We start from the raw sequence: 72089 nt of genomic DNA on the forward strand, positions 1-72089 counted from the left end.
CGCTGGGGGGTTATATTACTGTATACAGCGCTGGGGGGTTATTACTGTATACAGCGCTGGGGGTTATATTACTGTATACAGTGCTGGGGGTTACATTACTGTATACAGCGCTGGGGGGTTATTACTGTATACAGCGCTGGGGGTTATATTACTGTATACAGTGCTGGGGGTTATATTACTGTATACAGTGCTGGGGGTTATATTACTGTATACAGCGCTGGGGGGTTATATTACTGTATACAGCGCTGGGGGTTATATTACTGTATACAGCGCTGGGGGTTATATTACTGTATACAGTGCTGGGGGGTTATATTACTGTATACAGCGCTGGGGGGTTATATTACTGTATACAGCGCTGGGGGTTATATTACTGTATACAGCGCTGGGGGTTATATTACTGTATACAGTGCTGGGGGGTTATATTACTGTATACAGCGCTGGGGGTTATTACTGTATACAGCGCTGGGGGTTATATTACTGTATACAGCGCTGGGGGTTATATTACTGTATACAGCGCTGGGGGTTATATTACTGTATACAGCGCTGGGGGGTTATATTACTGTATACAGCGCTGGGGGGTTATTACTGTATACAGCGCTGGGGGTTATATTACTGTATACAGTGCTGGGGGTTACATTACTGTATACAGCGCTGGGGGGTTATTACTGTATACAGCGCTGGGGGTTATATTACTGTATACAGTGCTGGGGGTTATATTACTGTATACAGTGCTGGGGGTTATATTACTGTATACAGCGCTGGGGGGTTATATTACTGTATACAGCGCTGGGGGTTATATTACTGTATACAGCGCTGGGGGTTATATTACTGTATACAGTGCTGGGGGGTTATATTACTGTATACAGCGCTGGGGGGTTATATTACTGTATACAGCGCTGGGGGTTATATTACTGTATACAGCGCTGGGGGTTATATTACTGTATACAGTGCTGGGGGGTTATATTACTGTATACAGCGCTGGGGGTTATTACTGTATACAGCGCTGGGGGTTATATTACTGTATACAGCGCTGGGGGTTATATTACTGTATACAGCGCTGGGGGTTATATTACTGTATACAGCGCTGGGGGTTATTACTGTATACAGTCGGTCGTGGATGTTCTGATGGCTCGAAGAGACCTTTGAGTAATTATATAAAACAAACAAACTAAACAATTGAAAGGCAGATGTAAAGAGGTCGGTCAGTAGTTATCGCGCTACGGAATATGATGGCGCTATATAAAAGAATAAATAATAATGATAGGGACTGAAGCTTTGCTCGTTGAAGCCTCTAATCTTCTGGTCCTTCGCGGAAGAGGCGTCCATTTTGAACCGGCTCTTGTCCTGCGGGGAAGCAGCACTCGAAAATCTAAGCACATTCTACGCGATTAACCCGACCGTCCTACATCATCAGATTTATAAGGAATGATTGCGAACGATTCGAGCCACTCGGCATCTTTATCAGCCCAACGACCCGGAGAACAATTGCAGTGAAAAGGCTTCTTATAATCCACCGACCAGAAACATCGTAATATATGGAGAGTTTGAAAAGACTCCTAAAAATAATAAATTCCCATTATTTTTTTACCGTATTTGCTCGATTATAAGACGAGGTTTTTTTCAGAGCAAATGCTCTGAAAAATACCCCTCGTCTTCTAATCGGGGTCGTCTTCTAATCAGACCTCAAATAGAGTCTGATTAGGAGACTAAGATCCAGATCCCCCGCACCGCTGCAGGGGACCTGGATCCTCCTGTCCCCCCCCCCATCACACACACACACTTACCGGTGCTTCCTGCTGTATTGCCGGGGCAGCGGGTTGACGTCTAAGCGATCCGCGTAGACAACGTCCGCTGCAGCCGGAAGGAGGTGTGGCTAGCAGCGGGGGTTGTCTGCGTCCGTCGCGTAGACCTTCCCCGACTGTCAGAGATCAGAGTTCCCGGCACCGGTGCCGCAACGCAGACAGACCCCCGCTGCCAACTCCACCTCCTTCCGGCTGCAGCGGAAGGAGACGTCAACCCGCCGGGGCGGCAATACAGCAATGTTTGTGTGTGTGTGTGTGTGCGTGCGTGGGTGTGTTAAATGGGGGCATAGGGCATTTCTGGAATGCCTTATACCCCTATATGCTACTCTGGCACTTAGGGGGTTAAAAGGCATATTATGGGGCAGAGTGGCATATAGGGAGGTATAAGGCATTTCAGGAGGCAGAGTGGCGTTAAGGGGGCATTTAATAGAGCACTCTGCCTCCTGAAATGCCTTATACCTCCCTATATGCCACTCTGCCCCATAATATGCCTTTTAACCCCCTAAATCCCAGAGTGGCATATAGGGGTATAAGGCATTTCTGGAGGCAGAGTGCTCTATACAATGCCTTTTAACTCCCTTAATGCCACTCTGCCTCCTGGAATGCCTTATACCTCCCTATATGCCACTCTGCCCCATAATATGCATTTTAACCCCCTAAATGCCAGAATGGGATATAGGGGTATAAGGCATTTCTGGAGGCAGAGTGGCACATAGGGGGTCAAAAGGCATACCATGGGGCACAGTGGCATATAGAGGGTTAAAAGGCATATCATGGGCCACAGTGCCATATTGGTGTGGCAAGCCTGGGGGCAGATGTGCGTAACTGGGGGACAGGTTGGAAAATACAAGGAAAAAAACACAAAAAAAATATTTTTCTCAATCATAGCTTTTATTATAAAAAATAGTTTACATGAATTAACATTTACTGGTAAAACTTTTTTCCTTTAGGGTCGTCTTATATTCAGGCTTTTTCTTTTTTTCCTAAGTTAATATTCAGATTTTGGGGGGTCGTCTTATAATCGAGCAAATACGGTATATAGCGCCTGCATATTCTGTAGCGCAGTACAGCGGGATTCTAATTATTCTAAATCTCGTCACTTGAGACCGCGGAGAATATTTCTGATTTCTATAATTTCCGGATGACATCAGATTTCAGGTTTTTCTTTCACTTTTGTCGCATTTCGAAGGTATTAATAGAGCTCCAGGAGTTTCCGCAGCGCGCTTACAACAGAGAATCCAGTTTGAGTGAAAAAACGCCAGTATCCGTAAAATGAGGAATGAAATAAACACGTTGAGAAGAGGGCTCCGCTCTTGCGTGCCGGCGGCCTATTACAAGGTTTGGGACAAAAAAGGTGAAGTTAGATTTTAAAGTTTTAGGACATTTTTACAGCGATTTGTGTATTTTATTATTAACTCTATCAGCGGAAGCAGCAGAAATGCCTCCAATGCCACAGCTTTTCAGATGCAGAATCTCGGTCTGTCAGCTGCGGTCTCTTTTCTGGAGGGACGCTCCAGCCATCATGTGCGCTTTAATGCATTTAGCTGGGAGGGGGGTCCCTTTAAATGTTTGTCCCTCTTACAAATGCGTGGGGGCATTCTGCAGACTCCTCTGCTATAATTTGCCCCTTTTACCTGCCCCCCCCCCAGCTATTTGTCATACAGGAGACGCTCGTGAGATCCTTACCGCCAGTCGGCGACCGAAAAGGTCTAACGAGACCCCCAATGCACATGCGCCGAAAGTGCTTCCGCTGCTAGCGGTTTGCTACTTCGATACGATGCATATAGAGATAAAAACTGACCCCAGAAGCTTACAATCTAGAAATGCAAATGTAGCAGCACTTGGAGCGTCGCTGAGACGTTGCAGCAAAACCAAATGATGGAGAATAATAGGGATTCCCGTAGGGGTCGTTACGAACGTTAAGGAGCAGAAGGATACGTAACTTATAAAGTAAAAAACACGCACCCCCCCCCCGCCGAGAAAGTTTTTCTTACGCTTTTAGCCCGAAATTAGCGAAGCAGAAAAAAAAAAAGAAAAGACAATTTATCAGCATAAAAAAAGGGCCCTGTCAGAGGGAGACGGAATTCTGAAATAAAGGTATTTAAGGGAAATGTATTGTGCGGAAAGTATTTATTTCACGCGTGGCGCATTTTTTTTGGGGGGGGGTGAAACACGTATGAGGCTTGCCGAGCCCCCCCACGATGGCGTTGAGCTGGCGCGTTTCGCGGATTCCGCGGCTCTCATGCAGAACTTTTTTCTCTGCGTCCCCCCGAAGATCACTTTGTCAAGTGTCAGAAACTTCTGGGAGGGAATCCCAAATACGTTTCACGCCGATACCCGATGACAGCTCGTCTCCCCTCCCCCTGCTCCCCGGCAGCTTACAATGGGGGGGGGCTGCCGCCACGAAGCTAATCTCTGGGATCATAGAAGCAAATCCGTGAGATTTACAGCAATCACTCGGCGTTCTTTGTGGTTTTTATATTCGGAGGAGATCTTCCGTAGATTCTCTGCCGCGGGATTCCCGCTGGGCGGCGGACCGTTACGTTTCACAAAGAAAGCAAAAACTTTCCGACGGGGTTCTGAATGAACAGCCTGTATTCCGGGCGCGGCGTGCGCGACACGACCGCCCGCTTTCACTCAGGTTCAGTTTTCTTTTTAAACAGAGAACAAAGTGGTGTTTTCATTGTGATTCTCCCATTTTTATCAAAATAGCTCCATTTAGGGCGTTTTTCTTCTTGAGATTTTTTTTTTAGCCACGTAAAAAAAAAAAAATCGATCGTTATCTTCACGTCAGTTTCTCCTAATGTTAGACACAAATCTCTATTCTCATCGGCCCCCCAAAAAAAATCTGTTTTGGGCAGCCAATGAAAATATTCCAAAAGTAATCCTAAAATGTAACAAAAACTCCTAAAAACTGTTAATGGAGAAATCGCTGGTTTATACAGAATTTGGGGTTATTTGTATCAAAGCGGAGAGAATTCGTCCTGATAATCAATATATCTGATCTTTAATATTTTAATATTTTATGAAATAAATATATAATTAATATTTTATATATTAATATAACGCGGTGAGGGGGGTGTTTAGTTTTCTAAGACATAAAGGGTTAAAGATTTGACTCTTGAGGAATCCAAAAAAGGGAAATCTTCTGGGACGAGCCGGGAATTCTCGCTGCCAAAAACGTGCGCTAAAATCTGCCAAGAACGGTTAAGATTTGAATTTTTCCTTTAAACTTAATGGTTCCGGACTTAACTCGAGTTAAAGCAATGAGCAGAAATGAGATTAGAGCCGGCGGCCTGAAAGCGGGGAATCCCCAGCCGATTCTGGGCTGTTTCAGTTAAATTTTTAGGGTTTGGTGAAACGTCTCTTCCCGATCTCGCGGCTCCGATTGGTTGTTATAAAACGGGTGGGTATTAGACGGGGTCTTAATGACACTTTAGAATTAACAGAAAAAAACACGGGTTTGGGGTTTTTTTTGTCACCATCAAATAGTCTGCGGATCCCCCCCCCCCCCCCGTATGCTTTTAGCTTTCCTGGCTGTGAGCATGCGCAGAAAGTGCTCTGGAGCTGCAGCTTCTCCTGAAGGCACCTTTAACGCCGCCCTAGGCCTAACCCTCAAAGCAGCACACCCCCCCCCCCCCACAGTCTGTGCTGACCTATGATGCCATAGCGGGGGGATCATTCGAGAGACCCCCGGTGCACATGCGCAGAAAGTGCTCCGTGCCGCTGATTATTTACGACACATAAATATAAATTGATCCGAGAAGCTTACAATCTAGAAATGTAAATAAATGCAACTATAGGAATGTCTTGGGGGGTCGTCGAGGTGTTTAACAGGAGGTGTCCAGCTGCAGCTTCTCCTGAAGTTAAGTCATTTGCATATTTATTACAAAGCACTGGACAGCAGAGCCGGCCAGGGAAGGGCTGCGAGGGGTTAAACAGAAAGCGTCCCTCTCCCGCGTGCTTTTTTCTCTGTGTGCGTTGGAATCCGGCCCGTTCTAAAATACACTGTTTTGAGAAATGATTATTTTTGAAAACTTGTTTTTTGGCCGAAGTTCCCAGATCCCATCAGTCAGAAAACGCTTCATTTTTCCCACAAAAGAAACAGTTTTGTATTTATTGGGATTCCCCCCCAAAAGGTCACTTCGTAGATCTCGTTAAAAAAGGACAAGTTCTGTAGAGGTTGTCGGCTAAAAGCGGAGATTCGAGGCCAAAAAAAGCTTCCGCCGCATTAAAGGGAAACGTCGCGGCTTTCAGCTCATTCACCGGCGCTGAGACGGGTGGCAGCCTGTGGCAGAGCCAGCGTTATCATCAATTACCTGTCCTGGAGTTCTCTCTCTCTGCCCCCCCACCCTTACAAAGACTGCCTCGACCAATCAGCAACAACCAGCAACTTAACAATAGGGGAGAAATAACTTAATGGGGAGGAATAAGAACACAGACAGGGAGTTAAAGTAGCCCCCCCCCCCAACATTTCAGGTATGCGAGGCCTCGGGAGCGGCTGCCCACCCACCATGCGTTGCTTAGCAGCAGGACGTCACAAGGTGGCCATGTGGGTTCCCATCTTCCAGCTCATGATGCCGGCTACCTGCAAAGGTAGAGCGGTGGGGCGGCTACCCCGAACGGCGAGACACCTCGCGAAAATCCAGACTGCACCGCTAAATCCGGGACTGTCGGGAGGTATGACATGGGTGTATATAATGCACTGAACGGCAAATATTTAGCAAAAGTGAATTAGAAACCTTTAATAAAAGCCGCTTTGGGAGAAAGATCACATTTTTTAGGTTATACAAAGTGTTGTTCAAACCTGCGGCATTTAAAGTGTTAACCTCCCTGTGGGCTTTATTACATTACGTTAACCCTCTCAGTGCCACCCATAGAGAAAGGGGCTGGTGATTTTCCCTCAGGCCCCCAAAACTAAAAGAGTCAGATTTTAGGTGAAGTTCCCAATAAATTAGAACAAATTCATTTTGTATACATTATGCGCCTATAGATCTCCTGTATATTCCCGGAAATGTGAAATGAGGTCACATCGGTCTTCGTAACCCAGAGGAACCCCGTTCACCGGCCTACTGCGCCCCTGAATCTGGATGCAGGAGATCATGTAGGCGTCACACAGAGATTCCTCATTCTCTATGGAAGTTGAAGGGTTAAATGAGAATCACAAAAAAAAATCTTGAAGTCTATACAATTAGTCAATAAATGTATATATAGTAGAATAATATGCATTTTAGTATCATGCGCTTTGAATGATTAATATTTTAAGATTTATTACTGATAATACACTTTTTTTTACCAAAAATTGCTATTTTTTTTTTTATATTAATAGAATTAGATTACACTGAATGTATAAATATGATACGACGTGATATTATGGCAGAATTATATTATAAATATAAATATAATATTTCGTTCTATTTTAACGTTTGCAGAATAAACACAAAAATCCGATACATTTTATTACAGATAATATTCTATAATAAATAAATCTCTATATATATATATTTAAATCATTTCAATTTTCGGTATTAAAAAAGGAATTATTCTGTGCCAGTCGTCGGTATTTTTAATAATAGCCACTTCTTCTTTTTTTTCTGGATACAAATTATGCTTTTTTTTGCAGAATTATTGGGTCGGAGCCCAAAGCCCCGCCGCCTGGTAAAAAAACATTAAATTGAATTTGTAGCGGTCGCCTTTGGTGTTCCGAGCCGGTTACTACTAATATGTTAATGTTCCGAGCACAATGTTTGGAACAGCTGAGAAAATAGAGCTTGCGCGGCATTAGTTACACGGGGTCCGGAGGTCAGAGCAGACAGACCCCCGCTATACAGTCAGCCCCGGAGAGCGATCAGCCATTAATCCCCCATTTCACTGCTTCCCATCGGTTACCACTTGAACTTAATGGTTCAACCATCTAATTATCTGCGCGGACGTCTTCGGGAGGCCAGTAGGTGGTCTTCATTCAGATCGTCCGCAAGCAGGTGGGCACATAAAAGAAATTAGAATGGGTTTTACCCGCCACCTATTTGCCTGTCCAAAAAAAAAAAAAAAAGAAGGAGATTGAGTACTTTTTAAAATGAGCCCCCCCCCCTCGTGTAAAGCGCCCCCAGATGCATTTTAAGCAGCGGGAACGAAGCTCAGACACCTTACAAAAGGGAAGCCATTGTGCTTCGGTTTAATAGGATGCTGCTTAGCAGACATGGGCATCGCATGGTTAATGAAAGGTCGGTTTATGGCGTCTAGGGATTGTGCACTGCTACGGACTATGTGGGTGATCTACAAACAGATAGCACAAACACCTATATGATCATTTACATTAGTTGGGCAAATTAAACAGAAATTAGTGGATCCATAACCCTTTGATCACCGGAGAGTCGGGCAATGCGTTCTACTGTAAGCCTTGCATGGAATTCAGGGGGTTAAGTAAAATTAACAATGATGGTTAGAAGGAGGCTACACCTTTAAAAGTGGCAGCAGGCGGTAAGAATGCAGTAAATAAATACCCCTCTGGCATTCAGTGGGGTATTAGAGGAACATTTCACATTTAAACATTTTTTTTTATATCTTTATGTCTTTAGTTGTTCGGCCGCCATCCGGCCCCCGCCTAGTCGCCCGTTTCTCCTGCTGTAACGACTCAAACCTTAATCAGTCGTTGGTCTCGTCTTAGATTCAGGAGCCGTATGTCTATCCCATGCATGTTTAATCCCCTCGCTGTATTACCCTCTACCACCTCTGCTGGGAGGCTGTTCCACTTATCTTTCACTCCCTACAACCTGTCTAGTTAAAACGACATTCAAACACACAGACGTTTTGTTGGTGGTCCCTTTAACAACCATTATTCTACGATATATCGCGATATTGTTGCACACTAATAATGAACATGAAAGCACAGAGATGTTTGTGCGGGGGGTTTGACGCTGGTTTAAGTTTCCGTGCAGGGTTGGCCCCGGGGCCGGCGGTGACCCCGGTGCTTTACACTCATTTCAGATCTTCATTAGTCACGTCTGCCTTGAAGTTACACAGAAGAAATTCACTTAACGCGAAAAGAAGACGCATTCTCCTGACGTTACATCATTTCCATCACTGGGACGGAAAACATACCCGTTCCGCCCAGTCTCAGGGATTTTACCCCAGTCTCGGGGTGGGGGGGGATGGGGCAGATTCTCGGGATCACATAGTCCGGAGCCGATTCCTTCATATTTTTCTCTGATTTAATGATCTCTGAGCATCCTGATTGGTGCTTTTCTCCCTGCTGGAATCCCTGCTTGAGTACAGGTGGTCTGATTCAGAATATCTTTACCTCCTGACAAGTCACGGTTTCCATCTGGGCTTTTAATATTATACCCATTTGGCTGCCGCCATTAGCCAGTCGCTACGATAAGGACTCTGTGATGGGCTCTTAAAGGGTTAAACATTTAAAGAACCTCTTTATCTGTAAATGAAATTCTCAGCCTGGATATTCTTATCGGTTTAACCCTTTGAGAGGGTAGCGGAGGCCGTTCGATGCTCTCTGTCAGTATGAGACAGGTGTATATCCGACGTATTAACTTATAACGGTGAATTTTCACCCGTCGGTTTCACCCCGAATGGACGGGGGGGTGGTGTGTGTGTGGATGGGACCTTGTTTAGCGTTTGTAGATGATACCGTTGTGGTTTCGTCTCTGTCCCCGCAGAAAAGGAGATGCTATGGATTTCGGGACAGTTTCATGTTCCGTAATTTGCAAAACTGCTGCTCGAGGCAGCTGGGATGGTATGTTAAAAATTAGGCAGGATTAAGGAAAATGATGAGTGAATGGAAAAATAAATAGTTACAATAGGAGCGCAGCTCGGGGTAAAGAGACGCAGAAATCAACATTTCCCTGAATGGAAAGTCTGTATTTAGTTTCTAGGATCTGTGAGCCTCAAATAACTCACTCGGGGGAGTATCTGCCACATAACTAGGGAGCGACTGGATTGGATGGATTTAATGTACACATTAAAGGGACACTCCAGCCCTTATATACACCTTAACACATATAACAGCTGAGAGGTCCTTTTAAATTTACATGGTGTCCCCCTTTCCTCGCCCTCAGTTATTTGCCGTGTAGGACATGTGATATACCTCAAGCAGCCAATCGGTGGCAAACCTATTCGGACATCTGGGGAGCTGCAGCTTCTCCCTAAGGTAAGTTAATTTTTTTTTTAACTCTTTCTAAAGAATGGTTAATAAAATACTCATAAAGTATCTCAATATACATTATTTATGTTTGCTTTAACATTTACTGAGTAATTATAAGCTGCCCAGACAAAAATATTAGCTGCATTGAGTTTCCCAGTTCTAGCTAATTACCCCAGCCCTCTCCTCGTGGTACTTGGATTCAAGTACACAATTAAAATAATATATACGATATATTATTATTATTATATGTAATATCATATATAATGATATATGATACTATGTATAATATATTTAACTAATAAAGATATAGGTGCAGTTCCTTTGATGACCTTTCTGTTTTATGGTGGCGCTGTTTGCTATGAGAATAGCCTACAGCGCCCCCACGGAATTTAAAGTTTAGGAAGAGAATTACATGTAAAATATGTAACTGTATTTGGGTTAGAGTTAGGATTTATTAGCACCCTGAAAAATCCTACTCTTGTTTGCATGTTGTCCATGTTTAACCAAAATTATAGTTCATGTACATGTGTGGTTCCTGGAAGGACTCGCCGTCTGGTCATCATTCTGTCAAACCCGTCAGACTAGAAAAAAAACCATATTGGACATGTGGAATATCCTGAGATGGATTCACCATTGGCTTTCGATTATTTTCTTTGCATTTTGTCGGATTTTTCCAATATATCGGTCAATAGATGAAAGGAATTATATAGCGAGGGCTAAAACAACGGGCTGTTCCATCTTTAGCTGAAATGGGCACCATTGGTATGGGTTCAACATTAAAAAAATATTCTTTCTGAGTTTAAATCTGATAATTTCACATTTGTAAATCAGATTACCATAGATGTATTTGACAATTAGTGAAGAATCGGATACGCGGACGTGCAAATACCCCACAAATACCCCACAACTCAGAAGGTGCCCTCGGTTCGTAGTGGGATATTGAGCGAGTGTCGTGTGCGCAGGAACCTTTTAAATCAGCAAACACAATCCTGATTCCATAGAGGAACCATTAAAAAACGTTAAAAGTAAATTTAAATCTAGACTGTATTATTTAGTTGTCAGGCTGGCACGATGTACAAATCATTTGGTTATTACAGTTATTTTAAGAGTCTCGGGGGGGCTGCGTCATGGACCACGGTGGAAAAGCTTGGCAAGTCATCATTTACTCATCGTGTGCCCGGGATTCACGGATTAGCCAAAAAAGTTCAGTTTGCGGAGAACTCGCGGTCCTAAATCTCAGGGATATTTTTGGCGGTTTTTCCCACAATGAATAAATTACAATGTATCGACTGATGATTCGGCAACATGCAAGAGGAAAACCATTTTGGGGTATTTTCCTTTCAGATAACAAGGATCATTTTCAGAATCTAGTGGCCTCCGCTGAAAAGCATTAGCATTACTACGAAAAATAATACATGTAATAAATATAATAAATAGAGATACATAAGAAAGGAGTATTGTAAAAAAAACCTTTACAAATGTAGGAAAATCTAATGTTTCTGCACAACTGTGCCAAGACAATAAGAGATTCCTTCAAATAAATATATAGAAATACCTGTGAGAGGGCACAAGCAAGCTGTTTGGGGCAGAGATGACAATTTTCGCCTCTGGCAATAATCCCTGGCTCTGTATAAAGTAATATAACCCCCCATCGCTGTATACAGTAACATACCCCCCAGCGCTGTATGCAGTAATATAACCCCCAGCGCTGTATACGGTAATAACCCCCCAGTGCTGTATACAGTAATATAACCCCCAGCGCTGTATACAGTAATATAACCCCCCAGCGCTGTATACAGTAATATAACCCCCAGCGCTGTATACAGTAATATAACCCCCAGCGCTGTATACAGTAATATAACCCCCCAGCGCTGTATACAGTAATATAACCCCCAGCGCTGTATACAGTAATAACCCCCCAGTGCTGTATAGAGTAATATAACCCCCAGCGCTGTATACAGTAATATAACCCCCAGCGCTGTATACAGTAATATAACCCCCCATCGCTGTATACAGTAACATACCCCCATCGCTGTATACAGTAACATACCCCCCAGCGCTGTATACAGTAATATAACCCCCAGCGCTGTATACAGAAATAACCCCCCAGTGCTGTATACAGTAATATAACCCCCAGCGCTGTATACAGTAATATAACCCCCCAGCGCTGTATACAGTAATATAATCCCCAGCGCTGTATACAGTAATATAACCCCCCAGCGCTGTATACAGTAATATAACCCCCCAGCACTGTATACAGTAATATACACCCCAGTGCTGTATACAGTAATATAACCCCCAGCGCTGTATACAGTAATATACCCCCCAGCGCTGTATACAGTAATGTACCCCCCAGTGCTGTATACAGTAATATAACCCCCAGCGCTGTATACAGTAACATACCCCTATCGCTGTATACAGTAACATACCCCCAGCGCTGTATACAGTAATATAACCCCCAGCGCTGTATACAGTAATAACCCCCCAGCGCTGGATACAGTAATATAACCCCCAGCGCTGTATACAGTAATATAACCCCCCAGCGCTGTATACAGTAATATAACCCCCCAGCGCTGTATACAGTAATATAACCCCAGCGCTGTATACAGTAATATAACCCCCCCAGCACTGTATACAGTAATATAACCCCCCAGCGCTGGATACAGTAATATAACCCCCAGCGCTGTATACAGTAATATAACCCCCCAGCGCTGTATACAGTAATATAACCCCCCCAGCACTGTATACAGTAATATAACCCCAGCACTGTATAGAGTAATGTTGGTCGGTGTCAAAAACCTGGTTTTATGTCATTTTATTCCAGTAAACTCCCTTTATCTGCAGACCTGGAGCCGCCGTTGTTGTCAGTGATGCAATATTTTGGGTGTAAAAATCCAGAAATTACAGCAGGTCCCAGTTTGGTGTTGGGTCCAGATGGTCAGTAACTGGTATCGTGTTCCACAATATTTCCTCTTAACGACCTCACATTAAAGCCATTTCATTTTTGCCGAATTATCTTTAATTAATCAAACTCAGCGATTGGAGATTTTTAGAAGCTACTAATCATCCTCTGAGCTCCGATTACTCGTTCGTAATAAACTCAGACAACTTAAATATGCAGAAATGTAATTTTAGATGTTATGTCTTCTTTTCAGTATTTAAATGACCCATCCATCTGTGTAAACACGGCTTAAAAATGATAAATGCGCGTCAATAAAACACGAGGCCAAACATTAACACCTGCTCTACTTAAAAATCTTAATGGATGTAACACCAACCAAAATGAAGAATTCTGTAAATATATATATAAAAGATATTTATTTGTGTTGCTTTATTAAAAAAAATTAAAATTCATAAAAAAAAAAAATAGATGCCGTAAAAGAAATGCAATTTTAAAATTTCTAAATATTTTTTTTTTTTTTATTTTAATGTCGCTGCCCATAAAATGAGCCGATGTAAAGTGAGAATTTTCAGTTAAATGGAAGCGTTTCTGGGTAACAATGAGATACATTGAAACCAGCAGCTTTGAAATTACCGCGCTAATAACGCGTTCAAAGAGGCAAAGACCTTTCAGTCCACGGCCACAATGCGGCAATTTCGATAATTGCCGTTTAATTTCCATGTTGTGATTACGGCGATAAAAGAGATTTCGGGCCATTAGTCGGTCGGACCTGCAGAAGCTAACAATAAAATAATAATTTACGCCAAATAGAAGGCGATAATTTACAATGAAAAGTTAAAAGACCTTACCATAAATAAATTGTCGGTAATTTGGGGGTCATTTTGATGTTAATGTGAAGCCCAGAAGGGTCGCGGCTCTATGTGGCCGTGTTTGGTGCTGTTCATTCACACGATTTAGAGGGGAAAAAAGGAAGTTTAACCCTATAAAGGGTCTAGATTTTTTATTTATTTTTTTAATTGTGTTTTTGCCTCTAAATTCTGATTTTTGTTCTAAGAATAATTCAATCTTGTTTTTTTATGATTTAAAGAACATCTGTAAACGGAATTTCTTAAGTAATTTAATAACCCTATTAGCTTTTTTTTTTTTTTTCATTTTCTGCAATTGGTTTGGAAATATTTAGTTTAATTTAATAGGTTTAATTGTGTTGAGATCAGAGGCAGCCTGTGGCAATCAATCTAATCAATTTCCTGTCCTGAAATTCCCACCTTTCCCCTCCCCCGCCCTTAAAAAAGGCTGCCTGAACCAATCAGCAGCAACCAGCAACTTAACAATAGGGGAGAGAAAACTTTATTGGGACGGAAAATCCTGCAGGACCTGAGAACAGGAAGTTAAGATGGATGCTACCATTATATACACATAAGGGGGGGGGTCTAAAACATATATATCGCTTATTTTAATGTGGAAATAGAGCTACAAAAATGGAATAAATTGGTAAAAAGGGACAGATCCTCCTGACAGTAACGCCAATCATTATAGTGCGGTGTAATAAAGGGGTAACCTTTGGGTTTATGAAACCCCAATTTTGATGGAGCGTTCTGTACAGGATAGGGGTTTATGGGAAGGGGTGGGGTAAATTACCAATTGCCCTAGCAGCCGCCAGTAGCCAGAGAAACCACCGGCAATGCTGGTGGCAATACCTACGGTATATTAACGTGGCTGACTGGTCAGGGAATGATAATTGTTTCCAGACATTGAGTTATATTGCAAACAAATACGGTAATTAAATAAATAAATCAGCGATACGGAATAATACAAATTGTTTAAATTGCATTTATTACAATTTATGATTATTATTTATGTGGTTATTTTGGAAAAGACGTTCCTCAATAAGGTTTTCATTTCTTTGGAATTCCACCAAACGCATGATAGAAGTCAATTTATTTTACCGTCAAATAAAGCATTACAAAAAAATGTAATTTCCGCAAATTCCATTTAAAAAAAACGTCCCCTTACTGTATGTCCTCCAAAAATATATATTTTTGGGGAAGCGATATAACAAACGCCTATTTGAGGATAATTACTACATATAAATTAGGTATTTTTTTTATCTTTTAAGTTTTTAAATTGTAATATTTTTTTTTTTTTTTGTTATTATTTCACAGAATACCACCCAAAAACTGAATCTGCCCCAAGCACCTGAGGATGGGGGCGGGGGGGGTAATTGCCCTGATTTGTGAATGGAGAAGCATCTGTTTTAAATAAAACCTGCCATCTTTGGGTAAGTAAAGAATGTTATTTTAGAAGAGCACGATCCTTTCTTTTTTTTTTTTACTCTTCTTTTAAAAAATGTAATTATATAGAAAACGAGGTTTGTTTTTGTTTAGAATAATTCTCAGAACGTCCGCGCTCCTGTATCGCTGCAACTCGAAACCCCCAAATTATAATAATTGTAGTAAAGGCCACGCCAGATGTATACCCCACCGGCATTCATATAATATTAATTGTATATTATACATCCAAGAGCGATTATCGTGTTTAACTTATTCGATTTACCAAGAAAGCGTTTTACAAGAATGATGCCCACGGGGGGGCCAGCATGGGCTATAGTGGGCCTTGACTGTTGTGCGGAGGAGGGGTAGGCTTTTTTGGCGGGAATTTCGGGGGTGGAGTTGGGGGTGGATTATATAAGTGCCTGCTTTCCCGGGCTCAGGAACCATTTTTGTGGTTAGCTTACCTGGTTGCGTGTCCCACCCTCCCTCCCCTTTTTTCTGTTGTTTGTAGGTTTGTGTCGTTTGTCACAGTCTGTGGGGCGGCAGCTTGCCAGGTATCCAGGGGGTTAATGTGGTGGTAAGTGAATGGTTGGTAACATCTGGTGGTAGGTTCTTGGCTGTCAGTGCTGGGAACCTCAGGTCAGGGTGGGGGCATCTCGGTATGTCCCTTCCTTAAGTGGTATTTGGTTATGGTACCTGGATTGCTTGGCAAGCTTGGGTGTTTTATTGTAAATATTTACATGTTGGTGTTTGAGTCATTGTCCTCGTTAACGCACCGATGTTTATTGTTCCAGGTTTTGGCGTGACAATGACTCTAATAAATAAAATTGGCTGTGGCCTTTTCTTATCCATATTCTATGGTGTGCGGTGTCATTATTGGGGTTTTAAGGGGGGAGTATGCCTAGCCTGGAAGATCGAAGCTACAACAGTCAAGAAAGAAATACAAATTATCTCCCGCAAAACATAATAGTACAAAGTATCACAAAATTACCGAAACCGTGGAAACAACATAAATAGAATTATATTGCATCATTTTATATATTTAATATACTTTTAAATATATATCATAGAAACCCAGAATCTGCCGGCAGATCGGCCCCATCCGGCCCCCGTCTAGTCGCCCGTTTCTCCCGCTGTAAAGACTCAAACCTTAATCAGTTGTTGGTCTCGTCTTAGATTCAGGAGCCGTATGTCTATCCCATGCATGTTTAATACCCTCACTGTATTACCCTCTACCACCTCTGCTGGGAGGCTGTTCCAGTTATCTATAAACCCATTCAGGAGCCATATGCCTATCCCATGCATGATTAAATTAGGTCACTGGATTAGATTCTACCACTTTTGGCAGCTGGTGGCAAAACCAGAATCAGCTTCCACCGAAGGAGAGAGGAAACATAATGGGGAGGGATAATTCTTCGATAAATTACAATTTTGTTTTAAAATCTGCAAACAACGTAACATCATTTTACTTAAAATACAAAATTTTAAAAATAATCCCCTTTTAACGCAGCATGATGCATATTTTTTCGATGAGATTTGGATAATTCTATATTATATATATAATTGGTATATTTAGTGACGCCAACTGTATGTGTGATTTTTCCTTTACTGAGATGGTGGTAGATAAGGAGAACAGCCTCCCAGCAGAAGTGGTAGAGGGTAATACAGCGAGGGGATTAAACATGCATGGGATAGACATACGGCTCCTGAATCTAAGACGGGACCAACGACTGATTAAGGTTTGAGTCTCTACAGCAGGAGAACGGGGGGCCGGATGGGGGCCGATCTGCCGGCAAATTTTAGGTTTCTTTTCTATTTCTCTGCACTTTCCAACCAATGACAACTCTCAGTACCACCAGCCAAAGCCTGCCAGGATGAATAATTAAACACTGTATGCTATTTATTGCATAAACTAGAATTTTAGCACATTTTGGTAAATGTTTGTTGTGGGCTGATGGGGTTAAATGCCTCAAAGAAGCCCCAGAGGAGAAAAAAATAAAAAAATAATAAAAAAGCCGATATAATGTGTTTATCTTTTTACAAAGTGGTTTTGCCAAATGTGAACGTTGCAGACGCGCAATAACGGCGATGGATCGCATTCCGATAAAACAACCGAGCCTGAAAAATGAAGAAAATAAATGAGTTTGCAGAGAAAAAATAATAAACTAAGTGAAGGTTACATTTATAGCAGAACATATGGATCTCACTATCCGGCAATCACCCGAATGCCTCGGCATGAAGAAAATGGGCTACTTTGGGAAAATTATTATTATTTTTTTTTTTAGGGAAAATTGAGAAACTTTAAATACGTCTCAACAAACCGACAAATTAAAAATGTCTGGACAGGCAGCAGAATTCATTTAATAAATGAAGAGAAATATCCAAATTTGCTAAATTAAATTAAACATTTTTTTTTTCAAAACGCTATTTTTTTCCAATATAAATAGAAATATATTTAAATGAAAAAAAAAAATCAATTTTTGTGTTTTTTGATGTCCAGAACAGAAGTTAGATTTTCAAAAGAAGCCGAATCCCTTAATATTTATAATACGTTTTTTTTTTTTATCTAGGATGTGGATAAATATACATTTTTTAAATCTCAATTCATATTATTTTTTATCATATAAATGTTTTCTTTTCAGGAGAAGCCCGAAACCGCCCATTATTTGGTTAAAATGACCTGAACACGTCACAACGCTGCTCCCGCGACCCAGAGTTTTCTGGTGGCGACCCGGAAAGTTCCCAGGAATGCCCCCTACCCTCCTACTTCCCCTCCTACCGCTTTCGGTTTTTATGCTTTTGAGGGTAGCCCCACCCACTCCTCCCAGCAGGACCAATCACTAGCTTTGCGTAAATTGTTGGCGTTATATAAATAAAAGATAATAATAATAATGTCGGCGGGACTAGGTTGTGAGTTTATAGGAGATGGTCCTCAGGATTGACGCACAGTGAAAAAAATGAATTGTTATCAGGTGATTTTGACAAATGGAGTCGAATCGAATACATCAGAGAAGCCCCTGTATGCAAATTTACAGAGTTCAATAAATGTAATAATAATAATGATAATAATAATAAATATAATGATAATAATAATAATAATAATGATAATAATAATAATACATATAATAATAATGATAATGCTAATAATAATAATAAATATAATAAAAATAATAATAATGATAATAATAATAAATATAATAAAAATAATACTAATGATAACTATAATAATAATAATAATGATAAATAATAATAATGATAAATATAATAATAATAATAATGATGATAAATATAATAATAATAATAAAAATAATAATGATAAATATAATAATGATAAATATAATATAATAATGATGATAAATATAATAATAATAATAATAAATATAATAATAATGATAAATATAATAATTATGATAAATATAATAATAATAATAATAATAATAATAATAAATATAATAATAATAATAATGATAAATATAATAATAATGATAAATATAATAATAATAATAATAATAAGAGGAAACCAGCGGGGCTCGCAGAGGAAGCAACAGCTTTAGGGAAGGTCACATAATTGCTTTTAAGTCTTAACCCTGACACGGAAGGAGGAAGAGAGGCAGCAGGTCCAGCAGAGGCCAGGCCAAAGGAGGCTACCCTTTTATTCCCATGGGACGAGCCTTAAGTGGGGCAGAAATTACCCCTCCAATAAAAAACAAATGGAAGTGTTTTTTCACAGATGTCAGAGAAAGTAAATAAGACGTTATTACGTTTTACTTTTGTTTTTATATATTGCAAGACATATATTACCGTATTGGCTCGGATATAGGCCGCCCCCGTATATAGGCCGCACCCTAAAAGTTTGGTGCTTTTTTAAAGAAAGTTTTTTTTCTTTAAAAAAGCACCAAAAAAACATGCTGCCACTCTGTCTCCCCCCCCCGAGATATGCTGCCCCTGTCCTCCTCCCCCCCGAGATATGCTGCCCCTGTCCTCCTCCCCCCCGAGATATGCTATCACTGTCCTCCCCCCCGAGATATGCTGCCACTGTCCTCTTCCCCCCCCGAGATATGCTGCCACTGTCCTCTTCCCCCCCCGAGATATGCTGCCACTGTCCCCCCCCCCCCGAGATATGCTGCCACTCTGCCCCCCCCCCGACTTACCAGAGGAGACTCCCGGGTGTCTTGCGGGGCCGGCGGGGGACATCTACGCAATACGCATATACAACTTCCAACTTCTTTTTGTATACAGCACTGGGGGTTATATTACTGTATACAGCGCTGGGGGTTATATTACTGTATACAGCGCTGGGGGTTATATTACTGTATACAGCACTGGGGGTTATTACTGTATACAGCGCTGGGGGGTTATATTACTCTATACAGCGCTGGGGGTTATATTACTGTATACAGCGCTGGGGGGTTATATTACTGTATACAGCACTGGGGGTTATTTCTGTATACAGTGCTGGGGGGTTATATTACTGTATACAGCGCTGGGGGGTTATATCACTGTATACAGCGCTGGGGGTTATATTACTGTATACAGCGCTGGGGGTTATATTACTGTATACAGCGCTGGGGTTATATTACTGTATACAGCGCTGGGGGTTATATTACTGTATACAGTGCTGGGGGGTTATATTACTGTATACAGCGTTGGGGGTTATATTACTGTATACAGCGCTGGGGGGTCATATTACTCTATACAGCGCTGGGGTTATATTACTGTATACAGTGCTGGGGGGTTATATTACTGTATACAGCGCTGGGGGTTATATTACTGTATACAGCGCTGGGGGTTATATTACTGTATACAGCGCTGGGGGTTATATTACTGTATACAGCGCTGGGGGTTATATTACTGGATACAGCGCTGGGGGGTATATTACTGTATACAGGGCTGGGGGTTATATTACTGTATACAGCGCTGGGGGTTATATTACTGTATACAGCGCTGGGGGGTTATTTTACTGTATACAGTGCTGGGGGTTATTACTGTATACAGTGCTGGGGGGTTATATTACTGTATACAGCGCTGGGGGTTATATTACTGTATACAGCGCTGGGGGTTATATTACTGTATACAGCGCTGGGGATCGTATTGTTTTCCATGGTACTTCTTTAAGGAATAAGGTATAAAGTCTGCATAATGTTTTTTATTTCTCAGCCAACATAATTAATCACTCATTTATCGCATAAATTGCCTCCGCGGGCAGCTCACGTCGCGCATGTATTACAGTATAATTATGTTAATCACTCGGTGGAAGGACAGGTAAAAGTACCTTCCAGCATAAAAAAAAATTTGGCCGGATCTGCAGAAAATAAATTTGGCGGCAATAATTCGCAGATTTTTCTGTGAAATACAAAGCAAAAAAAAATAATTTCGTTTTAATTGTTTCAATCAGGATGAAGATGGTAACAGGTAATGATATGGACCAAAAAAAAGTTGAATTTTTTTTTTTTTTTCAAAAGTATTATTAATATTATTATTATTATTATTATTAATAATAATAATAATATAATTTTTTCTCATTAATTATATTATCAGTGATGGACAATTTATGAAGGTTTTATTTTTTTCCAGATGCTGCAAACGACTTATAGACACTAAAACCTAATAAACTAATTAATCCCATTGTACAGCGCTACGGAATATGATGGCGCTATATAAAACAAGAAGTAATAATAATAATATTAAGGAGGCTTTCCTTTTGTTGGCTGGAGGCTGACACCTGACATACCTGGGAGCTTCGCAGGGGACGGTCCCAGGAGCTCTCCGTCTTCTGGGGGAGTGGCTTTGTGAAGGGGTGGGGCTAGCCATGCGCAGAAAAAAAAATTTGGGAATGAAAAATTAGCAAATTTGGAAAAGATGATCAAATCCATTAGATTCCAAATTTAAAAGACAATAGAGATTGTTTGTTATCTTTTTTTTGGGGTGAATAAATCACAATTTGGAGACAATAGAGTGTAAATTGCTAAAAAAAATTCAGATAAATATTTTTTTGCTAATACAAAAGCTGTGTTTATCGCGGAGGATTTAGAGTTTTTAATCAAAGGCGTTTCTAAGGGAAATTTCTGATTTCTGAGATACATTTTGATGCCAAAAGTTCCATTTCTGATCCTTAAGCCGTAATACTCAGAGGAAGCGCGGACCCTTCGCTGAATGCCAACAGCTGATTAGGAGCTGATCTGTTTCTCGCACGTCGCGATCAGACGGAAGACAGACGGACACTTCTGGGGAAATCGCCGTCCCAGAAATCCGTCTGTAAATCCGTTCCAAAGAACGTCGGGGAGTCGGTTTTCTATCAAGTTAAAAAACGAAACTCTCGGCATTCTTTTACCCGAAAATGTAAATTCTCAGCTGTCACTCCGAATAAATATTAGCGCCAATCCGGGGACGGGAAGTGCCTTCCGATAAACGGGAAGATTTACGGGAGACGGTCTTTGGAAAGCTTTGGCGTTACCGTAATCTGACAGATAGAATGTAACGGTGATCGGGGGCCCCGCGGACATTCCGAGTGACACCGAGGGGCAGATTCACTGACATGGGAGTTATTACCTGGAACGCTCCAGGGGTTTCATCTGAATCCTCCGGGTCGTGGGAGCGGGGGTCCTGACATGCCCCACACCCCGCCCATTTCCCCCTTAAATGGAGGGGTCTTCTGTGACATCAGCAGGTAGCCCTGGCCGAGTCCCAAAAAGGGTAGCCGGAGCCCCAACGTCCCCAGGTATGTCAATCACCCCCCCAGTATTATGAAGGGCCAACCCTGACCTAATGATTTAACTCACTGATTTATCTATACATTATACAGGGGCCGGTCACTGATTTATCTATACATTATACAGGGGGCCGGTCACTGATTTATCTATACATTATACAGGGGCCGGCTCACTGATTAATCTATACATTATACAGGGGCCGGTCACTGGTTTATCTATACATTATACAGGGGCCGGTCACTGATTTATCTATACATTATACAGGGGGCCGGTCACTGATTTAACTATACATTATACAGGGGCCGGCTCGCTGATTCATCTATACAGGGGGCCGGTCACTGATTTATTTATACATTATACAGGGGCTGGCTTGCTGATTTAACTATACATTATACAGGGGGCTGGTCACTGATTTATCTATACATTACACAGGGGCCGGCTCACTGATTTATCTATACATTATACAGGGGGCCGGTCACTGATTTATCTATACATTACACAGGGGCCGGTCACTGATTTATTTATACATTATACAGGGGCCGGCTCGCTGATTTATCTATACATTATACAGGGCCAGCTCGCTGATTTATCTATACATTATACAGGGGGCCGGCTCACTGATTTAAATATACATTATACAGGGGCCGGTCACTGATTTAACTATACATTATACAGGGGCCGGCTCACTGATTTATCTATACACTATACAGGGCCAGCTCGCTGATTTATCTATACATTATACAGGGCCAGCTCGCTGATTTATCTATACATTATACAGGGGGCCGGCTCACTGATTTAAATATACATTATACAGGGGCCGGTCACTGATTTAACTATACATTATACAGGGGGCCGGCTCGTGGCTTTAACTATACATTATACATTAAAGGGGTATGTATGTACTATAACGCAGGACACAAGGGGCTTATTATTTAAAAATAGAAAGTTTATTTGAATTTGCATATTTGCTCCCCTCCCCGTGGCACACAAAGGGTTACAGTTTAAGTCTCGTTTATACGCACAAATCCGCGTACATCATATTATTATAAACCCGACCGCGTTGAGTCATAATATGGCAATTTGCATAATTACAGAAAAGGGGGAAAAAAAATCAGATTTTCGCGAGCTCGTAAGCAGCAGATTACCCGGCTGAAAACAAGCAGACGCTCCGCCGGCTTTGAACCACGAGGTAGGTGAACGCGATGACATCATCGGGGCCCAGGTGCGGAAACCAAAAGAAACATCTTGGATTTGTCAGATCCCTCGGCTCTGCGCTGCATATTAAACGTAACCTAATAAGAGGAACCCGCGAGCGAGAATCCCCCCGCCAGACCCCGCGCCGTCGGGACGCAGACTGACACTGAGCAGATTAACGCTCCTCGCGATGACATGATAGGTTTAGCTCGCCGCGCCCGCGGGGACGCCGCGCACTCCCCGGAGCTTTACGCTTTGGGATTCCTGCTCCGCTCTTTATATTAAAAGTTCAAAGGGGCCTCGTAATGAAGACGGAAAAAAAATCTCCAAAAAAACTGCAATTCCAAAAAATCAAACAAAAGGGGAAAAAGTCTGAGATGGAGTTAAAGGAAATCGAATACGTTGGAGTTTTACGTGGATGCAGAAAAAAAAGGTACAGGGTTAGTTTTGCATCTGAGTTACCCCTATGCCCAGATTCCATAGGGGCCCCTGGCCCATCGAGACAGAATCTGCCCCATCCGGCCCCCGTCTGGTCGCCCGTTTCTCCTGCTGTAAAGACTCAAACCTTAATCAGTCGTTGGTCTCGTCTTAGATTCAGGAGCCGTATGTCTATCCCATGCATGTTTAAATCCCCTCACTGTATTACCCTCTACCACCTCTGCTGGGAGGCTGTTCCACTTATTTATCACCCTGTTGGCACACCATAAAAATGCCCAGTGGCCACCAATTGCACAGCGGTGTTAATAAGCACAACATTTCTGGGAACAAAAAGTTTTATTTCTGGATTGTTTACATCTTTTGATCAGATGCATAAAAATCACTGAAAAAGCCGCTTCTTCGATAAACTTTCCTTTTATTCACTGAAATAACCCATTTATTATTATTACATTTATCGTTTAATTTTAGCCGGTGGTGGTCCTTTTATACACCGAGGGGCATAAACGGATAACCGAAAATGTACGGCGATGATCCAGCATGCAGGAAGTGACATCACATCCATTTCCTGCGTGCCCGAGCAGTCTGGCTCCTGCGCTAAATTTGAAAAGATGCGAATCTTCCCAAAATTTGGGAAGAAACATTGGGGAGAAAATGGGTGGGTTGATTTTATTTTTTTCTTTAAAAAAGCCCAAATTTGATCCCGGCCTGAAAATTAAGTTTCATGTTTCTTTCTTTCTTTTTGTTAACCCTTCGTTCCAATAAACCACCAGGCAAATGTTATGTCCAAAACAGTTCTAGGCGTAGTTTTTAGATGAACCCAAATTCATGCACCCCAGGTTTGACCGCATGACACGGTCTGACGTGTAAACTCCGTGTTACACGCGCCTTTGGCGTGTCAGCACATTATAAATAAAATGACATATGTTTAAGGTCGTATCTATCAGTAACCAGCACCGCCGGCGAAAATCCTGATGATTTACAGATGTGAAATGTACAGAATATACAGAAAGCCGGGGTTACGGTTAGGAAGGACCTCGGTGTATTTAAGGGGGGAGGCAGAAGGAAGGTGCAGAAAGATGACATCATCAAAGAGAAAAAAGTGAAATCCTCTGCGTGTTTCGGAGGGCGAGATCCGAGTGGAACCGTTCTACATAAATACCAATAAATCATCAAAGAGCTCTGGAATAAACCCTTTAATGACATCACATGCGAGTCCGGCACAGTATGTTCCATATAATGATTAAAATAAATGGGAATAAAACTAGATATTTATTACGGGCTCCAAAAGAATGAATGGGGGGGGGCGTGAAACTTTGTTTCCAACTTTCTGTTTCTAACTTTGCAATTTATGGTAGTTGTTCACATATCTGCATATATACCGGTATATAAATAACTTTTTGCGCACCCCTCACATGACTATGATGAGTATAATCATACCTCCCAACAGTCCCGGCTTTCTCCAGGCAGTCAGTATTTTTGGGCACTGTTCCTAATGGGTAGGTTCCCCCCCTGTGCTGCTTTTGCTGGGGGAGCACGGCCTGACCGTCCCAGGGAGGCGGAAAATCAGTGCAGAGCTCTACTGTTGCAGCTCCCGCTTTGCCCCTTTGTGCCACTTGTGTTGTGCGGTGGCATTTTGGGGATGGGGTTGGCCAAGCCTCCCACCACATCTACTTCCTGGATCAGCGTCACCTACCTCTGGGGCTGGTCCTGCCAATCACTGCCTCTTGCCAACAAAAGTGCCCCAATTTGGACACCTGAAATGTAGAGGGGTATAGAATAACGTAGTTATATAATATAGACCCCAAAGCAGCTGACTGTGGGTATAATACGCCCACCCCTCCATTGTTACAGATCTATCCTGCTAAAAATTTGAAAACAATCTATAGACAGAAGCAATCGAGCCAGGATTATTGTCGGGAAGCATATGAAGAGCAGAAGTGGGCGGTCTTACAGATCCAACATGGCCCCGCACATGAGCTGGTTTCCGAGTGGGAAACTCTAAAAATAAATAAAAAATGGCATTTAGGCCCAAAACAACATTGGGCTACACGCAGGGCCCAATTGCCCCAGGGCCCAATTGCCCCACTTCAGAAGGGGCGGCACTTTGCCGCCCCAAGCGTTTTTTTTTTGAAGCGGAGGAGAGAGAGAGGGGCACCGAGTGGTTTTCGCTTACCCGCTCGGCGCCCCTCTCTCTCTCTCTCTCTCCTCTGCGGCGAGTTTCCCTGTTCGGTCTCGGTGCCGGCTTGTAATGCAGAGCGCCGGAAGTGACGTGAATTTCCGGCGCTCAGCATTACAAGCCGGCACCGTGGCAGCACAGGGAGACTCGCCGCAGGACTGTTTAAGGGTAAGTACCGGTGGGTGGGGGTAGATAATGCCGCCCCCCCCGGCGTCGGCGGGGGGCGGCATTTTAAACTTCGCCCCAGGCGGCGTTAAGTCTTCGGCCGGCCCTGGCTACACGACAAATCACATGGATTTAAAGGTCTAAAACACAACATTTTTTTAACAAGTTTCATTGCCAACTTGCTGTCTGAGGGGACCAGAATATGACAGGTACATGCGTAGACAGGGCATCCTGGCCAACAGGGCCACTATTCGTTTACCCCAGTACCACGTTTACTGCCCTTCGTGTAAATTTTAAACCGCATCTCCAAAAAGTTAAAATGGCAAAAAGAAACGTTTCAAGGGGCGTGGTTAGAGTTTTCTGGGGGCGGAGCTTCATCCATTCTTTACAAACTCGATTAAATTGTCCCTCTGCCCCCATATGACTCAAAAACAACTTCAACTGACTTTTCACATGGTGACAATTATTTCCCTACACCAAAAAAAAAAATTAATGTTGAATGTTTGTATCTAGCCAAATTAGAAACACCCAGAATTTTTTTTTTTTTAAATAATCAAAAGCAGCAAAAAAAATAGCTTTTAACCCTTTATTTAAAATAAAATGAAAATTTCTAAAAGATAAAAATAAAAAAAAGTTAAATAAAAAAAACTAAAGGATAATTTTATTTGTGTATAAATATATATGTGGAAACAGAAGAAATATTCGAAAATAATAAAAAATAAAAAAACCCAACGGTCTGTTCCTTTGAATAAAGTCGTATATCGGTCTTAATTGTTCGGATTGCTCCCTTCACATAACGACATTGTATTTATCTGGATTTATTTATTTAAATCCCTGCCTTGAGATATTTGTTGCCCCGTCGGGAAAACCGAAGGCCCTTCGGCCGACGTTTCCATCCCCGGCGTCTGAATGCGCAGAACGCGCTTAGAACGGAGGGGATCTGTAAGATCTCTTTGTAAAGGGCCAGAAATGAATGAGTATAGGTCAAATTTTGTTTATACAGCGGACTACCCTCTCTGAATTGCTTTCTTGACTTAATAGTTTCCTCTTGCTGACATTTCACTCCGAAAGAAGACAAATTGTTTAAGGTCAGCCTGCAGATCAACTCGAGAGTGTAAGAGGAAATTGCACGATATCAACTAAATTGCAGCGGGTCTACCAGCGAGATTTAGGCAGCACGCCATCAGTCAGATCCCTGCTGAAAGAACGAGGCCAGACCCGGCCGAATAAACGGCAGGAATTCCACCGCGGAAACCGTTTCTGAACATTCCGAAATTAGAACGCTCCGGCTTTCGCATTCTAAAGCGGGGATTAGAACGAGTTTACGTTTAAGACTTAAGACAAAAAAAATTCTGCACATAATTGCGCACTTGGATAATTTTAAACACATGCGTTTTTTAAGTCGCGTGTTCAGCAGATGCGGCGGTTCCTAAAAATCAGTAACCGCCGTGAGGTCATCGCTACGCTTTTGTCCAAAGGTGATAAGTCTACAAACATCGCATTCTACGCGGATAAAGCGCTGACGTGACTTTAAAGTCAGATCCGATAAACATTTAGAAAATGTCACCGCTAAAAAAATTTGTAATAAAAAAAAAAAAAATCAACATTCTAGAACCGCTGGAACAAAATGAAGAATGAACATTTCTTTTCAATGAAGTCTTTGATGTGTTTTTTGCATTTTTTTCCTCCCCATTTTGATGATGTCATTTATGTAAATAATCATCTATCTACGAAAGGAGTGTGTCTGTCACAAGCTAAAATAAAAAACATCCGTCATTTTGAGTTGATTAACATTCTCCAGATGTTAAAGTCCTTGAATTTCAGGAGTTTCTCTTTGTTGTGATAATGATACGACATCTAGGGAAGGAATGTTTACTTTTCCTTATGGGTTAAAACTTGATTTTTTTTTTCCTTTTCTCTTTCTTTTTTAACAGTCCCATTAAAACACGGAGCTCGTTGTAATTGTATGTACAGATGAAAGGAGATTTGGTTATTATTTCCCCCTAATTGTAAACTTCTGCTGGTAGTTTTACAGTAAGAGCTGAAATAAGATGGGGATTTGAGGTAGGGGGGCTTTCAAAACAGACCACCGCTGGTCACTTATGTAATCAATTCATGGATGACAAGTTGGAGCGGTGACGGCTATCCTTCTCGGTTACCCTCATCATCGGCGAGCTACCGCCGTGCGGGTCCAGGAAATGGACGTATTTATAAAGATTGGCTTAATAGTACAGTCAGACTCAATCATAATTTCATGTGGCAGCCCAGTAATGGAGCCAAGGGGTCAAAGATATCGTGAAACTCGCTCCGTAATACACGCGATCGTAACCGACGATCAGGAGGGTCTGAGCGTGTAGGTTTTAAGTATGACATATTACACACATGTGGTCTTAAAAAGAAAGTCCGATGTTGTTGTTCAGATGGTTATCAGCGCATGTTAAAGATGAATGGTGGAAGGAATGGGTTGTGGAGTCCGTACGGTCATTTAAAGAAGAGAAACCAATTAAAATACCATAAACCCCATCGTTCTCATCTGCCATCCGATTCTATGTGTCTATAAAAAACATAAAACATGGCAGGTGCCGGGTCAGACAGAAGATTGATAAAATATTGATATACAGCAGAATCCGGCTGCTACATGGAAAACCCAACTGTGACAGAACAAAAACCCAACTGTTACATGGAAAACCCAACTGTGACAGAGCAAAAACCCAACTGTTACATGGAAAACCCAACTGTGACAGAGCAAAAACCCAACTGTTGCATGGAAAACCCAACTGTGACAGAGCAAAAACTCAACTGTTACATGATAAACCCAAATGCTACATGGAAAACCCAAGTGTTACTTGTCTAAACCCAACTGTTGCATGGGAATCCAACTGCTGCATGCCGAACCCCAACTGTTAGATGGTAAAACCCCACTACTACATGACAAAACCTGATCTCTACACTGAAAGAACCTAATTGTTATATATCACAAGCACTACATGGCAAACCCAACTGCTACATGGGAAAGAAAAAATACCAACTTCTGCACAGCAAACCCCAACTGTCGCACACCAAGACTAACTAAAACCTAATCATTAAATGTTGGATCCAAACTGCTACAAAACGAGAACTCAACCAACAGATCCTAACACAGGGGCTAAATGGCAAAACCCAAACTTTGACGGCTGCAAAACCCTACAGCTACACAGCAAACCCAACTGCTACACAACAAACCCCAACCTGTACACGGCTACAGCCACCCACAAACCCCAGTCGCTGGACACAGTAACCTTTTACAGAACACCCTGACCGATCTGATGTAAAGATGGGAAAAAATATGTATTTGGGTAAATAAAAACACAATATTTATCAAAAATATAAAGTTTTACAGGAAAGTCTTCTTTTCTTAGCTTAGACGGCTGTGATACGTGATTCACCGATACTCTGATACCCCAGTAAGCTTTATTAAGTGCTGGTAACGTTTCTGCCCCGTCACATTCATCAGACGCAGGATAAGAGAAGGACATCAATAAAAAAAGACGACCTGTAAGTGTCGCCTACTCTTTAGACACTCTGCAAAAAGGAAAATAATTTCGCCGTTCTATGAAAATTACGAGTGCATTTCACGTAAACAACTTAGAGGAGAAAAAAAACGCTTTCTGGATTTGCATAAACTGCGGAAGCTTCGTTTCGCTGTTTGACAGCAACGTCCCTGCTGTTTATATGTCAGTTGGTGGTTTATAAGTACTTAGAAATGGCAAATTTAAACTGTGTTTTGTCAGTCATCACAGGGCAGCGTCACTTGACCTGGTATATTATTTAATAATATTCCTGATCTAATTTCCATATTTAAAGAAACATGCGGCCTGTTAAATTAATTCAAATTTTGGATTTTTTTTTATAATGAGCTAAATTTTTAAAAAATGGTATATTTACAGTTTTTTGATGTTTATTTCACATTTTTATCATAAAATAATTCTATTTTTTTTTTAATACACAGTAAATACCTAAAAAAAATATAATTAGATTACCGGCAGCACTCGTTAAAAAAACGAAACTTTGTGAGCTTAAAAAAAATAAAAAATATAAAAAAAAAGAAAATCAGTAGAACAGATGTTGTTGATTTTGGAACCTCTGTAACATGAGTGACATGTTTTAGGATATTTACCGTACACAATGCATTTTGTCGGCAGAACCACACAGTCGGACTGTCAAAATACAGTCAGAATCGAGAGTTTCTCTCCGGGTCCCTTGGAAACAGATCTCGCTGTTTTGGGATGTGTGAGATCGCAGATATTGAACAGTAAAGGTGAGTGAAGCCAAAATCCTTTGGATATGTCGTTCCCCTTGTTTTGTATGATTTGATACGGTTACAATTTGTTACAGTCACCTGCCTCAGAATAAACCGTTTAAGAAAACTATTTAGTTTGAAGGGGAAGCGTTAGGGAGGGTGAAAGGGGGGCACCTGATGATGTCACGCTGCACGCAATGATGCTCATGACATATATACGTGAGAGGAAACTTGGACAAGGGAACAATGTTCTATCTGTGGGTTTCCCAAGGACTTCAATGTATCACTTTTTTAATTTATTATTATTATTTTTTTTTTACATAGGAACATAGAACCTGCTGGGAGATCGGCCCCCGTCGGCCCCCTGTCTAGTTGCCCGTTTTTCCTGCTGTAAAGGCTCAAACCATAAAGCTCCACATAGAGTCCAGTTGTGTAATAATAATAATAATAATGTGGTGTAAAAGACCACCAGTTAATTAAGTTGTTGACTTGGGTGGCCATTTTGAATTTAATGGAATTTTTATGGTAAACTTGCCTCCCACTGAAGAGTCGCGTTCATTTTGTTGAGTTAAAGGTCTTTATCAACGGGGCTGCCATTTCTGTGAGTGGACAAAGTTTTAACTGTACTCGAGTTCAATTTAGCTTATTATTTTCAGCCAACTCAGAGGAGCTCCTCGACCGCCAACTCGACCCGCCTCAAGCATTTGTGAATAGACCTCAAAGAAGGACTGTTCCTTCTGAAAAAGGGACACTTGGCAGCTCTATAGCTAATATGCTGAAATAAATAATTGATATTAGTGTAACTATTAGCACTGATTTATTTGTGTTAGGCCACTATATACGTATACAATACGAGCAGGACAAAAAAATGTCAATTAAAGTAAGAGATGGTGGGAGAAGCTCGTGAAAGAGTTAACATCACATTTGCATCTGAATGTGATTAATGATAGCACTTTGCATATTTAATTTCTATCAGGAGCTTTGGACAACATCATAGAAGGCAGGTCGACCATCGAAGTCTTAGTGAACCCTTGAGAAAACGCAGGGACCCGACATAGAGGGGGGTCGTGGATTTATGATCTCGCAGGAAGAAATGGTTCCTGAGGACGTCCTCCGGGGACTCATTTCAAAGCTGCACATTAATCTGACGTGTGATTGTTCAGTGTTAGTATAAAAAAGGGTAGACATGTCAGACAGACGGAGAGCATATGCCGCCACATGGCTGGGTAACGACATGCACAAAACACACGTTAAAGACGACACACGTGATGTGCAAAACACGGCCCATGTTTAATCAAAAGAAACCCATAGGTAATCCAGAAAAGGACCCAGCTGAGGAGTAAATGTTAAAGGTAGACCTCTAGTGGTTGTATGTGGAACTGCAAGTACGTGGCACAAAAAAAGGGTCAGAGGGTCAGAGACTGAGATGGAATGTAAGGACGTTTTACTTTACTGAGAGGGAGGGTGGTAGATAAATGGAACAGCCTCCCAGCAGAAGTGGTAGAGGCTAATACAATGAGGGGATGTAAAGGACATTTGGCTCCTGAATCTAAGACGAGGCCAACGAGTCTTTAGAGCAGGAGAAACGAGTGACTAGACGGGGGCCTGTAAGAAAACGTTTGACTTTTTTGAGGTTGTCACGCGACTTAACAACTAACAATTATTCGGAATTGTTTGGATCCGGCAGAACTGTAGCTGGATCTGGGAAACGGGCAACTTAATGAGCGCAAAAGACTTGAAATAAGAAAATTCATCAGAAATTAAAAAGTTTTCGTCACCTGCACGTTATGACGTCTTTTAATTTGCGATGACGTTTAGTGGCCGACACATTTGCAGATGCAGGAACATTTAACAAATATGAATTCTATCCCAGGTATTGCCATCTTGGCCTCGTAACATGGACAGACAAACTGTTACTGTTTCACGTAGAATTCTACTGAAATCAGCCAATGGAAGAGCCCTGCAGCGCCGCCTACTGGCCACATCACGATATGAATCACCTCGATTCACAATGTTCCAGAGTCTTTTGGGCTCATTCTTATCTTTCTAAGGTTATTTAAAATTTAGGCAGCCAATGCAATTTTACAAATGAAGAACCTCAGAATTAAGGAGAATTAAGGACAGATTCCGCAGCGCTGTACAAAGAAGAAAATGTTACAGATAACGACAAGTACAATACAGCAATTGACATTCAGATACAAAAGGAATGAAGGTCTGTAAACTTTTCTTTGCTTTAAAAGTCGTTAAAGGGGTTTTCCATCGTCAATGACGTCATAGAAACATCAGCCAACTTATTTTATTGCGTACGAACATTACATCGGTGAACTTTAATGCATTCAAAAATATCTATGCTTATTTTTTTATTTATTTATGTTGAGACTAAACAAATTATTTATGATGTCACTTCCTTGTTACAAATACATAATTTCATCAAATTCCTTTGCCTGTAATTTATCAGAATTAGATATATAAATATATATAGATATCTATCTGTATATATATATATATATATATATAATTTAAATGTATATCTTTATTTCAGGAAACATATGTAAATGTTCACCCCCAGCGAATGAGAACTCAGCATTGGTGGCATTGGGCAGACAGTTGTAGCTTCCTTAAGCAACATTAACCAGCTATGGATCATGTGACGTCTTCATTTGTCTGATTAATTTTCTGATTGGTCTACATAAGATCTGCCAAATGAGTCGGTGTAACAAGAATTTAAATTCAGTTTCATTAGCTGCGATTTCATAGAATTCCAAGAAACAAAACAATTAATTATTGGTTACAATGTATATTGTTTTATCTAACCGCCCAATAAAATACCCCCCTGATATGATCTGTAGATGAAATGTTGGAATTAAGAGTACAATTCAAACTGAGCTGCACCGATTGTACTCGGGAGATTAGAAAACAGGTAGTCCGATCCATTCCTTCGTCCCCTGTGATCCCTGTGATTACATTGGAATTAGTGATAATAAAATTCTAATCATATTATATTTTATGGCCATAAGCCTATCATTCTACAAATAAAATCATATTTTTTGCCATTTAAAGAATTTATATTACTTTTAAAATCAAGCTATGAAAGAATATTTTAAAAAAAATGCATATATGTATAATTATCAGCGTGAAACTGAGATTGAAAGTGAAAGAATCTGCGAGATTGTTTCACACGGAAAGCAATTAAGACAAAAATGGGTGGTGGGTCCCGCAGTGTAATTATTCGGCTGATACCTACATCTGATTTGCAAAGTCAGTTCATCACATTTTCACCGCCAAGTTTCATCGCCGCGTGTTTTTTTCCCATAAAGGAAATAAGAAAACAAAAAAAGGCCTCTTTTTCTAAAATGCCGTTAATGACGGGAGTTAAAAAGCGGCAGCTGCTCGCATGTAGTGGACCTTAAATCGTTAAATACGCGAAAAACTGGGGAAATCTCTGATTGCTGGCGGAATACTGGAGAATATGTTCTCTCGACTGCAAATCAAGGCAGCTAAAAAAAGACTCAATCAAGACCATAATGGCCTCCACTTCACAATCAGACAAGTGATTCTTACTTTAGAAATCCTACCATTTAAGGCTGATTGCTAACCTGGCCTCGTTTCTAATCTGAAGGGCGAGTAATAATTTGGAGAAGGAATTATAACAACTTCCCAACAATTTAGCAAATGGTTATTATTTCATGGGGTATAGAGAAGCAGTTGCCGTCGGTAAGATTTTTTCTCGTTTGCACCAAATTTTTACAGCCTTCATTTCTTTAGCGGCGTATTTAAAAAAAAACAAATTCCGGGGGGGGGGTGAGAGAAGCGTTAACAAATTTGACTATTCTATTTTAGAATAAAATCAAGCAGGGGGTAATTGATTATAAACCTAAATGCCATATTTTATAGAAAAATAATAATATTAGGTTATCATTAAATGTTTATTTTTATTTCATTTTTTTAACAAAAAAAGAAAAGATAATATTGTGGTGCTATTTTTTTGCATGTTCTAAGTATTTGTCTTTATCTCAAAAAAAGAAAGAATGATAGAAAGCAGTGTTTTATCAATAATATGCCCAGTCTTTATTAGAAGTTATTAGCCCCTTATCTGCCATATAAATATATATATATATTTTTTTTAATATATATGTATTATTACATTTTGAAATAATTAAAAAAAAATAGATAAAAATAAAAAGTGCAAAGTTAGTTTAAAATAATTGAATTCTGGGACATAGTAACAGCAATAGCTGTACAAATATCCTTCTTGATTAACTCATAAAAAATATATGTTTGACCAAATAAACCCAACAATCAATATAGTCTAAAAATATTCTATATAATAATGTTAATATTATAATATTATATCATATATCATATTACCAGTATACCATGTAGTACTTTTTTCATCACCTTATATAAAAAAGTTTATTTTTATGTGTTTTCTTTTAATCGACTATCCACATATGAAAGCTTGTACTTATTTATTTGATTTTCTTTATTTTATAAATGTATTTTATTTATATCTTTTCTCCAAAAGATTATAAGCAGAAAACAATGTCATGTTTTAAACGTTATTCATTTTTTTTTGGGTTGAATAATCATGAATATTATGAACTTATTGAGTATTTCATAAAAATTTTATTACACATAAAAAAAATTGTCTAATTTTCTTCCTAAACTAGAAAATGTCAGAATTTAAACCAACTATATATTATTAACCAATCATTTTTCACGTAAAAAAATCAGCTTTTCCCAACCGAGCCACAAAATATTATTTTAGCAGATTTTGGTCCTACTTGAATTAATTAAGAAAAACGCCTGCACGTGTCTCGCACTCAAGGTTAAGTAAAGGAAGCCGAGTAAATTACACAATCGTTATTTGGTCTCCTGTGACCTTCTGTCATATGACTTTGGTCAAGCCAATTTATCGCCGTGTGCCATACCCTTTATAGCCCTATACTATAGGTGAAGGATTATATTCAGCAATATATAGGGGACTGTGAGGATAGCCCTGTGATAATAATAATAATAATAATAATAATAATAATAATAATAATAATAATAAAATAACAATAAAAAATAGCAATAAATAACAATAATAGTAATAATAATAATAATAAAAATAACAATAAAAAATAGCAATAAATAACAATAATAATAAAAAAATAACAATAAAAAATAGCAATAAATAACAATAATAGTAATAATAATAATAATAAAATAACAATAAAAAATAGCAATAAATAACAATAATAGTAATAATAATAATAAAAAAAATAATAATAAAAAAACAATAAAAAATAAATAGTAACAAATAGCAATAATAATAATAAAAATAAATTTCCTTTTTTGTTGATTCCATCTGATAATATACCGTACTTAGTGAAGCCATTGAAGAGTTCTGGAAATGATATATATATATATATGATCTATAAGTGTAAATTCCAATACATTGAAATATATACATTATAAGTACCACAATATAAATATAAAATATCGTTTAAAATTTGTTTTTTAAGGAGTTTAAGGAGGAGTTCAAGGCCGCGTTAAATCGTATCGGTTTCCCCAAATTCCGTTGCTTAATGAATGTGGCCTGAATTATGAATTATGAGATTCTATTAAAATATGTAGATATAACAGAAATATAATGAAAATATATAATTGGGATTTATTATGTGATTCTCATTCATTTTAAATTCTGAGATTTACAGAAGAACAAATTGTGGCATTAATTCTAGAATTAGTTTGAAATTAATCTGGGTTTTCACGAATATTATAGCATAAAAAAAATAAGATATTAGTAATATAATCTGTATTGGTGACGTTTTATTTTGGGTTTATCTAAAAAATACCGCCAACGCACGTCGCGATGCGCTGAGATTATAGCAGCCTGCGGCGGCGCAGGCACATTGATGGTGCGTAAGAATCATCTTAATGTCAGCTTTCTTAAAAAAAAATCTTTAGGGATGGCTAGAATTCGATCTATACATTGTGATGAGATAATCCCGAGAGATAATCCCTAGAGACGCGGGGTGAAGCGGGCGCTGTGCATGCGCGTGTCATAAGCGCAACACCTGCGGATAATATCACCGGCACAGCTAATACTGATGCTAAAAATGATTAATTAGGAATTAAGTTTTCCTCGTACAGCTCTGTGGTATATGATGGCGCTATATAACACGTCAAATAATAATAATATTCCATGAAATTCTTGCTGTCCGGTAAAATCTGTGGGAGGCGATTGGGTCGCTCAGGGATAAAACATAAAATTAACCCTGAAATGGTATACATTGCTCAAGAATAAGTAAATAAAAGTGAATTTCTGGGGGTTTTGGACAGACCCGGCAGGCGTTAAATATTAAGAGGTTTTTACTGTGATTTCTGTAGGTTTTTATCTATTGATCCGCAATATGTACGCTGCACTCGGTTTGACATGTTGTGTTTTTCCATATAGACAAAGACTCCCGGCAGTATAATATTGATTTATATAGCGCCATCATATTCTGCGGCGCAGTACAATGGCATAATGCATGGGTAAAACACCTGATTTGTAGCGTTAGTGATTTAATCCTGAGATCAGCGTGTGGATTATGTGATGTTATTTATGAAGAAACGCATGTTTATAGCACTTCTTTAGAGGTAAGGGAGGTAGATAAGTGGAACAGCCACCGAGTAGCAGTGGTAGAGGGTATTAACCCCTTAAGGACAATGGGCGGTCCCAAAACCCATTGAAAACAATGCATTTTTACTTTGTCATTAAGGGGTTAAACATGCATGGGATAGACATACGGCTCCTGAATCTAAGACGAGACCAACGACTGATTAAGGTTTGAGTCGTTACAGCAGGAGAAACGGGCGACTAGAAGGGGGCCGGATGGGGCCGATCTGCCGGCGGGTTCTGGTTTTCTACGTTACTAAGTTTCGTTATCGTGAATCCGCATGGAAAATCGAACCGGAGAAGATGTTGAGTTTTCATTAATCAACAAATTATGCAAAACACGTTTAAAATTCCAATTCCATGACAACGAGAATCCGAGCAAAAGAGAAGCGAAAAAGAAATGATCTCCGGGTTGTTATTTGCAGAACCCGACGTCTAAACGCGCTCTAGAAGGTCGGCATTTTTTACAAAAATCTTCTACAAAAACAATATATATATTTTTTTATTTTATTTTTCTCTGCTGGAAAAGGTAAATTGAGTTAATTCCGTGGGTTAGATTCTGAACAGATCATTTTGTGAGGAATGTTATCTGTAGGGATTGTCTTCGGGTTTAAATACCTCCAAAGAAACCATATATAATAAACCCGATATATATATATATGTGCGGCCGAACATGGGTGCGCGCGCATAAATGTTACATTCCTAAATGAAGAGAATTCCCCCCCCCCTGGGGTTTTATACATTAATGGTTCACCTACCTTGGGGTAAAGTGGGGTATTAGGGTTTCCGGGGGTAAACGCTGCATGTGGAGAAGTCGGGTGGGCTCTAGCTTTGGAATGAGATTTGGAGACAGATAATTAGAAGCCGGGGCGAGGAGTCTGCGGAAGGAGCTGTCCGGAGAGACTCTCAGAATTCCGCAGAATGCGGGGAACCTTCCTGAGAATCTTTATATCTTTATAAACCGTCCGCGTCTCAAACTTCACAAGAACTTGCGTGAGATAATCTGCCCAGCTGGAGGCCATCACCACGATAACTTCATCTCCTTCTATCTTTAATTCATCAGATTCCAGCACCATCCCGTCTCACAACTTCCGTTACAAAAGACAACAAAATCGAGGAGGAGAAAAACTCAAAACTATAGAAACACCAGAACTAAACATATAAACAAAACCCAGAACCTGCGGGAGATCGGCCCCATCCGGCCCCCGTCTACTCGCCCGTTTCTCCTGCTGTAAAGACTCAAACCTTAATCAGTCGTTGGTCTCGTCTTAGATTCAGGAGCCGTATGTCTATCCCATGCATGTTTAATCCCCTCACTGTATTACCCTCTACCACTTCTGCTGGGAGGCTGGTCCACATATACACCACCCGCTAAACCTATGAACCTAATTGGGAACCCTCAATAATGCATTATTGGGCAAGACTTTGGAGATGAAAAGTGACAGCACAAATAAGGATAATTATTCATATTTGCGTTCATGTACAGTCGTATTTTGTATTTGCGTTTAGCATTGTCTCTGATTATTTCACTCCTCTGGCCCACAAAGGGTTAAACAGAGCCCCCCAACACACGGGACAGAAGAAGGACTATAGAGACCCCAGCCCGTCCTGAACCATAAACCCTAAAATCAGAGAGTATTCAGTTTCACGGGAGGAAACTTTTGACAAATTACCATCCAGACAGGGCTGTCGGCAGCTGCTTCCTCCAGAAAATTAACCAAAACCCACGCCGACACCTTTGACTTGGCGCCTCGTCCAGCACATTTCTTCCATCGCTGGCCTTCCTATGTATTATTTTTTGTTAATGGTCCTTGTCTAAGCTTTAAGAAGCTGACGATGACCGATCCCCCCCCCCCAAACCAAAAAACCACCAATTTCACACCCATGTAATAAAACATCGCCCTTAAATTGGGGTGGGGTTAGGGAAACAGGAACCAATGGGGTGAAATAAACACATGGGATAAATCTCAGCTAAACGACAATCCCTAAGTGAATGGTTTTTATCCCAATTCTGCAAAACCTACGACATTTAACAAAAGAAAAAAATAAATTAAAAAATATATATATATCTCCCTGTTAGTAGTTCCAGATATCTGCGGTGGGAACGTTCACGGCGGTTTATGGAGACGCGAGGGAGCACACATGCCTTTTATTAACGTCTCACGTTTTAAATAACCATATTTCCCATTTTCTGACAGCAGATTACGGCCGACACTAATTGAACACGTTAATCACATGTTCGGTTATTAGATTTTCGTAAACTCGGAGGAAGAGGGTTCACCGTTTGCCCAACATCTGCATGAGCACGGGTGACGTTTCCATGAAAACACGGAGAGCGCATTATTAGGTCCATACATACATGTGGCGCTCGCATTCCGGGACTATCTTTTTCATCCAGAAAAACATGCCGCTTTTATTTACGCCAAACACTTTGTCTTGGAACCTCGCGTTCTTGTACATGCATCCCAAATCTTAAATTTCATCAGCGTTCGTCATAATACAAACAAGACTTTCATTAAAACATTTATAACGGGAACCAAATGAACAAGGCTGGCGAGACAAACAGGAAGAAGTTGGAAAGTGTTATTTCGCCATCTAGTGGTGAAGAGCAGAACTGCATATTCAGATCTCTGTGATTGTAAAAACTGCATGATTATTTCAAAACCTTGTTGAGTGCATATTTTTTGTTAGTAAATTTTTCAATAAAAATATTTGATAAATATGAATAAAATCGTTAAAAAATAAGACGCCGGGAGCATTTGTGATGAAATTGCTTGGTAGGTGTTATCTAGGCGAGATCTCCCTAATTTTATGTCACAATCCAATTCATCTCAACTTTTATCACCCGTAGATGCCGAGATAATGCGAGCACAAAATCGTTTGTATCCACCAAACCCAAATACACGCTTATGCTTTCTATTATTATTATTATTATTATTATTATTTTCAAGACCCCAACTTGAAATTCAAAGCCCCAAATTGTGTTCAAATGACAAATAAATTTGGCAAAATCAACGGATCAATTAATCAACGGTTTGCAAACTAATCTGGGGTTGGATAATGTAGAGGGTTTTTTTAAAATTATTATTATTATTATTCTTGACCTGTCCAAATGCGGATTTCGTAAATTCCTTAAACACAACCGTACAATCGTTGGAGTGATTATTGGGGAGAGATTTGCATCTATGAAAGGAAATCCAAAAACTTTAAACTGTATCGATTAATCTCACGAGCATTGGGTTCAACCACATGGAGAAGCTGCCAACTGGACCAGGCCAGATAATAATTAACAATATTCTCTGCAAGTCCTTATACAATCTGTGGAACCTTCTATCAATATGCAAGATCAATACAAATTTAATTTAGAATGTTGAAGGGAGTCACAGACCCCCATGCAGATTCCAGCAGAAGTGGTAGAGAACTGGAACAGCCTCCCAGCGGAAGTGGTAGAGGGTAATACAGTGAGGGGATTAAACATGCATGGGATAGACATACGGCTCCTGAATCTAAGACGAGACCAACGACTGATTAAGGTTTGAGTCGTTACAGCAGGAGAAACCGATGACTAGACAGGGGCCGGATGGGGCCGATCTGCCGGCAAGTTCTGTTGTTCTATGTTTAATTCCATTTCCCAGAACCTCGGCGGGACATTTCCGTTTAAATCCTGTGTCAGTTCCACGTCCTTTCCAAGCTGATCTTGATAGCGTTTCGTTCACATGAAATATTTGATTTGAAACAATGGGATTTCCTTTTCATGTAAAAACTTACTTTTTGGGGGGGGGAGCATTAAAAGTGCTCAAACCTTAGACAATTCACAACACATGTAATGCTGCTGACCCAACACCCCCCCCCCCCGCCCAGAGATTTCAAGAGTGTGTAACAGCCCCCCCCCAACAACAACAAAAAATAATAATTTTAAATAAAACTTTATTACAAAACTATTTATATTTTCAGGTCCTAGAGGTCTAACGATCTCAGTATGTTTTAGTAGCAATGGATAAAATTCAGCTTTAAAAAAAAAAAAGCAAAAAAAAAAAAGCCCCTATTTATTGATATCGGCTTTTATGAACTCTGTGATTTAATTGATGAGAACATTCATAACTCTGCAGGCTCTGAAAAACTTTTAAACCTCAACTCGTCAACTGCATTTCCTAATAAGAAATTACATTTCCAATATGGTTTTAATCAGCTGCCAACAAAATACTCTGCTTCTTGCCAAATCTTAGGTAAATTAATATACTGAGACATATGTCTGATGCCTCAAGATCCAAAAAAAAATAAAAAAGAACTATTTTACAATACGCTACATAATAACTTGATTCTGCAAGCAGTAATAATACATGTAAAATAACCACATATTGTATTTAAAACAGATTTTAAATTGAATGCAAATATAGTTTCTGCCCGACTTGGAATAAAATACTTTTGGCGTATTTTAGATATATTTTTAATGCAGTATATCCGCAGCTGTACCCATTCAAGATTTATTTCAGAAATTAGTCTGACTAGAATTTAAAACTTTTAGTTCCCAGTTATCTGATTTTTTTTTTAATGAAATAAGTTTAGAGATTTAGAAATTATTATTTCTGGTCTGAATAGAATATCATTTTTTGGGGAGTTTGCAAAATATTAAAACACATGAAAAATTTTTAAACCCTACTTTTACTACCACTTTATTCCACTGGAAATGTACACGAGCCTGGGGGGGGGGGGTTCCCCCAACCCCTGCACACTACTTAGTATTAGTACGGAACACTAAACACCCCAAAAAGGTTCATTTACAAAATAATCCGAGGACTGGCTACAAGGCCAAAAAAAAAAAAAAAAAAAAAAAAAAAAAAAAATCACTCAAAAAAACCAAACAAACAGGTTTTCTGTTTCTCTTAAACCCGGCACAGGAGGCTCTGATTAGCCCACAGCTGGCAAACACCGGCTTATTCGCCCGCGCTCATCCAAGTAGATCCTGAAAGCCTCAGTCGCTGTGTGGATTTTGGAAAAATCTCTGAGCCACGCAAAAGAAAAACAGAGGTGACATTAAAATCACCCAAAATTTCCAGAAATCACGCAAATGCTTTGTGTAAAAATATTTATTTTGTTAAGTTTCATTCGGGATTTAAAAACAAGACAAGATAATAACGCAGAAACCTAAAACCAGGAAAAAATCCTTAAATATCCATGATATTGAGGTCCATAGCGGTCCAGATTTTTCTTTCAGAGGCTCTTTCTGAAAGTCTCAGTCACATCGTCCCTTCCGTACAGAAATATAATCGCATTAAAAAATATTTCCCCCCCGCTTTCTTCCCCCAGAATGTTTGTGTCTTTAGACAGAGTATCACAATCTAGCGCTGTGGAAACATAACTATTATTTCCGATGAGAAATGGTCTGAAATTATTGTTAACGCACAGATTTGGGAGTAAATCTGGGGTTTAATTCTCCAGGCGCAACTCCTCTAAATCATTAAATAAGAGACCCCCCCCTGCGTCCTCAGACTCCGCGTCTTCATGTGAAGATCCAGCAGACCGGCTGCTTTCTCCTTTATTCCTCCTCCTCCTGCGAGTGTAGACGCCGCTTGGTGCTTCCTCCTCGCAGACCCCATCGCGGGTGCAATCTTTTCTTCGTAAAGCATTCAAAAGACAGCTGTGAAACCTGCAGAAACATCTTTATTATACACCCACCACGGAGCATGATTTACGGTACGAACCCGGCAAAATCTGGTAATGTGTCTGGTAAAGAAGTGATCGAACCCGCCAAGAAGACACAAAACCCTTTAAGTCACTGTATTTGAAAGAAAAGCACATTTTCCAGATTAAAATAACATGAAATGGATCAGAAATCCAGCACAGACAGGGTTAATGCTGTAAATAACTATTGTAGGTGGAAATTATTTTTAATGGAATCTCTTCATAGGCGTACAGAGACCCTTTATCACTCCCATCACTCCTGTGTTCCAACAGCCCTTTATCACTCCCATCACTCCTGTGTTCCAACAGCCCTTTATCACTCCCATCACTCCTGTGTTCCAACGGCCCTTTATCACTCCCATCACTCCCGTGTTCCAACGGCCCTTTATCACTCCCATCACTCCCGTGTTCCAACAGCCCTTTATCACTCCCATCACTCCTGTCTTCCAATGGCCCTTTATCACTCCCATCACTCCTGTGTGCCAACAGCCCTTTATCACTCCCGTGTTCCAATAGCCCTTTGTCACTCCCGTGTTCCAATAGCCCTTTGTCACTCCCGTGTTCCAATAGCCCTTTGTCACTCCCGTGTTCCAATAGCCCTTTGTCACTCCCGTGTTCCAATAGCCCTTTGTCACTCCCATCACTCCCGTGTTCCAATAGCCCTTTATCACTCCCATCACTCCCGTGTTCCAATGGCCCTTTATCACTCCCATCACTCCTGTGTTCCAATGGCCCTTTATCACTCCCATCACTCCTGTGTTCCAATGGCCCTTTATCACTCCCATCACTCCCGTGTTCCAACGGCCCTTTATCACTCCCATCACTCCCGTGTTCCAACGGCCCTTTATCACTCCCATCACTCCCGTGTTCCAACGGCCCTTTATCACTCCCATCACTCCTGTGTTCCAGAGGCCTTTTATCCCTCCCATCACTCCCGTGTCAATCTCCTCAGCCACAGACTAGCTAACAAAATAACAATTCCTAACCCTAAGAATACATTCCCTCACCTGGCGATCCTCCGGAAATTCTCTTCCATCTTCTGATTAGCGGTCTGTACGACGTACCCGACGTAGTCGCCGCTCACCAAACACTTCCCCTTGTGGCTTAGCGGGACTTCCAGGCAATGGGTGCTTCTTATGGCCTTCAAACAGCAACAGACACAGAATGTAAGCTCTTGGACCTCATCAAATTAGCATGGCTACTAAAGTGCCGTCACAGTTACCTAGACCGCAGGTTTTCAATGTTTCAGTGATTACACGCTATAATCCCAGCAATAAATTATTTTTAATGAAATGTAAATAAAAATGAAAAACTAAACACTACAGTGAGATGAGTGATGTCACTGTGACATCACTGGCATATATAAGATGTATGAGAGATGCCCACATATGGTAAAAATGTCAAAAAATGTACAGTACGCAGGTTTATAAATAACAAATAAATAAAGAAAATGGAAAAAACATACCATGATAATTTTTCCTTTCTTGCCAACGGTTATTCCTGAATTCCTGAAGCCGGAATCTATGGCAACGTTATGCTGAAAGGCAGAAAAACACGAGGATTTTAAACATTCCTTATCAAAAAGATAAAGGCTAAAAAAAATTATGTCGATTAGAGAAGCTTGATTTTTTTTTATTTTTTTTTTAAGCCACTATTTAAATCGTGGGGTTTTTAGCAAATAAAAATAATTCTGTGCAGTCCAGATATTGGGAAAGCAGGGCTCTAGAGCACGGGAATCCACGCAGGACCCAATATCTACACAGTTGCTAATTTTATCTATGCATTTATCGAGAGATAATAAAATCAGTTAACATTTTGCTAAAGTTTGTTTTTTTTCCTCAAAGAAATCTTGTCTAAAATAAGGTCTAGAAAAAAATATTGAAATAAAAATTACCAGGAGCTGCGCGTCGTCCAGCGTACGGCACTGGACGTGAAGGACGAACGGTTCGAACTTGAGCACGGCGTCCCCGGCAGCTTTGTGGAGCGCCGACAGCTACAAAAACAGGTCAGGTTTAGGACAGGGACAGGCAGACGACCGCAGCGAGGCTAAGAGACACTCACCAGATCGTCGAGAGCGCAGAGCTGATGCGTCACAAACAGCCAGGAACAGTTCTGCTTCTGCACCGCGGAGCCATCCTGGTTCTCAAGGGTTAAAAAATAGAGAAGGAGGTGGAAAAGCAAACTTGAAAGCAGATGCCCATTAAACGCGCTGCACGACCCCCCCTCCCCCGCTGAACTCACATTTAAACTCACATAACGGCGAGTTAGTAACATCACCGGCGGGACACACGGATCCTTCACGGAAATTACTTAGCATCGTTACATCTTATATCATTCATAATTGTAACGGGAACACGTAATTGTCGTGTGACACAAAAGCAGGCACTGAAAAAGCCTGAAATGTTTGTGTGTCGACTAGATTGCAAGCTCCTGGGAATAGGGCCCTCTTCTCATCTGTACCAGTTTAATATTGTTTGTGATTTTAAATTCATCCTACCGCCTCTACATGTAACAGCGCTACGCTAAATGTAAAGTGTTGCGTGAAGAATAATAAGATAGTAATCGATGGGGGGGTAACTGATGCCAAAGGGGTTGAGGGTTGGGGAGGTAGGGGGTAACTGATCCCAAAGGGGGTGGGGGTGGGGGGGGGAGGTAGGGGGTAACTGATCCCAAAGGGGGTGGGGGGGGGGTAGGGGGTAACTGATCCCAAAGGGGGTGGGTGGAGGTAGGGGGTAACTGATCCCAAAGGGGGTGGGTGGAGGTAGGGGGTAACTGATCCCAAAGGGGGTGGGGAGAGGTAGGGGGTAACTGATCAGACGGTATCCTTGCCCCGGGGGTAGCTGTTCCGGGGTGCTGGCGGTAGCTCACCTCGTCTATCAGGATGATCCTGCCCGAGCACGAGCTGGTGGTGAAGTAACCCTCTCGCAGGTTGATAACTCGCACGGTCTCCGCGATCTCCTGGTCCACGCTGCCTTTCTTGCTGAGATCAGCCTTTCCCAAGGCCTGCGCCTTCCACCGGGAGAACGAGCCCTCCGGGCCACATGGAGCCCCAGGCATCACCAGGCGAGATGTAGTCCCTGTGTCCATAGAAGTGCTTACAACATCCAGCTACCTGCAAAGACTGGGGGCCGCCATCTTGTTCTACGGCACCACGAAGCGCCCAAACAGCATCATTGTCAGTCTACGGAACGGGCGGCCATTTTTAGCACGGGCACTTGGGTTGTTTCTACAGATCTCATTGCCAGTATTTAATATGGCCGCCGCGCGTGTCTCTTCGAGGTCACGTGGTGAGATCGCTCCTTGAACTCGCAGTGACAGCTGAGAGAGCCGAGACAGCGGTAGGGACAACCCAGGGCTAACTGCCCCCCGTCGGGGATAACACAGCATACACATTGTAATCTGCCCCTGCTAGGGGTAACACCGCTAACAAAATCACTGCGGGGCATACAGCACATAGTTTGATTTGCCCCTGCTGAGGGGGTACTTCTGATAAATGACTCACTGAGATATACAATAGACAGTTTGGTTTGCCCCTGCTGGGGGCAACACTGATAACGGACTCACTGGTGGGGTAGATACAAAACGCAGCGTTATTTGCCCCTGCAGGGGGTAACACCACTCACAAAAGATTTGTAGAATAGTAAAAGTGCTGCAGTTACCATGGCAACCAGTGGACTGCTGCTGCTGAGTGCTGCACTTTTACCACTTTGCGCCAGAATTCCTCTTTATACGCAACTCCTATAACTCACAGGCGGGGGCATTTCTCTTTGTATATTTTTTTGAACTCTGGAAGGCCCCTGGCTGTTATTTACGTTTCTGAAACGATATAAATAAGTGCAGTTTCCGGTATTTCAGATTGGGTTTATTTCTTTTACAGCGTTACACGCAAAGCGTTTATTCAACTCTTCAGCCGGGTCATGTGATTCATAAACTGATGCGGGATTGGATACTGGTGGCTCTGTTGCAACTTTTTAATGTCATTAGGAGAGTTTTTAGTCGAAAGATTTTTTTTTGTTTTTCCCCAGATAAAGATGGCGTCAGTGAACAGGTTAATGCGCGCCATCCGCGTGTTTGAGTTCGGAAAGCCCGAGGTCCTTAAGCTGCGCCCAGACGTCCCCGTGCCCAGCCCCGGAGAGACGCAGGTAATAAATATTTAACAAACCTGTTGATTTAATGTTAATGGTTCACAGGACTGTTTGCTCCAGTATTTGGACTCTTGGCAAGGATATAACCGGTGTTAAAGGTCCCTTCGGTTATCCCATGACATGCGCGACATTACGAGCCGCGTTATGGAATTTTGATTAATCCTTGTGCCTTTCACAAACCAGCTTATAACATATGCAAATGATGTGGCCAAAAAGCTCTCTTCCCTTCTCCCAACTCTCCCCTTCCTCTCTCTCTCTCTCCTCTCCCTCCCTTCTCTCCTCTCCCTCTCTCTCGTTCCCCCTCCTCTCCCTCTCTCTCGTTCCCCCTCCTCTCCCTCTCTCTCGTTCCCCCTCCTCTCCCTCTCTCTCGTTCCCCCTCCTCTCCCTCTCTCTCGTTCCCCCTCCTCTCCCTCGTTTCCTCTCTCTCCCCTCTCTCTCTCACCCCCCCTCTCTCTTCCCAAAAACTAAAACTACTTTTGTGAAACTTGCATCATTTCATTTGTGAAAACATCCTTTAAGTCGCTGATGATGCTGTAACTTTTCTGCTGTCTATTAAAGGTGTTAATCCGCGTTCACGCTTGTGGGATAAATCCCGTAGAGACGTATATCCGAGCCGGAGCGTACGCTCGAATTCCGTCTTTGCCGTACACGCCGGGATCGGATGTATCAGGAGTTATCGAGCAAGTGGGGAAGAACGTGACATCGTTTAAGGTCAAATACCAACTATCGCCTGTGTTTGTTCATTAATTAAACCTATTTTTGTTTATTCTGCTGCCAAAATAACCCAAATAAATAATTTATTGTAGTTATTTATTAAATAGTTATCAGTGTAAATGAGATAATCTGTTGCGTCTGTTCCTCGTAGTAATATCTACTTAAGTATTATTTTTGTTTTAATATAAATGGCTGTATATAAAATGTAATGTGTTATTTATATGTCATTAATTGTCATTTCATTAATGCAGCATTTTAAACACGCTCCTAGTTTTGTTGGAAATAATTCTTTGGCAGATCTGCTAAGTAACTTACTAGAGAGCACTGTTGATTTTTTTGCTCTAAGTGGAACAGCGGCTTTAATTTGCAGTTAGAGCCACGTTGTAGTTCAATCATAATAAATAAATAGAGCATTGGTTCCTAGTTTTCGATTTTTTATTTTTTTTTTAATTATCAGAACGGAGACCGCGTTTTCACCACCGGCACCATCACAGGGGGCTACGCGGAGTATGCGCTCGCTTCGGAGGACACCGTCTACCATCTACCCGACCAACTGAGCTTCAAGCAGGGGGCCGCCATTTCTGTCCCGTACTTCACTGCGTATCGGGCGCTTTTTCAAAAGTAAATCAAAATATATATTTTTTTCCTGTTTATGTTTCGTTCTGTACTTTGTCTTATATATATATATATATTTCTGGCAACTAAACAAATACCTTATTTGCTCAATTATAAGACTATTTTTTAGGTTTTTTTTTTTTACAGAAAAAAACAACCTCTGTCTTTGGTTCAGACCTAAGATCCTTGCCACCAATCCACCAAATCGGCACTATATATATATATATATATATATATATATATATATATATATGTGTATGTATGTGTGTGTGTTTGTATGTCTGTGTATATATATATATACGCTCACTATAGCCCACGGATTCGTTAAATGCACATTTGCAATTGGCACTGCAAGCCAATATGTGGACGCGGGACACGTGACTTACATGGCCCACGCGTGACCCGGCCATGAAGTAAATGCTGCATAATGCAGCTCGATCTCCTGCAGTCCTACCCATCAGTCTTGCTGCGAGCCGTGGAGAGATACCGATTCAAAAAGACTGCGTATCCCATGACTCTCAGGCTGCTGACTGATGGGCAGGTGACTCCACTCTACATAAACGTTTTTCCCTATAGGGTCTTACGTTCAGGCCTTTTCTTTTTTTTTTTTTGTTTCAATAAGATCCAAAGTTTGGGGGATCGTCTTATAATCGAGTAAATACGGTAATCTGATCGATGACCCTGTTCTAACGGGTGAAATCTATACAGCGAGGTCATATATAAGGAAGGAAGGATTCTATACGCAGTTTAAAGAATATATGGGGGTTTTTTGGGTGGTGCTGTCCCTTTAAGTAAATCAGCGCAGTTTCTGGTTACTAACGTAGACTTTATCACTTTTTGCCTCGATGTCTTTGCTCATAAATATTCTGTTCCAATCGAATTTTCAGGGTTTGTATTTTGTATGTTTTTTTGTTTTTTTTTGGTTTCAGAGCCCACGGAAAACCCGGTGAGGTGGTCCTCATCCACGGGGCCAGTGGTGGCGTAAGTACTAAATCTAGTTTAGGTATACATGTGATTGGGGAGTGCTGGCACCTTTTGGCCCTGGCAGCAAGTACAGCCATGTGTCTCCTGCCCCACTCCCTACACACACTCACACTCTCACTCACTCCATCTGGTGCATTCTAGTTACATACATACCTTGTCTTGCAGATTGTTGGGGGGGCGAGGGTAGAGACAAATTGGGGAATTCTCTTGAAGGGCATATGATGACTTTAGTGTCCCTTTAACTCCCGGTCTTGCTGTAACTCTCTGGCTCTAGGTAGGGATCGCTGCCTGCCAGATCGCACGCGCGTACGGCTTCCAAGTCTTCGGCACGGCCGGGACCCCCGAGGGGCTGGATCTGGTCCTGAAAAATGGAGCCCACAAAGCGTTCAACCACAGAGAGAAGGATTATATCGACAAGATTCAGGTAATAATCCGCTCGGCAAATGCAGGAGACCCCCCCCCAGCCTGTGATGTGGAAATGAATCCTCTTTACTGATAGTTCATAGTTTTCAGTAATTTATCTTTTTTATCTTTTACGTCTCTCAAGTTGATCTTAACATTGCCGTCGTTACCATGAAAAGGAAAAGTCCCGGGAACTAAATTACTAAACGTTAGAACGGCGTAAACCCACTCTACTCCAATTCACTTTTTTCTAAGGATTGACTAAATCCAAAGGATTCCGCGGATTAATTTCTGCAAAACTTCTTCAAGGGATAGTATAATGCAGGCTCCCCCAAATCACATCAGCGGGGGGGGGCAAATAAATATGGAGGGGGGCTACTGAGTCCCTGCACTCATTTTTAAAGGGCCCTCTTAGCTGTCATATGCATTGAAGTGTCCAGCGTGTCCCAACGCATGCCGCCTCGTATAAGTTGCACGTTTACTTTTCTTTAACAAAAGCATAACTTTTCTGCAATTAACCCATTTTCTTTTTTTTTTTTTTAACGCAATCATTTCGTTTCTTAATTAGGAAGCGACGGGCGGAGGGGGAATCAACGTCGTATTGGAAATGCTATCTAATGTCAACCTCAGCAACGATTTGAAGCTCCTGACGGCGGGTGGCCGGGTCGTCGTAAGTGCTTTTTTCCGCCTCCGTGTTAGATTATTACGCGTTCCCGCGCAGGAACATTATGCAAAATGCCTTCTTTTGTTCCAGATTGTCGGCTGCCGGGGCCCAATCGAGATAAATCCCCGGGACACCATGGCCAAAGAGTCCAGCATCATCGGGGTTTCACTGTTCAGCGCAACGAAGGTAATCGAACTCTGCGCTTTGTTAAACGGGTCAAAATTATTAAATTCAAAGCATAGAGCAATTCCTGCGGAAACCACACACTTGATATTTTTGTATACGTTATTTAAACAATATTAACAATTGCATTATATGCATTCTCCAAATAACACTACAGTTTTGTACCTACGGGGCAGTGAAACAGCAAGGCACGAGGGGTAAAAATACAAAATAAACTGCCCCAGTATAGGACATAATGCATGATGACATCTGATTTCAAAGAAGAGGTTTTATTATGATTAATGATATTTTTATCAATATTATTTTTTTATTATTGTTATTCTCATTATTTACGATTAATACTTTAAAACCTATTGCATGTCCCCCCTTATTTTAACGTCTTCATGTATTGCCTATCGTAGGAGGAGAAGGCAGAGAGCTCGGCGGCCCTCTTTGCGGGGATGGAAGCCGGCTGGCTAAGACCTCTGACCGGTCCCGAATATCCCTTGGAGAAAGCTGCGCAAGCTCACGTGGACATCATACAGACAGGCGGCGCCACCGGCAAGATGGTTTTTGTGATCTGAGCACGTTAACGCGATGCTGACGTCTGATAATCAACACCTTTATTCATATCCGTGTATAATTAGGTGACATCGGAAAATGTCATTTACGTAGATTACTAGTTTTGTCAATTACAGGAGTATTTGGAATAGCCTGTTTTTGTTTTTTGAATTTACACAAAAATCTTGTCTGGGGGAATCTGTAATTGAAGAAAGTCTTAATTTACTGAGAGGGTGGTAGATAAGTGGAACAGCCCCCAGCAGAGGTGGTAGAGGGTAATGCAGTGAGGGGATTAAACATGCATGCGATAGACATACGGCTCCTGAATCTAAGACGAGACCAACGACTGATTAAGGTTTGAGTCTTTACAGCAGGAGAAACGGGCGACTAGACGGGGGCCGGATGGGGCCGGTGATGGCAGCCCTGACTCCCCAGTGGCAGATAAAAGCACCGGTCAGTGGCTCTTAAATCTAGCTGCGAGGCACGTAAGAAATGCCCGTACGATTCTAACCCCGCGGCGTCTGGCTACCTTTTCCCGTGGAATTGCTCTGTGTTTCTTTATATTCTAGGCTCAGCTCTACCCACAAAAAGAGGCTGATGGGGGGGGGGTTAATATATTTCTGTTAAAAGAACTCTTACCGCCAAACTAATCCAATAATAGAAAAATAACTATTTACTTTTTAAAGCAGAATGTGGGAAATCTCTGATATTCCAGCATAAGATTAAAATAATAATGAAAATAATAATAATTATCCCCCCCCCCCCCGCAGTCCACTTCTCATCAATCTAAATCTATTTAAATTTTTCGATCCTAAATTGTATATTTACGATAAATTTTAATTTATTTATTTATACAATTTGGAAAAATCTATGGTTTTCTGAGGCTCTTTTGCCCCCCCCCCCCCGTTTCTTAATCTCCTATTTCATTTATTAGACAGAAAAAATATATTCGGTAACGATGGAAACGTCTTCTCTATTAATACGAGGGACGTGGCTGTGGCTGGGCTTCGTAGGCTGTGGCTGAGCTTCGTAGGAGTTCTGGTTCCACAACAGTTAGAAAATGGTTAGAGTTTATCTAAGTAAAAAATATTTCATGGCTTAAGGTGTTGGGAGTGAGTTGTCAGCGAATCAGGAATAGTCTGGATTAACACTTGGGACGCAGATTCCCTGCCATGCTCTAGAATAACGGGAAGCCAGGGTTTGTTCTAAGAGGTGCTGCAGCGGCTGGGGTCTCTGCACGATGGGTTTCGCCGCTCGCGCGATGTACATGGCCGTTTCTGGTGTGTCTGCGGACTGCTTGCAGTAGTTGCAGCAGTGCCTGCCCGCCCGGGGTGCTGCACGAGCTGCATTGTTGACTGCGGGAAGCTCCAAGGGAACAGCCGCATATCAATGACAGCCGCGCGGTGCTGATTGGGCGGGAACCCGCCGGAGGAAGCAGCCGGGGCTTCTCACAGCTCCATTGGCCACACAAAACCCGTGTCACCTTCTGCAAAGCATCGTCACGTGACTCTCCCTGGCAACCGGCGGTAATACAGGCAGAGGCTCGGGGGCAGGAGTCAGAGATCGCCCGGCCGGCTCTTCTCTACCCCGCTAGCCGCATCCCTGGGCACAATCGAGTTTTGTTTTTTTTTGTACCCTGAGCGTCCTTGAGCTCTAAGGAGGCAGACGGCAAAAATGAGCCACCCTTACCTCAGGTAAGTCGGCTGCTTGCTGCAGAGACCCAGAGATGAAAGTTTGTTTTTAATTATATATAAAACGTCCTAAATTTCCAATAAACTCACTTACGTCGTGAGCCTTCTCTCTGATCAGGAGTAGCGCTGCTTGACCGCTGGTGAGTTAACTGGTTGCCATCATTTTCAAGGAACAGCATACATTCAAACAGGTGATCCAGAAATCCTGGTCTGTTTGGGACGATTGTGGCCCAGGGGTTTGACCCGTGCTTTTTTTATTTTTTGGTGGGGGGTTAACTCCTTTATGGCAACCTGATAACACTCCTCTCTGGCACTGCAAGGGTTAAGCAGCCTTCCTTACGTACCCCTTTGTTGACAGGTTGAAACACTTAAAGCTTCGTAGAGTTAAAGAAACGGCTAATTCTATTAATGCATAGATTTCTTTTTCATGCCTTAGAAAAGTTTTTTTTATTGCTTACTGCGCTGCGTAATGTTGTCAATAATTAGATTTTATAAATAAAAGACCATTAAGCTGGAGCGTCAGAAGCTTAGATGGAATGCAGGGAAGCTTTACTGAGAGGGGGCAGGTAAGTGGAAGAGCCTCCCAGCAGAGGTGGTAGAGGGTAATACAGTGAGGGTATTAAACATGCATGGGATAGACATACGGCTCCTGAATCTAAGACGAGACCAACGACTGATTAAGGTTTGAGTCTTTACAGCAGGATAGACGGGGGCCGAATGGGGGCCGATCTGCTGGCGGGTTCTGGGTTTCTATGAATGTCTGGGTCACAATAGCAGGATCTGTGAAGTCTGGGGTCTGGCTGTCTCATTGAAGTCCTAGGATGAGCCTGGTCTCCCAGCTTTATTCTATGTGACGTTATCCTGTGGAATCGTTTCTCCTCGCGGGGTTGGCGTTGGGTCGGCACGGGGGTCTCCGTGTCGTATGAAGCCGGTCGGTGCTCCCGGGGGTCGGATGTCCTCTAAATATTGATAGACTTCGTAACGCTGTCTGTCGAGATGGTATCAGGTGAATAGGCGAATTCCATGCACGCTGCCGGTCCCTGCACCTCTCTCATATATATATATATATATATATATATATATATATATATATATATAACCAGCGGTGTGTCGTCGCTTTCAAGTTTCTGATGGCAAAATTAGATCTTTTTGTTAAATTCAGACCAAAATCCCAGGGTCTCGGGGTGAATGGTCCCATTCTCAGGGTTTTTACCCCCGGGCTCGGGGTGAACGGGCAGATTCTGGGGTCAAACAGTCTGGAGCCGACTCCATCGTATTCTCCTCTGATTTAATGAGTATTGGCTCCTTTCTCCCAGCTCTATCACAACTGGAATCCCTGCTTGAATACAGGTGACTTCATTCAGAATATCTTTACCTCCTGACCAGTCACGGTTTCCATACTGGCCGTTATTAGAACCATTTGGCTGCGGCGGTTAGGGATTCGCTGGACTAGGATCTGTGTGATGGGCTCTTAAAGGGTTAATATTCGTGGATCTCAGATATGAACATAAACCAGCAGACAGTCTGATATCGTTACCCTTTACGGGGTGCGTTATAATTATCACATGTAATAAAGCTGTTATTACTTCTAGAAAGTCACGCTGATAATCCAAGAAGTTGCGATGCCTCGTGTCGCACAAAATGTTCCTCTTTTCAGCATTAAAGCTCCTTGCTTTACGGCACCTCTTCCTCCCCTGGATTCATGGTGACATCGTATTTTTCCTGCTTTGGCAATGGAAAAACATAAAGCGGGATTAACGAGGATCACCATGACTTGCACCAAATACAAACAAATCTTTCCCCTGTACATGTACACGCGAGTGCTGTGTGCATGAATGTGTATGAATGAATGAATGCATGAATGCACACAGACACACCCCACTGGGGATTTTCTGTGGATTTTTTTCCTCGTACCTCAGACTCTTCAAAGTCGGCAGCTTCGTGTTCTTGTTTTTCCTCCTCACCCTTTAAGCTTTGGAATATGTCTCAGATAAGTGAAGGCTCACGTTCATTTACAAGGTTAAATAAAGGACTTTCTGCTTCCACCAGTACAGTAGACCTTCTGGTGTGGTTCACTCTGTGGTTGCTAACCCAATACCTCCCAAGTGTCCCAGTTTTTGTGGGACAGTCTCCATTTTTGGTTAGTGTCTTTTGGGTTTCATGGACCGGATAAGGAGATCTTCTAACCTCTCCTGGCCAAATCATTGAGCTTTAAAATGGATGGAGGATCTTTATTGCGGTTCCCACATGGCCTCCGCGAGGTGCTCGGGTAGGATAGGCAGGTCCCCGCATCTCCAAGCCCCCCGCCATGAGCCGCATCCCCGAGTGGGGTATTTAGAGGAAGAATATTGGGTTTTATTTACAGTTTCATTTATAAAGCCGTTCTGGGCTGTGTCTATAGACATGCAAAGACCAGAACCCAAACCCCATCAAAACCGGCAGACTGGTGGGGTTCAGATACTGCCAGGAACCCCCTACCCAAGTCCATTCAACTACAAAAAAAACAGAAGAGGAAGGGGTTAATGCAGGCCCTTTAATGGGTTAAAAAAACCCCCTTTAATAAGGTCGAATAAAGTGGTCCTGGCACCTTAAGGCCAGTGGCTGCCACATGATGTACCTGTGGATGACGGCCAGATACGAGAGGCAGATGCAGCCAATCAGCATCTGCCCAGGGTGCTCGATAGCCAGTCTGGTCCCGCCTTTGGAACATTGTATCACCGCGCAGCCAATGGGAGAAGGAGGACAGAAAGGCTGGAACTCGTCACCCGCCATGGACCTCATGATCCAGAGGGAACCCAGCAAACATTCTGAGCGCCTAGAAAAGATGAGCATCGGGGGAGAAAAGAGGGACGTGGGGGATTGGGGGCCAAAGAGGGACTGACCCTTCTAAATAGGGACACTTTGGGGTTATAGACGGCATGAGACGCCCGTGTATTAATCTGTCTCCGTCTCTGCAATTCCCACTAAGTGAAACGAGATGGAGAGAAAAGAAGAAAAGTGACCCGACGAGACACCTGAGAACACGATTTACACTGAAACACAATGCGGTGCCAGTGATTTAACCCACCGAGTGCCGGGGGAAAATGAACGACTCATTGTCTTATTATCTTTTTTATTGATTGGTGAAATCGCAACATTCAGAAGAAAAAAAACAAAACGCCTCCAATGAGGAATTCTGCGCTGCTTTTCCAATAATAATAATAATAATAAAATACAATAATATAAAATAATAATAATATGAATCAAATGTAATTCAATAAAAAGCATGGATATATGACAACATTTAAAGGGACTCCAGTCCTGGGGAAAATGCATATGGGGGGGGATTCTGTGGACCCCTGTGAGTTTACCATGCACCTGCCATATGCATTAAGGTATATACGATGGCTGTCTCTTTAACAAATTCTGGATTTTCCTTCAAATTACTATAAATTAAAGAAAACAGAAGTATAAGAAAACCAATAAAGCAGCGGGGGAAATTTCACCGCAGGTTAAACATAGAAACAGATCGGCCCCCAGCGGCCCCCGTCTAGTCGCCCGTTTCTCCTGCTGTAAAGACTAAAACCTTAATCAGTCGTTGGACTCGTCTTAGATTCAGGAGCCGGATGTCTATCCCATGCATGTTTAATACCCTCACTGTATTAACCTCTACCACATCTGCTGGGAGGCTGTTGCACTTATCTACCACCCTCTCAGTAAAGTAAAACTTACATCAGACTACTCCTATCCAGAACACCTTCTGAAATGGCATCCACTCGCCTCTCTGTGGATAATAACCCGTGAGTTTCGACGTACTGGATCATGTGACATGTTTTGCTACCCCCCCCCCCAAAGTCTTCATTTAGATCAGGTAGATTACCATTTATTTTACATTTATATAGCGCCAGCAGATTCCATGGCACTGCTACAAAAGGGGACAGTGAAGAGTTCAAGATACTTAAGAGACAATTAATGGAGAAAAAAACATCCTGGTACAGAAAGGGATAGAGGGTCCTGATCCTAGGAGCTTACAATCGATCCATTTATAGTGTATGTCTCCGTTATGGCAAACTCTCGGTCTCAGGTCTAGTTTTACCCGATGCGGTAATTATAATGCTGAGTGATTAAAGAGTTAAGCGGCTTTGGAATTATTTCTCGGCGTTAATCACATCGTATCCATTGTTAAACATCTCGGGTTTGTTTGTTGTATAAAAGGAGCGACTGCAGCAAACAGAACGAATGCGGTTACTGAGCAGCCGGCCGACGCGCAAACATCGCAAATCAAACAAAAAGAGCCACAGATATTTATGGATTTCTCACAACCCGGAAACTCGATTCCGCAGGACCACAGCTTCCGTTCCGTCGGGGAGGAAGACGATGGAGCTGAAGGGGCTGGAGAATTATTTCTATTATTTATTTCTATTTTTTTTTATATTTTTTTTTTTTACCAACGTGAAAACGTGAAGATATCATTTGGAACCACAAAAAAAATAAACCCCAAAATTTAAAAATAATTTTCATTTCTGACAGTGGGATATACAACATACAAAAAAAAAATACAGAAATTTTAATCTGGCAAAAATAAAATCCGGCTGCAGAAGGAGAGATGTTGGGAGGAATATGTGTAAAGCGACCTGGAAAAAACTTTAATTTCCAATTAAGCGTGAAAGAAAATAATTCATTGCGTGGGGCGGTAATGGAACGGTAACGGAAGAGAGTTAGATAAAGATGGAGACGGTAGTAGAAGGTGATACCTTTTTATTGGTCCAACTTGACATGAGATTTCCATTAGATTTCCATTTGAAGAAGAGACCTCTGAGGTCTCGACAGCTTTTGTGATGCTGCATCTTTTTCTGTTTTGGTCCAATAAAAGTGTAAAAACGGTTGGCCCGTGTCACCCTGTGAATTATCTGCCCTTTGATACATTTATATATTTATGTATATATATATATATATTATTTATATTAAGTATATATTTTTTTCTTTTCCAGCCCCCTGTCTACATACAACAGCCTCACCGACAAACACCTGACTGGATATTTCAACAACACTCGAATAAAAAGACATCTGCAAAGAGCTGGCCTGGTACGACTGTCAAGAGGGTGGCAGATAAGTGGCACAGCCTCCCAGCAGATGTGGTAGAGGCTTATACAGTGAGGGAATTTAAACATGGATGGGACAGGAATACGGCTCCTGAATCTAAGACGAGATCGACGTCTAGTTTATCTAACTTTGATCACCATTTCCTTAAATTCAGGCCCCTTGGTTCCTACTCAGAAACATCTTTCAGGATCTCCATTTGTACCGAATTCAGCATTAATTTAACTAAATGCCGACCCCTAGAATGAGACAATAATTGGTAGTTTTATCTTTTATTTTGCTATGAAAGGTCACAACCAATTCACACCAATCGTTTAATGGTAGCCAATAAAGGGTTAATGTAACAGTTGTAATAAATGTATAATCCCGTCTGATGCGGCGTTTTAGTGTGATTTTTTTTTTTTTTTTTTAATGCAGATTACGAGAAGCGGAAGGATTTTAACTGAGAAGGAATACAGGATAAACGCCATGCGGCGGGACCATCAGAGGTACATCCGGGAGTGCCTCGCCCAGGCCATATTCCACAAAGTCCTGGATATGGAGGTAAAAGTTCTTTAATATCTGTCAAATTTCCCCAAATACAATATTTCAAAGTAAATCTGTGACGGAATGCTGGTTACAGATTACAATCAGCAACATATATGTTTTGGAAACACCATGGGAGCAGCAATATTAACTCCTTCATGACACAGGACATACTATTACGTCCTCTAGGTGACAGAGGGAGTAATAGTACATCCAATATTTTTTGCACCGGCGGGGATGTTTCCCTGCCCATAAACGGGAGTTCGGGGTCTCATTTGAGAGATCACCGAGATCTATAAATACATCAAAGGGATCAACAGTAAAAAAAATAATAATAAAAAAAAAAAAATTAACCATGTTTTAAAAAAAATGAAAATAAAAATAAAATCAAATACAAAAAAATAAAATAAAAATGGAAAAATAGTTGCTCAAACACTCCTGCCCCTCCCACTGCAAATATAACTTAAAGAAAACTTAAAAAAAAAAAAAAAAAAAGTAACAAAATAATGCAGTATGTTAAGAAGCATTTTGCTCCCTAATTTGTGGAAGAAAGTAAAATTTCCAAAATGTGTTTGTTTTTTCTCAAATTTTTTGCAGTTTTTTTGTGTGTAATTCATATTAAATGATATACTTTACAAAAAGGGGTATAAACCTGGAAAAGGGGAATTATGGGTTAACAAAGTTACGCTAAAAATTGTGAAAAAAGTTCCTGTAATTTAGAGGGCTAAAACCCAGCGTCACAAAGGGGTTAACCTCCTTTTGTCAGGATCTGCAGGATTATTCCTCCCCATTAAGTTAAACGTCCCCTGTTGAATAAAATAAAGATTCCCGGTTTACGTTTTTTGAGGTCGAGCTGCGTACAGAGGAAATATTTCGGGAACGCGGACGTTGTAAGCTCAGGATGACTTTTTTTCGCAGTGTATGCAGAGTTTTTATGCTCTGTGGATGGTGGCTGTTTTTGCTGTTTTTTTATTCGAGGGGCACTTTAATAAATAAATTGCAGTCTCTAGGAAGCATGTTCTCGTTTTATTCCCCATCGGGGGAAGCCCTTGGGTTGTTTCTCTTGGCAGATTTCTATATAAAATATAAAATATATAAAATTTTTGCACATAAGGGGGGTTCTAGTAAACATTTCTGGCAATTCTTTTGATTAAATTTGCATCGATTTGTTTTTTGCAGAGTGATTGGTAATTTAGTCCTATTTAGTAGATAAGTGGACAGGCTCCCAGCAGAAGCGGTAGAGGGTAATACAGTGAGGGGATTAAACATGCGCGGGATAGACATACGGCTCCTGAATCTAAGACGAGACCAACGACTGATTAAGGTTTGAGTCTTTACAGCAGGAGAAACGGGCGACTAGACGGGGGCCGGATGGGGCCGATCTGCCGGTGATTTCTGGCTCATAATGGGGGGTTTATTAACTGCTTCATTTTTTTAATTGCTAAACTTTGTGGGGAAACGTCTGATATTTAATTTACATTTTAATTCCCACCCATTGGAAAGAACTGCGAACATCTCAATAAAGTCATATAAGGAATGGAGATACTCGATACTGATCTATAGAGGCTGCAGGTTTGGGTGATATGTTTGCTCTCTGGAATTGGATCGTCTCGGTGGTTTATGAGCGCACTTCATGCTTGCGTAACCAATTCTCAGTAATTCTCCAGCGCCTGGTAACCCCGGTGACGCAACGTGACGGGCGGATAAATACACAGCGGGGTAAACGCCGCGAACAAGAAACAGATACTGCTGCTACTGACATCTAACCCGCTGTAATGACATCGAAAGACTCAAACCTTAATCAGTCGTTGGTCTCGTCTTAGATTCAGGAGCCGTATGTCTATCCCATGCATGTTTAATACCCTCACTGTATTACCCTCTACCACTTCTGCTGGGAGACTGTTCCACTTATTAACCACCCTCCTTACGCTACACTAAACATTTCACTCTTGAGCAAAGGAGGGCTGGCACATTCTGGCCTGGAGAAAGGTAAAGCAAGGTGGCCCCTCGCCCCACACTCATTCTAATATACACGCTCACTCTAACGTACATACACTCACACATACATACTGTCTCCCTCCCTCTGACCCTCTCACTTTCTTATGAAGTGATCGTAAAGAATTGTCTCCCTGACACCGTACTTGTGAGTTTGGAGAGTTAGTAATAGTTATTCTTATTCAAAGCGGCTACATAAGTAAAAGCAAATACCATATATCTTTTTTTTGCTGCAATGGAAACTACCGGTATTTTGCGGCCTGATTTTTTTTTTATTTTTTTTTTCACAAGACTAAATGGAATTTTTATTTTTGCTGTTTTTATGTTCTTTATGAACCTATATAATTTAAAATAATTAAATAATTTGTTTAACGTAAATATTGCCTGCATGCTACATTTTATTGTGGGAATATAAATACATTCTAATAATACTACTACTAATAATAATAATAATAAACAACAAATTTATTATTTTTTATTTTTTTCCCCCCCATGGTAACTACTATACTATGAAAAATCTTCATGCAAAACACTCACATGTTACCAAATATTCTTTGACACTCTTTTACCAGAACTGATCTTTTTTTTTTTTTTTTCAGCGTCACCACCAGATCGAAATAAGACGGAAACTGGAAAGTTTTGCAAAAAAAGAACAGGTTCGAAGAAATAAGGTAAAAAAAAAAGGCATTCAGAGCCATATTTACCAAGGAAAAAAACGGAAAAAAGCCAGTGCTAAATTTTGCTCAATCCCCCAAGAAATGAATGCTTCTGATAAATATTCCAGTTTTAGAACTTTGGAATATGATTTTTTGGTGTGTGTGTGTGTGTGTGTGTGTGTATATATATATATTAGTGTCTTTTAAATATAAGACTTGAATTTTATATCACAAATATCTCCTTGAGTAAATATTTGAATAGACAATATTAGGTAATGTGCAATTTTTTATTAAAATAATATATATTTTTTTAATTGCATAACATTTTATATATATTCCAGGCGGATCACGCGAAGAGACCTGAAGAAGACGCTCTTCCCGTATTCCCTCCTCGGCCACCAGCTGGACCAAAAAGCGGCCTGAACCGTCACACGACGACACAAGCGGAGGGTTCAGATACATCAGAATCAGTTAGTATACAGATAGAGTCAGCAATAGATGGGAAAACCCCAAACTTCACTGAGTAGGTGGTGGATAAGTGGAACAGCCTTCCAGCAAAAGGGGTGAAAGAGGGTTATCCAGAGCGGGCATTTAAGCCTTCATGGGACAGGCATAAGGCAACAGATAGTAAACCTGGAAGATGAGATCGACAAAAATGTTGCAAAAAAAATAAATTATCCTCTTCATAGAAGTGGATTTTGTAAAAAAAAATTGTTAGTAATAAATCCATTTTTGTAAAACCATCATTATAAAAATAATTTTAAGTTAAAAACTCAGAAAAAAATGTTAATTTATGGTCCTCTGTTGCCCCCTAGTGTCCAAAAGAGAAACCACCTCTTTGGTCTCTAATAGGACTGCTGCTGGTCTCTTTTACAAACACTTTTTTCGGTATTCATATATTAAGGTTTGAGCCTTTACAGCAGGAGAAATGGGCGACTAGACGGGGGCCGAATGGGGCCGATCTATTGGCGGGTTCTGGGTTTCTGTTTTTATCTTCTATATTTTAGCTTAGGTTTCTGCCCGAAAATCATAAAAATAATATTCCATTTCCTTTTGTAAAAATCTTAAGGTGTCTTCCCCGCGGCCAAACACAGCTCCAGGGAACATGCAGCGCCCCGTACGCCTGCAGCCGCTGAAAGGAAGCCCCCCAAAGACGTCTTCAGGATCGAGGCAAAAAACAGAAGATACAAACTTTCATTTCTCCAGAGAGGTCAGGAAAATGTAACACAAATTTAATTGATCATCACGGGAACAAGAATTTTATCAATTACTTCTAGTAAATATAAAATGAAAATAAAATTTATAGGAAATAAGCCCCCCCCCGGCTTTTAAATGTGTGAAATCTCTTTACAGGTGAAATGCGGATATTGCTGTAGTTACTCTGTTACATTATTGTTGTCATGGTTTTTATGGCACTTTTTCCACTGGAATTACAATGAGGGGGATACAAAATTAACTAACATTAAAAATGACCAAATCAACAATACCATCAACAAATATATACTCCAGTTCAAAAGTTTGGGGTCACTTAGAAATGTCCTTGTTTCATCCATTAAAATAACATGAAATGGATCAGAAATCCAGCCCAGACAGGGTTAATGTAAATGACTATTGTAGCTGGAAACAGCTAATTTTTAACACAATCTCTTCATAGGCATACCGAGGCCTCTTATCCCTCCGATCACTCCTGTGTCCCAATGGCCCTTTATCACTCCCATCACTCCTGGGTTCCAGTGGCCCTTTATCACTCCCATCGCTCCTGTGTTCCAATGGCTCTTTATCACTCCCATCGCTCCTGTGTTCCAATGGCACGTTGTGGTCGCTGATCCAAGTTTAAGTTTAAAAGGCTAATTGGTGGTTAGAAAACCCTTTTGTAATTATGTTACAGCCAGAAATGTCCTTGTTTTCCATGAATGCAGCCGAGTGACCCCAACAGTAATGTGTATATATGTATATAATCAGTAATTTATGTAGTTTGCTTTTCTGCTATATTAAGTGAAGAATTCACAATTGTGACTAGGAAAAATATCTTTAATATATATGCTTTAATGTTTTTTTAGGTGGACCGAGATATAATGAAGCTGATGAGCACGTGGGATCACTCCGTGGGGATATCTCCCTATCGACTTCCTATTATTAATAACTATGTGGTCCCAGCTCCGCCGCCCCCGAAAAAGCGTCCCAAACAGGCAATGAGCCAATCTTTGCGAGGAAGGCGTTTCCGGCCCGCCACGGCTCCTAACGGACAGGAGGAATCTCCCAAGGTGATCTTCACAGTACTTAAAGGGAATGCTCACAACAAGTTTTCTGTTTTTCCTGGCATCAGATTAAAAAAAAAAAGTTTTCCCAAAAAAATTAGGATTTTTTTTTTTGTTTTTTACCCCAGTTTTTGCCCCATAATATACTGTTTCAGGCAGCTGCATATCAGCCTTTTAGACCCCAACCTACTAGACAAAACCCCCCGACTCCTTATCATACTGCCTGTGGGTAACAATAGAATGGCTTGGTCCTAATAACCAGTCAGACTCTCTGACTAATGAAAGTCTATGGAGGAATGGACTTCATTAGCATCGCCATAAAGCTCAGTGTGGTGTTTGAGCCGGAAAGTCACCCAAAGGCGGCTCCAGGTCTGCAGATAAAGGGAGTTTATTGGGGCAAAATGAGATAAAATGAGTTTACCATATAAAGCAATAATCAATTAATAATAATCAGCAATTTTCTATCATACCTTTTAATTTTTAAATTTTAATTGTGCTCTTTTTTTTTTCTTTTTTTTTTTACATTTTTTTGTAGGATTTAGGGAAATTCCACAAAAACTCCTTACACAGTAATGCATCGATCACAATGGTTTACCTCGGGAAAAAAGTCCATTTATCTCATGAGGATGACGACTACAGAGACGAAATTAAAATCTTCCAGCAGCACTGCGGGGGAGAAAACCTCTGTGTGTTTAAAGGAAGACTTCTAGAAGGAGGTGAGGCTGGAGCTATAAAGTAATATTGTTTTTTTATACATTTGTAGCAAACAAGATTAACTGTTTTCAAATTTCTTTTTATCAAACGTATAAAGACTGGATCGGCCAAATTGTTCCCTGTCCTCAAACTCTGTGTTCTTACTAAAAGTCTTGGGGTCAAAACTTGGCTTTCCCCTGAATCGGTTAAAGTAAATGATTAGTTTTTTAATGTAGATTATTTCTAAAATGTAATATTTATTAAAGATAATTTTGTAAAATGGGTAGAAAAAGCTATTACACAAATTGATTCCAGGTGCATAAAATATATATAATTTTTACCAATTTGCAACTGTATCAGTTACTTCCTGTCTTGCCCAACTACAACTTCCTGCTGAGGGAGTGCAGTGAAAAATTGTTTCCCCCCAAAACTATATATAAAAAGAAACCTATAAAATAATAATAATAATAATCTTTGAGCCTACATGCTGCTACTGTTGAGTTCCAGGTTTTAACAAAAATAACAGCTATGCAGCCTACAATTGGTTGAGTTTTATGATTTTACTTTTATAGAGGAAGTTGCGTCAAATATTATCCTCCTGGAGCACTGTATACAGTAATAAAGCCCCCCAGCGCTGTATACAGTAATATAACCCCCAGCGCTGTATACAGTAATAAAGCCCCCCAGCGCTGTATACAGTAATATAACCCCCAGCGCTGTATACAGTAATAAAGCCCCCCAGCGCTGTATACAGTAATAAAGCCCCCCAGCGCTGTATACAGTAATAAAGCCCCCCAGCGCTGTATACAGTAATAAAGCCCCCCAGCGCTGTATACAGTAATATAACCCCCCAGCGCTATATACAGTAATAAAGCCCCCCAGCGCTGTATACAGTAATATAACCCCCCAGCACTGTATACAGTAATATAACCCCCCAGCGCTGTATACAGTAATATAACACCCCCCAGCGCTGTATACAGTAATATAACCCCAGTTGTGGGTCATGTGATGTTTTGGGTGACTTTCCCAGCTCAAACACCACACTGAGATGATGCTTTATGGCAATGCTAATGAAGTCTATTCTGCCATCGACTTTCATTAGTCAGAGAGTCTGGCTGGGTGACAAAGACTGAGCCATTCTATTGTCCCCCACAGGCAGTATGATAAGGAGTCGGGGTGTTTAGTAGATTGGGGGTCAGATAACAGAGCGAGAACTCTGCCTGAAAACACGATCTCAGTATTTTTGAAAACGCCTTTTTAATGGGATCGTTGTAGTAAAACGATTGGTTTATTTCCCCCTTTCACTGGGGAATGCGATTCATTAAAATCGCTGCCGACCTGGATGATGCATTTTTTTTTAATACTTCACTGAATAATTATATTATATTCCCATTATTTTAAAAAAAAGCAAAAACAGTTTTGGTTGCGGCCGACATATTTGTTATGGATAATAGAGGCGCAAATAGCGTAGGGCACAAAAAGGGCAGGTGATGCCAACCAGCTGGTATTTTCCTTGCAGACTGGTAAACATATAACTTTAGGGCCAATTTCATTCCCTTTGCTGCACGGTTACAATGTATCCCTCGCTCCGTTACATTCTCCGACTCTCTCCTTCCTCACGGCAGAGTCCTTCAGTTTAATCTCGAGACGGCATCGCGGGTTCCCTTTCAGCCTCACGTTTTACATTAACGGCATCCAGGTGGACCGATTAAGCTCTTGTTGCGAATATAAACATCGTAAGGGGGCAAGACTCGGGGGAAAAAATGGACATTTTGGATTTATAAACGTCGAAGGAGCCTCCCCTTGTTACAGGTCAGTTTTGCACCAATAATTACATGAATCCGGAATTTAATTTTATTCTAGATTAAATACATTTTACATTTCTAATCAGTAGAATAATGTAAATCAGCAAATCATCAAAATACAATTTTTAAACTAAAATCTGCCTATTTTGTCTATTTGCGCCAGCGGATTCCATAGGGTTATTGCAGTAGGGAGAGTGAAATAAACAATAACATTGAAAATTGATGATATACAAAATTTAAGATAAGACTAACACGCATAGAACAGAAGGAGAAAAAGGCCCTTACAATCTATTAGAAGATTAAGGGCGAATGAGACAGAAAAAGAGGGGCTGCTTGGGTGAGAATGATATTAAGTGCAAATAAATTGGATTAAATGTATATATATAATGTATTTATTTCAAATATGTTGCATTTCAGGTGCATCATTGCAATGGGTCTTGATAAAAAGCCCTCACCCCCTCCAAAGAAAACAGAAGACGAGGAGGAAGAAAGTGAGACGGAGGATAAGAATGAAGAGAAAGAGGACTGTGATGGAATCGATGAAAAAGATTCAGAGGAGAAAAGAGGCAGAGCGAGTCCGTCAAGCTCCTCCTCGAGCGACAGCGACGAACCCGAGGATAAATCGAACATGGATTATGAAGAAGAAAGAGAGGAGGAAAAAGAAGACGAGGCGAAGGTGTACGAAGCCGACGACGAAGCCAAAGACGGTAATTCGAAAAGCAAAAGAATACAACGCTCAAATGTGACCAGAAAAAAAAGGGAAGAAGAGTATTGTATAAAAACCCCACAATAGATAGATAATAAGAAACCAACAAATGGTATAACGTGAAATAATATCAATTTATATTTACCAGTTATATATATATATAAATATATATGAGGCAAATAAGGGCCAATATAAAGAAAATAGTAACCAATAAGAGACAAAGCAGCTAGTCTTGATAAATAGAGATTCTCCAACGGGTAGAGAAAACCTATAAAGACAAAAAAAAGACTCAAAAGGACAGCGGTAAAATATTGTCTTTGTATTTATTAAAATGATTTTATATTTATCTTAGCGCTGTCTTTTTGAATTTGAATCGTTAATGGTGGGAGGAACAAACGGATAACTTCTTTCTCTCTCTCTCTTTCTCTCTTTCTCTTAGAGATGGTAGGGAGATATTGACAGAGACCGTGAGAGCAATGAGAGCAAAACAGTGGTTTGATTTTTTTCCCAAATCGGGCCACCTTATATTTTGTTTGGGGGGGTCGTCTTATAATTGAGCAAATACAGCATAAACCGATATTATACAGCATATAATTAACCCCTAAAATGCATTGTTTTCAATGGGTTTAGGGACCGCCCATTGTCCTTAAGGGGTTAAAAATAAGAAGAGTGAAAAATAAAGCATGTTTTAAAGTTAAAAAAACAGGGACGGCTTCACATTTTTAGCTTTTCCGTAGTGGATCCCGAGTAGACGCCTCATTCAAAGCGCAGGCAAAGTGCTCTTGTGTGAAACAAAGGCGATGTCACCTCCTCCTCTTCTCTATTGCAAACGAACCTCTTCACCTAGACTTCTAACTGCCCACCAAGTATTTGAGACCACCTTACGCCGCGCTTTCTCCTATTTCCGTTTGTAATTAAACTCCATCCTTACAGATCAAAAACAAGTTCAACTACCAAGTTCCAGACATTTTGTGTTCTTGATAGAGGTTTGTCCTGAGACTTATACGTTTGTTATTTTCCTGCTTCTGTTATTGTTGCCAAAATATATATATATATATATATATATATATCAAGGTGTTTGATCCTCTAAATAGCATTTGTTAATTGACCAGATGCTCAAGAAAGTAGATAACCCTGGCATTATGCAGCAGATCCGCGTAAGAGTCCTCGGCTAAAGAGCACGCAATTTAATTGTCGTAAGTCGAGTGAGAGCCTGGAACGCTCTTCTGTTCATTGTTTGGGGGATACTGTATCCGGCTCCGTAGACTAATGGAACCCGGCTGAATCGATAATCCATCTATGTGGATCATACGAACTCGATGAGTCTCCGAGAGCTCAAAGCCCGTTTGAAATTGAAAAGATTAAGAACGTTTCCTCTGAAACTGTTTTTGAAACGATCTTTAAATGATGTTCGTCGACCACAGAACTTGTCTTAAAAATAGATTGCCTCGACTTCTCGAGTCCCTAAACAGCCGCGATCTTCAAATAATACGAAGTAATTGTAACAATTGCTGGGGGTTTTTGGGTTTTTTTTCCCACCAGAGTACGATGAAGATTTTGAAGCGGAAGAAGAGAAAACAGATGAAAAACTTAATGACAAAGGACAGGTTGATGATCAAGCGGATAGAAAGTCAAAGTCGCCCTCGTATGATGAAAAAGATGATCTGGAGCATGAAGGAAACGGTAACGAGGCATCAAAGCAGAGACCGGAGACTCCCGACAGTCAGAGAGATGAAAGAGTCGGCCGGTCTGACAGCGAACATGAAGGGAATCAACAACGTTAGTTCTTTGGAATATTAATGTAACGTTGCTAAAATTAGGGACGAATATTGGGGATTTATATACTAAATGCAGCTATCTATGGTTAATTACTAGGATTCCCCCAAAAAGTTGACCCTAACAATTATAGTGGCTGGTTTTTTTTTTGTTTTTTTTTAAGGAATTTAGATTTTATAGATCCAAGTATGCAAATATTTTTTTTAATTTTTTTATTTATATAAATGTCATCAACAATGAATTTAGAGATCGTTTACCAGGAGGAGGAGGAAGGTTTTAATTGAATAAAAAAAAAAAAAAAAAAAAGAATGGCGTTAGGCTATAGGACTTGGCTTTATTAACCATTTATTGGGTTGTAGATCGGCGATGGCTGGTAGGTACATCATTGGCTGTTCCTGAGCCAAACAACACGGACCGTTTCTGGTCTTCTGGAAGGCCTTCTCCATCCGTAGATTTTACGTCCATTGTGTTTAAGAAAACAATTAAAACGAAAAGTGCATTAAATCCAGATTTGGAAATTGGCAGAGAAGTTTTTTAAATGTTCAATCTTATGAGAAACAGGAATGGGCTTCCGGGTCGTTGGGCTAAGTATCCGGGGTCTACTGGTTTCTTCGTAGGGGGCTTCAGTCCTTCTGCCGCAAAACCCATCTGGCCCATTTATGCTATTGACATAATTACCATAGGATGCATTAAGGGGCTATGACATCATACCCCAGCTTTTCTGTAGTGATGACAGAGGCCGTGGAGAGGATAGCTGAGGGAACTTTTAAATAGTGTGTTTAATATATTATTTAATTGAGAAACCGGAGAGCTTCGGCCGTTCCTTCTAGTTCACCGAACCGCTATTGACGAGTTTAATGACTCCCTTTTTTTCCCCATTTTTTTCTTGTTCTTTCCTTTTGAACTTTTTTGTATTTTTTTTTTTGGACTGAATAGGCAAACGTAGCGCGGCTGAGGAAGAAATGAACTCAGCTGCAAGAAAAATCCAAAGTCTTTATAGAAAACGTAGAATTCACCAAGAGAACAATCAGAACATGAGAGCAGGTTTGGAAAAAATTTGCAAACAGAATCAGGGTGCAGCATCTCTCTCCGAGCTATGATTCTGCTCGTTTGCGCTGGAGAAATCGGGCCAATTTCTGCTTTTTTTAAATTCTTTTAAAATCTCAAATCTGGCTACAATCGCTTGCTCTCCAATCAATGTTTCCGTCAATCAATTGATTTTGGTGTTTTAATAATTACCTGGTTAATTGATTTTCCAATCAAGAACGAAATGAGTATATGAAAGATTATGCTATGGAGAAACATCTAACCCCCCCCCCACATACATACATACAACACGTAGAGCACACGCAACATGTACAATCACACATTAATGCGCCAATGCTAATTTTATTTTGTTTCAAAGGAAACGTATTGAGTAACGCTAAAGGTATATGCTTAAAATATTGACCGGGAAAAAACACGTGTAAGGAACGTCCTCACTTTCACTAATTAGGGCTAAATGACGTGTTTTTGAGCGATGTCTACAAATCAGAAATTCTGGTAGAATTTTGCATTTGAATTTGGAATGTTGCACTTTTTTTTTTAACCAAGAAACCAGCGTGCGATGAACTACAGGTGGGATATTCCGGCGTAAGAATGGAATTACTAGAATCTTAAACAAACAAAAAACCCTTAATATAGAAACACAGGAAACAGGGGTGTTTTTATGCAGTTATCTGTGTTTTGTAATTCAAAAATAGTTATGTTACAGAATTGCAGAAACTTTGCAAAAGGTTCTTATTGCGGAATATTGGTGGAATATGATATAAAATGTGTCAGTTTGTGTTTTCTTTTTTTTCTGTAGCATTTGATAAGCTAGTTTTCCCAAAACAGATACGAAAGACAACAGCGAGTCGTCATCATCCGCCAGCTCGGTGTCCAGCAGCTCCAGCGAAGATGAGTCTGGTGATGATGATGATGATGGTGATGATGAAGAAACAGCTAGGAGCGCTGGAGTCGCCAAGAAGCATCTGGACAGGGAAGCACCTTGGGAATCCGAAAGACTTTCTCCAGCCGGTGCGAAGAAGCAGGCAGAAGATGGGGGTCAAGTGGAAGAAGAAATGGAAGAAACACACGAGGCCCGAATGCAACTCGGTGATATCGTACAAGCCTCCTGGCCACAAAGTGCCGGAGATAACCTGGAAAATGGTCATCATCCCTCGGAAAATAACCTGAAGGAGGGCGATGATCTGGTGGACTCGGAAAAGGCAACAACAGAGGCTGAAGGTAGTTTAGACCCTTTGGAGAATGAGGAGGAGGGTAAGTCGGGGCCGTGAGCTGTGAGGTGCGCATGCCCTTGTTGTGCTTGTCCACAAATGCATGCGGAATGCAATTCATACTCGCAATATAAACTCCACAGGCCGACGGCATAATAAAAAACGGCTGGGACCAATTTAGATTAGAATAATTCGAATATTATAATATATTTATTTATCCCTGACTTGATCTAAATATATTCTAGACATTCGTAGGAATGTAATTTTATTTTTTGTTTGAATTTTAATGTTAACGAAATGTGCCAATTCTGTTAATTCGTACTAATGTCTGAAAATGAGGAAGGAAAAAACAAACAAAAAAAAAAGAAGCAGAGAGCTCTGAATTTTTGTTTTTTTTTTCACTCTCGCTCTCATTCACACTCTCTCACGCTCTCATTCACACTCTCTCAGACCCTCTCTGAATGTCTAGCACAAAAAAGTATACAAAAAGAGGAGCGCACAACCTAAAAAGAAAACATTCAGGTTCCGGGGTTGCTGCTAGAATGATAATAACCAATAAATGCATAAAACAAAGCAAGAATTCAGCGAACACCATTCATAGAACACCATCTAAGGCGTAAATATAGGGGATTCCGTCATACTATATGGTCATATATTGCCTATTAAATAAATAAAAAACCTCCAAGAAATAATTGCACATCTAAATAGGGTAAAAGTTAAAAATACTACCCCAAAAAACTTCACATTACGCTTTTGGCTCAAAAAGATAAAATAACTTAAGAGACAAAGGAAGGCACTTATTGTGTAGTGTAGCGATATCCAATAGATATATATTAATAAATAGGAGAGATTCTTACACTCTTTAGAGCAGAAAGTGCTCAGATTCATAGATATGTGATAGCCGCATGGTCTGGGGGGTATCCTCTGATCTGTCTGTTGAATAGATAAAGATGAGCGGCTCGAGTATTTCTCTCTTGAATACTGCAAGAATTCAATAAATAGTAATATACAATAAATATATTTATTAAAAAACACAAATCTTTCTTACAAATAAAGAGGTGCCACAGGTTTAGCTTGTCGTATAGTAATAAGAAATTATAATAAACATCATCGGCAACAGGCAAACAACACAACACACTATCAAACACACCATGCTACAAATAAGTCCAACTACCAGACCTCTGCATATTAGGGTAGAACATATGGGTCATATCCGAAAAATATAAGAAACATAGTATATCAACCTATTTTACACGATGATAAATTAGAAATAGGAAAGTTAACAGAGAAAAAAGAATTAGAAATCTATTTTAGTAAAATATAACCTTAAATTAAATATTAAACCCTATATATTTTTTACAATATATCTGCTCCTAAATAATTTCCAATTTGCGGCATCAAACATTCATCAAAAAATGTTTTATTAGTCAATTTTATACATGATGCTCCAGCTTCCCTTTAAAACAATACCGTCCCTATAAAATGTACGTTAATGTACTATTTGAGCAGCTCGGACTCGGGAAAGGAGTCAAAAGTAAAGCGAAACATGTCCAGTGATATAATTAATTCCTATCGTTGAACTTAATCCCATAAAGTTAATACAACAGATTTAAATCTAAAATAACAAAAAAAAAGAAAAAAGTAATGTTAAAAAATAAATAAATCTAAAAATAAAATAGTCCTAGCGATTCTTTCTTTAATCCTACCGTGAACTGCTTTTATCACCAGAATTTGTATGATGTATTAAAACATTCTCTGCAGAATGATAGAGGACCCAGGATTGTGTAGGAGATGAGTCAATTTTCATTAAAACAAATCAAGATCATAATAAATGCGTTTGGGGCATAACATCCTTAAAAAAGTACATTAAAAGTACTTTCACATGCTGACATCAGTGCGTTATGACATCATACCGCAACATGTTTTGCTCTTTCGGCTTTGCCAAGAGAAAGCTTAAGGATAAAAATGAATTATTGTG

At 40.7% G+C, this 72089-nt stretch overlaps 2 protein-coding genes across 3 annotated transcripts; one reads left to right on the top strand and one right to left on the bottom strand.

Moving 5' to 3' along the window:
• Positions 1 to 42167: 42167 nt before the first annotated feature.
• LOC149278408 (tRNA wybutosine-synthesizing protein 3 homolog) lies at positions 42168 to 45509 on the bottom strand. Its single transcript, XM_089502022.1, has 6 exons — positions 45291 to 45509; positions 44484 to 44564; positions 44317 to 44415; positions 43888 to 43959; positions 43430 to 43563; positions 42168 to 42387 (listed from the first exon to the last, which is right to left on the bottom strand). The coding sequence occupies exons 1-6, from the start codon at positions 45507 to 45509 to the stop codon at positions 42168 to 42170; spliced, it is 825 nt and encodes a 274-aa protein (XP_089358148.1).
• Positions 45510 to 46453: 944 nt separating this feature from the next.
• On the top strand, positions 46454 to 50692 carry LOC149278409 (zeta-crystallin-like). Of its 2 annotated transcripts, XM_089502006.1 has the most exons (8): positions 46454 to 46564; positions 47126 to 47278; positions 47739 to 47902; positions 48826 to 48877; positions 49155 to 49304; positions 49851 to 49952; positions 50037 to 50132; positions 50531 to 50692. In XM_089502006.1, exons 1-8 carry the CDS (start codon positions 46454 to 46456, stop codon positions 50690 to 50692), a joined length of 990 nt encoding a protein of 329 aa, XP_089358132.1. The 2 variants fall into 2 exon arrangements, with proteins under 2 accessions (XP_089358132.1, XP_089358133.1); XM_089502007.1 differs by lacking the exon at positions 49851 to 49952.
• Positions 50693 to 72089: the final 21397 nt, after the last annotated feature.

This window comes from Sceloporus occidentalis, unplaced genomic scaffold (genome assembly GCF_023333645.1).
Source record: "Sceloporus occidentalis isolate IW3139 unplaced genomic scaffold, rSceOcc1.0.p SCAF_190, whole genome shotgun sequence".
Taxonomy (NCBI): Eukaryota; Metazoa; Chordata; class Lepidosauria; order Squamata; family Phrynosomatidae; genus Sceloporus; species Sceloporus occidentalis.

What these genes read in the sequence shown, in the direction of transcription:
- LOC149278409 (XM_089502006.1), top strand. Translation starts at nt 46,454, where the DNA reads ATGGCGTCAGTGAACAGGTTAATGCGCGCCATCCGCGTGTTTGAGTTC. An exon ending in TATCGGGCGCTTTTTCAAAA is followed by an intron (nt 47,903 to 48,825) that starts GTAAATCAAAAT and finishes TTTTGGTTTCAG; the next exon opens with AGCCCACGGAAAACCCGGTG. An exon ending in ATTATATCGACAAGATTCAG is followed by an intron (nt 49,305 to 49,850) that starts GTAATAATCCGC and finishes TTTCTTAATTAG; the next exon opens with GAAGCGACGGGCGGAGGGGG.
- LOC149278408 (XM_089502022.1), bottom strand. Translation starts at nt 45,509, where the DNA reads ATGGACACAGGGACTACATCTCGCCTGGTGATGCCTGGGGCTCCATGT. An exon ending in GGATCATCCTGATAGACGAG is followed by an intron (nt 44,565 to 45,290) that starts GTGAGCTACCGC and finishes TTAACCCTTGAG; the next exon opens with AACCAGGATGGCTCCGCGGT. An exon ending in TCTGCGCTCTCGACGATCTG is followed by an intron (nt 44,416 to 44,483) that starts GTGAGTGTCTCT and finishes CTGTTTTTGTAG; the next exon opens with CTGTCGGCGCTCCACAAAGC.